This window comes from Gossypium raimondii, chromosome 6 (assembly GCF_025698545.1).
Source record: "Gossypium raimondii isolate GPD5lz chromosome 6, ASM2569854v1, whole genome shotgun sequence".
Taxonomy (NCBI): domain Eukaryota; kingdom Viridiplantae; phylum Streptophyta; class Magnoliopsida; order Malvales; family Malvaceae; genus Gossypium; species Gossypium raimondii.
In genome coordinates this window covers 1,504,111-1,571,104 of record NC_068570.1, presented here as the reverse complement: position 1 = coordinate 1,571,104, position 66,994 = coordinate 1,504,111, and the positions used below count along the sequence as shown (strand labels likewise).

Sequence of the window (66,994 nt, the reverse complement as noted above, 5' to 3'; positions counted from 1 at the left end):
AAATTCACATTGAATTCGATTGCTAAAATAAGATTTGTCAACTCGACTAACTCGAATTTTTTTTACTCGACTCGATAGAATACTTACCCTTATATTCAACCAATTAGAAGTATTTTTTAATATATATAATTTTTTTAAAATAAAATTTTAAGAGTTTTAGTTAAATTATAGAAAATTACAGTAAAATGTGAAGAATTAAAATATATATATATATAAACAGTACTAATTTTTTCAAAATTGTGAAAAACCCCACTAAAAATTTTGAATAGTCAATGTCGATTAACGGTGATTAACGATAAATCAACACCAAGTAACAGTGGTCAAAGTCAACAATAATTTTAAAAAATGTTTAATTATTTTTATTTTTGAATTTATATATTTTTGAATTTTTTATTTTTTGAGAATTTATATATATATATATATATTTAATTTCAATACATACGAACACCGCGTGTCCAATTATAATTGCTTAAAAGTGTCATGTGTTGAATTCTTATTACTTAAAAATGCCACGTAGTGCGTTCTAATTAGGCCAATACCAATTGGGTTTTTTAACACCATTAGACTATGCTGATTAACAGAATGTGTCTTTAATACCAATTTAAATCAGTGTTTTTAAATTCGGACCAATAGTAGAACCGATCAAGTCACTAATATTCAATCTGATTGATTCAATCGTCGATTCGTTTTCAATTAAAAAGTTCATAAAATTTTAAAAAATATATAAAACTCGATTCAATATGTTGAATTACCACATTAATAAATTTTTATCTCAATTCAACTGATTGTTTTTTATTAATTTATTCTCGATCTAATCTAACTAAAAAAAGCAAATGCATGCCAACCATTTATTTTATTTTTCTTCTTAGATTCTCTTTCTAATCTAACAAAGATTTTTTGTGTAGGAAAAGCAATACTCAGAGCTATTTATTACATAAAAAGGACGTATCATAGCACAAACAAATGAAAATTCTCCTTTCACTATCCATTCCCACACCAAAATTTCTACTCCACCCTTTAAATTTAATTATACCCAAATCGTTAACTCAAAACTTTACTGCAAATCATTCCACCTTCTTTTACTTGAATATGTAAAAATAAGATGTATTTCTCGATATTTATAGGTGTCGAGTTAAAAGTATAGTCAAATCATCATAGAATATATATCTTATATATTAGGAGAAAAGTATTGTAATGTATAATGTGTAAGATCTCAACACTTATGGGTGTCGAGTTTAAAGTGATGACTTTTGATTGATTTTGTTTGTTGGGTTAACCGACTCGTGTAATACAAGGAATAGGTTTTTTAGGGCTACTTCGACATTCATTAGTGTGTAGGTTAAAGTATGGTTAGATCACCGTATAATTCATGTTTTGTATGTCAAGAGAAGTATTGCAAAGTACAATGTGCTAAACCTTGATACTCATTGGTGTTGAGTTTATGGTATGTTGACAAGGGTATTAATTTGTACATTAAATATCGAGTTCTTATCTCATCCCATCGAAAATAAAGTCTCACGTGTTTCCAAAAAGAATATTTCCCATCGATCATACTTGTTACATCGAAAATAAAATCAATCAACGAGCTGGTGAAGAGGTATATTGATATTATATTCTTATTCAATGTAAGTGATTATTTTGTAACAAATATAATTGTATTTATTGCATATATTCGTGGTATTTGAGCACTATTTTTTATTTAAGGCGCAAATGTCAATCATTTGCTTTCATATTGAAGAGTGACAACATTCTTATTAGGTAAAAGATTTAAGTTAATGTAAGATATATCGAGTGACACATAAAATCTCAATTGGCTTCACATGATATATTTAAGGGAGCAAGATAAATATTATTCAAACGAGCATAGACAATGGGTTTTGCTGTGAGACCAACTAGCTCAGCATTCCATTTATAGTGAAATTATCTAAGATGGTAACTTTCAAACCTCTTAAAGCATATATGAAATGATTTTTGTTGATGGATCAAGCACCTGGACAACTATATATGTATTGTAATACCCAATTTTAGCCCGGGCTCACATATGGAAACATAATTTTTGAGGATATGCAATCTTAGATAGATATGCAATCCTAGATATGATATATGCAATCTTAGATATGATATGTAATCTTAGAAGATATGATTTTGTAATCTTAGAGATTTAATTTGTAGATACCCTTTAATTTCAGTCGTTGATGTAATTGATATGTACCGTTGGATTTGGGGAGGCTCAACTATAAATAGAGGCCTCTCCCTTCATTGTAAAGGAGGAAGGAAAAAAGAGAAAAGGGGGGAGAAAAAGAGGAGGAATAAAAAAAGAACGATTGGCAGTTTTTTAAAGGTGGTTTACTATTTTTTTCTTTCGATTATTTTTACTTATTTACGATTTTAAAAAAGAGAGAAGGTGATACCACTGCGAATTTTATTTATTTATTTTATTTAGCCCCTCCGCCTTTTAATGTTTTTGTAATTAAGTTTTCTTTATTTTTTAATTTACCCTTTTATTTATTTTAAATTCAAATTTAATCCTTTTGAACGACACCGTTTTAGAGGAGAAGGAAAATTTCCTTCCAGCCCTCTATGTAATTCGTATGCGTTCAAATTAGTCCTTTACTTTTATTTATTTGGATTTACCCTGATTTTTAAATTGCGATTCAATTTAGTTTTTATGTTCTTTTATTTATTTTATTAATTAATAGTGTAATTATTATTTTTATTCTATTTTTTATCTATATATATTCCTTTTATATGTACACACATATATATATATATTTTTTAAAACGAATATTTTCCTATATTTTTTAATGAATATTTTCATATTTATATGTATATATTTACATTTTTTAAGTGATTAAATACTCACCCTTTTTTTTTTTTTTTTAAATATACTTATTTTTATTATTTTATATATGTATGTATAATTATATTTTTTTCTTTATTTTCATAAGTATATTATGTATTGTATTTATATATAAATTCTATGACCTAAAATTTTATTTGTAAATTATATGTATATTTTAATCTTCATAATTTCCATGTGTACATCTTTTGATCCTTATTTATTTGTTTGCTATCCCATCCATTGTATAATTGTATTTACATTTAATATTTTGCATGTCATGGATTACCTTTTTATTTTGTTTATTCATTTGCTTATATTATTTTTATGTCGATGATGTATTTATTATTGTTATTGTTATTATAGCATTTGCATGTATAAAATCACGTTACATCATTTTTTACTCAAATTTAAAGATAGAAAAATTTTTAAAATTGAGATAATGTTCGTATTTAGGATTTTCAAGGGAATTGAGCCCTAACGTATTGGGTTCCAATTTTCTTCGTTAAATCCGATAATTGAGCATTTCTCTTCAATCAAAAAATAAAAACTCATTATTGGGAATTCAACACGTTGTGCCCTAACGTATTGGATGTGACGCATTGATTTCTCGAAATGAAGATTTTTTAAAAATCATAAAGGAAATATTACAAGTTTGGGATTCTAGAGGAATCGTGCCCTAACGTATTGGGTGTGATTTCTTAAATCTTGGATAAGTGGATGTTCTTTTAAAGTAAAGGAAATATTCCGAGTTTGGGATTCTAGAGGAATCGTGCCCTAACATATTGGGTGTGATTTCTTAAATCTTGGATAAGTGGATATTCTTTTAAAGTTTTATTGTACAAGTATTTTGGCCCAATTCATTTTTGGGGGAAAATTAGAATGCTGTGCCCTAACGCATTGGGTGTGGTCTCTTCTTTCTCTGAAATAATAAGGGACTTAATACGTAGCCTATTAAGTTTTGCTAAGGATTATGTTTTTTTTTTAAATTCTCGACCTTAAGACACTAATTAATTAACTAGGTACCAATTTTGGGGGTTACGAGGGTGCTAATCCTTCCTCGTACGTAACTGACTCCAGGATCCGTTTTTCTAAAACTCGTAGACCAAAGTTTTTTTAGGTGATCCAATCACACCCTAATAAAATATTGGTGGCGACTCCCAATTTTCATTTTTTTTAAGTCGACAACCTAAAATTTTTGTTTTTCAAAAAACGGTTTCGACATGTATATTGGAAGTTTTTAAGTTGATATAATGGGAGGAGAAACGCGTTTCAGTACGTTCAAACCTACGTCCTCTTACACTAACAACAATAACAATGCTAATCAAGTTAAGACTCAACCGGCTAGACAACTATATGTATTATATAATTGACATATGTATAAGTGATAAATGGAATGAAAATGGAGAAGTTAGATTACCAAAATTGAATAAAATGAATGCATTGGTAAGTGGTGAGAAAGTAGCCATGTTTGTGAGGGGTTGGGCTCTGTGGGGAAAGTTGAAAGGCAAGGCTTTTAAACTATTTGTTTTTAGTCAGTTTGGTCCTGTTTTTGCAGTAACCCACGTGAGGCTTCACCAATTTCAGAATGCATGCTATTATTATTGGTCAGTGAGGTTAGGTTTTGTTTCATTAAAAACCAATAATGGACCCCCCCAGACCCTTTTTAGCAAGATGCCCATTTTATAACATAAATGCCTCTTTATAACATAACAACAAATTGCATAATAATACCCCACATTTTGACTCAAGCACTTCATACAATTTGCACGTCAAGCACTTCATCCCCATGAGTTCCTTTTATTTTATTTTAAAAAAAATTATAAGAGTAAATTACACCCAAAGTCATTAAACTATTGATAAGTTCACATTTTTTGATCATTCAATTTTAAAAAATTACCAAATAATCTTTGAATTATTCAAAAATTTTCATTTAACTATCTGAAAGTTTTTATTTAAGTCAATAGGATGTTAAGTTTTTTTTTCTTATAAGTTTGGTTAGTAAGCTCCAAGCAACGATTCGATGATCAGTACAATGAATCTATACCCATCAACAAGTAAAAGAATATACCTTAGATTCAAATCAATTTGACAATCAGTGTCAAAGATCGAAGAAGAAAGTTGTTTGAATTCTGGTTAGCAAATTCGTGACGTTTAAAGTTGTTTCATGTAAAGAACTTAATTGTAAAAGAGAAAGAGAGCTTCCAATTGGTGCGGGTGGTACAAAGAGAGAAAGTCATACAGCAGGGATTTTAACAGCTTGATAATATAAATGAAAACTTCCAGAATAATTCAATGACCAATTTGTAACTTTTTTAAAATTAAGTTATCAACATGTAAAACTTATTAATTATTTAGTGACCCTAAATATAATTTATTCAATAAAACTTTTTAAATCTTTTTAAATCCTTCGAGTGATGATATAGTACAATCTGAATCCGTTAATATGATTACACTTCAAAACCAATAATACCCCACATTTTGACTCAATAATTAATGCATCCATCTCTCACATGCACTTTCACATCTACTAAATTATGCAACATCCCGAGGGATATGAATGAAAAAATTGTAAAAATATATTTATAAAAATTTTAAAAACTAAACAAAATTATAGTTGAAATGAGGTTTTGAAAATTTTGGTTTAGATTTATTTTAGGTTTAAATTATTTTAATAGATCTTAGGTTAATTTATAATATTATTCAATTACAAATATATTTTTAAAAAGTTAAACTAATTTGCAAGTCTTTATGCCATTTATTAGAGGTATTTAACTAAATTAACCGATCAAATTTAACTCGACTTGGTTAACCATTAAAAGTTCCAATTTGATTAACAAAAGAACTTTTACAATATTTCACGAATAGATTAATTTAATTCGGTTAACGAAATTAATCGAAATTTGATCATTTTAACTAGATATGTAAAATTATATATTAAAGAATTACTTGAAGATGTTAATTTTGTTAACTTCAATTAATCGAATCGAATCAACTGATTAACCCCTACTTTGGAAAATAAGATGATCTTTAGTCTCGGGTTTGGAAGCAATAAAAGTAAAATTCAACATTTTTAAAACACGATAGTTGATAAATTACTTCTTGTTTTTTTCCCTTAAATTACGTTAAAACACGATAAAACATTTTTAATATTCAATTTTACTGCTAATTATAATATTAACTATTTGCTTGAAAATTAAAACAAAGCTGCTCACATTTTATAGTAGAGGTGAAATTAACTAGGAGATCACTGTATTATAGGGACCGTATCAAATTAGCCCTCTATTATTAAATGAATCAATTTAACCCTATACTATTTAATGAAATCTTTTATTTGAAATTAAATTGCAATTGGAAAAAAATTGAGACTTTTTTTACAGCAAATGTTAAATATGATACAATTTAGACTTATTTGATTCTTTTTAATAATATAGGGACTAATTTGATGCAATCTCTATAATACAGGGATCTCCTAAGTACTTTAACCTTTTTAAAACAATAATGCAAATGAAACTACTTCTGACTTTGCATCAAAACCACTTACCTTAATGTATTGGAGTACCGTATACACGATTTTCGGCTCTCAGTACAACACCGTGTGCCCTAAAAGTGGCTGAAGACATGACGGACGAGGATGGCCGGTTGTTAGAACCGGCATAAAGAGATGAAAATATCCTAGCCTAATCATAAATCAGATAACTAAGACAGAATGGTCGACACAAGATTGTCAGCTTTCCGATGTTGTCCAAGGCATATAGTCTCTATACATCACCCTATACCTATTCCTTGGTTGACATAAATATACAGCTGTGTAAGTCATAAGGCGACTAACTTGGTGCCCTACATTGTTGGTGAGTTACGTTTTTCGTTTTTGTAGAGAGAATATCAAAGCACTAGCATTACTTCCAATATCGACGTAATCAAAATTGGGGTCGAGGTGAAGGGAATCAACAAGCTTATGATCCATAAAAGACTGTCCTCAGTCTCCTTCGTCACTTAAAAAGATAGCTGCTGATTTTATTGTCCTTCAAATGCCTTCAAATGCCGTATCCGTGAAGTAAGCAGTTATCCCCTTCAACTTGCCATTCAAAAAGTTTTTCTCAACCTAAGATCAAAGATATTCGCCTTGAGCAACAAGAAACTAAAAGATTGAACAGCCGAAAATAAAGCTAGTGAACGATTACCCGTCTAAACTATTAATATGATTATATATATAACTCTGCAAAACTAGAATTGGAAAAGAAAACTGGGAATAATATGTAGAAATCCTAATTAAAAACGGATTTGTGTAAAAAGCACAAATCGTAAAATTAGTAAGTAGACAACCGAGGCTGTCAAGGATTGAACTTGCTCGCTAGAACAAAGACCTCAATTTTGATTACATCAACTTATCACCTAAAATTTGTGAGCCTGATTTATTCTTGCTACAGATTATCGAGAAAGTTCAACCCTAAGAAACAACTGTAAACCAAACATCATAGCTCTAGTCAACATATCTAATGAACACATCAAGAATCTCCTATCTTACATCCCGTGGTAACCTACTAAGAGTATATATATCGATGAAGAGCACTAATGAATAAAATTTACAGTTACCTCTAATGACCAAGGAGGCTGTGCAGACAGGGACAATTCAGCCAATTGGTTGAGATCTACATTTCTAGGGAGAAACATGACAATTCTGCAGGAAATTTTCTTCGCAACGTTAAACAGGAAATATCTGCGGAAGAGTAATCAAAATGGAATTAAGACAACTATTAAGAGACACCAAAAACAAAATTTAAATAAATGGGAAACATTTTAGTATCGGAAAATACAAGTACCCGTCATGTGGCTTCAGCATTGTCTTCAGGTCATATATCTCTACTTTAGCGTAATCAGGACCTCCCCAAGGAGGAGATAAGAAGACAGTGTCTGCCTACGGCACCAGACACGTGGATGATAAAAGTTATAGAATCAAATAAAAAACCAAAACAAATGCATCGAAAAAGACACCTATCAGCACAAAACAAATACATGGATGTCAGCAAGTTTGGTGAATGTACCCAAGAGGTCCCTCTATTATAGGGATTAGATCAAATTTGTCCCTTTATTATTAAATGGATCAATTTAGCCCCTGTACTATTATAAAGAACCAAATAAGGCCAAATTGGAATAGAGAACAATTACCGTTTAGAAAACATCATTTACTGTTTAACAGAAATAATATTTTTAAAGTTTTTATCATTCTGTAAATGAAATCTTTTGGTCAGAATTGAACTGCAATTTAAAAGAATAATTTTAAAGACATTTTTCACACGGTAAATGTTAACTCTATTACAATTTGGACTTATTTGATGCTTTTTAATATTATAGGGATTAAATTCCATTTAATAATAAGACTAATTTGATCTAGTCCCTATAATACAGGGACCTCCCAGGTATTTTAACCCAAGAAATTACTAGTCAGCATCTTATTCAAAGTCTAATTATCTCTAATGTATCAAAAACTAAAACGTTGCAAAGGACACCTATTGACATAAAAGTGTCGAGTTCAAACCTTGGGAAAGCATGGTTGGTTTACGGAATGGAATTACTTGCCATATAAAGTAAGAACCAAAACTAAAATATGCAATAAGCTAAAATTGGTACCTTCAATTTAGGTGCTATAGTGAAAAAATCTCCGGTTACAAAGTCTATTTGGTCATTGACGCCATAGACAGTTGCATTCTGATATGCATAATCTATCTTCTTTGGATCAATGTCAATAGCAATAACATGTGCACTCCTGAAGAATCATGTGTTACAAGAAAATAATGGAAAAAAATATCACCAAACCAAGCAAAGGGGAAATAGAGTTTCGACAGTATTCACCTCTGGGCCAATTGAATGGCGTTCCCACCAACTCCAGTAAAAGAGTCGACTACAATGCCACTCCCGCAACGGGATGCATGATGCCTAGCTATAGACTCTGGAGTTACAGAAAACCACCCTTCCTCGTCCATTTTAATACCATCATCAAATCTGGAGAATAGTAGGTATCTCTGACACCAATATTTACCTATAATGGCGGAATGCTCCTCGGACATTCCTTGAAATTGAAGTTCTGTAGAAAGGAACAAAAACACAGTGAGTTAAAACGAGTTCATAGATAAAAAGGAAGGAGAACAAAAATTGCTGTATAAACCTTCATCATCCCGAGATAACTTCCTCTGAGATCGTTTTCTTGTTTTCTTTTTCCCTTTCCTAGTCACAGCCTCAAGCTCAGTATCCACCTGACCTTTTGCTAAAGCAACAGTCTCTAGAACAATTTTGTCAGCATCAGATATTGTTTCAGTGGGTGTCTTGGTCACACTGCAAGAAAACTAAGACCTCAGCGACCCAGAATGGAAACAATTAAAGCTAGGACCTATTGATTTTGTATTTATATGGTTAGTTTACATATGCACATAAAACAAATTAGATGCTTCATATCTGCTACGAGAACCAAACTGTTTAAAGCATGTTTCCTCAGCCAATATCATGCAAAAGAAGCAGTGAAATCACAGTTTCAGAAAAACAACTGCAGACCTACACTAAACCCGAAACTTATGTTCGATAAAAGAAGGTAATAACCTTTCAAGATTGTCCTGGACATCTGATATTAATTCTGATGTAAGTTCACCATCACAAAAGTCACTAGTCTCACAATGTTCACCAGCAAGCTCAAAACTCTTGCTTACAGAAGGTATTGTCAAATTAGAAGCAGCAGCAAGTTCGGTCCCGTTTGAAAGCTCATCAGATAACAGCTTCTCTAATCCACCATCATGTACGGATTTCTCAATGGAGTCAATAGCCATTTCATCTGACTTATTATCAAGGTTAGCAAAAACTAGATTTTCCATTCCCGGGGGTGGATCCCACATGGAAGCTTGAGTTTTGATATTATAAAAGTAGTTCCTCGAGTAGAAAGAGTCCCAATACACCCTCCAATCACCAAAATCCCCACCATATGTATGGTCATTACAATCAGAATCAAGCCCTTCTGAATTTGTAGAAAATGACTTGGGAACAAGTAGCTGCTGAGTGCCATTACAAGTACAAACCTTCTCAACCTTTTCGTGCTCCATCGAGCTTCCATCTTCTTTGTTATTACAATGATTGATACCTGGTTCCATTAAGCAATATTCTTGTAAAAGTTCAGCACCTAAACTAGTTGAGCTCACCATATTTATATCATCATCCTTAGACACAACATCACTCTGCCGTGCCAAGTTACATTCCCAAGCATCATTAGTCACAAGGTCAGAAATCCCATCGTTATTTTGTTCCATCCCAACCAAGCTTGTTGAATCTTCTTGCTTATGACCAAGGCATAGGGATCCATCAACACCCACTGCAACATCATGATAAGATGATTCACAAAAAGAACTGCTCGAGTTATCATGAAAAATAGGAGATTCAATCTCCATCTCACTCACTTTGGAAAATTCCATCACTTCTTCAATATCTTTATGACGATTAGAATGCTTTGGACGTGTACCCTTCTTTCTGCTAACAGTCATTTTACTACTTGTCTGCCACAATATTAAAATCATCAATAAGCCTCTATAAAGAAGTACCGACTGTCGTTCTACTTCAAAATAAGGTTCCTCTAATGTTACACAGCAAAACCAATAACCCAATTTCAAATTATTCAAGCATTGCTATTGCAGCAACTCAGAGATTGTGGATTCGAGCACGCTTAACTGCGTAATATCATCAAATTTAATTAGCTTGGGTTTACAGGTAGTTTAGAATTGTCAAAAAAAAAGAATTACCGACCATCGTTCTACTTCAAAATAAGGTTCCTCTAATGTTACACAGCAAAACCAAAAACCCAATTTCAAATTATTCAAGCATAGCTATTGCAGCAACTTGGAGGTTGTGGATTCGAGCACACTTAAGTGTGTAGTATCATCAAATTTAATTAGTTTGGGTTTACGGGTAGTTTAGAAAACTGTCAAAAAAGAAGTACTGACCATCGTTCTACTTCAAAAAGAGGGTTCCTCTAATGTTTACACAGGAAACCAATAACCCAAATTTCAAATTATTCAAGCATTGCTATTGCAGCAACTTGGAGATTGTGGATTCTAGCACGATTAAGTACATAATATCATCAAATTTAATTAGTTCAGGTTTACAGGTAATTTAGAAAATCATCAAAAAAGGAAGTACCAGGGGGGCTTTGAATTTACCTGCTTGTTGGTGTGGAAGGAAAGGGGAAGCCCCAAAGCATCCATTTCTTTAGCCAATTCAATATCCTCTACTGAAGTACTGAAATCTGAACTAACATAAGAAGGCATTTGATCAATAAAATTACTGTATATATGCACACCATCATCCCAATTTTCACTACCAATACTTAAAATAAACAAAACTAAATCCAATATAGCTAAGGATAATAAAATTCAAAAATAAATCACAAAACACTTGCCACAGCTCCCATGAGAAATGCTTGAGCAGTTCTTATCATTTTTTGTACATGATTTCTGCATTTAAACAATAACAAACACATTAAAGGGTAACACTTCCCAAAAAATTCAAACGAAAAAAAATTAGAGAAAAGAAAATTACAGTGGTGTCGGATAATAAGAAAGAAAATTCCCGAGTCTCCTTAGAGCCATAATCCCTGCTTAGTGAACAAGTTGAAGTTAACTAAACTGTTAATCTTTCTACCGAAGTAGAATAAATTTGATCTAATTATTAGCTGAAAAAAAAAGATGGGTAAGAAAGAGGGAGAGAAATAAACCATAAGTGAACTTGAGTGAGCTTAAAGAGAGAACCCAAAGCTTTGATAGCTGGAGCTTCGCATTGGTTTTCGATTGTGTCCATTTTCGATGCCCAAAATCTCCGGCTTTTCTTACACGATGACAGCTTCTCCGGTTGGCTTTGAACTTTTATAGCACGCCGACTACTCCAATTACAATCTTAAAACGATTCTACGCTATATTTGTTGATAGGGTAAAGTACCTCGTAAGTCCGACTAAATGAAATCAGTTACATTTAATAATTAACTTAATTTTTATACTATTAAAAATAAATAAATTAGTTCATGCCCTAATATTTTCTGTACGAATAATATCTTAAAAATGTTTTTATTTAAATTCAAATATTTCATCTATAAAATAAAAACTTTAAAAATATTAACTTTTAAAAAGTAAATATTTTTAATTAATAAATATTATTTTATTCTAATTTGACCTTATTTGATTATTTTTAATAATATAAAAATTAATTTAATTAATTTAATAATAAAAAGATTGATTTAATCACATCCCACCTCTCAAATACATTCACCCTTTTTCAATCTATGAAATAAATTATTAAAATTTTATAAAATTATAAAATAGTTATAAAATTTAGTTTAAATCCAAAATTTAAATCTAATTCAATTAATCTGTACCGATTGAATCATCAATCTTTTCTCTTATTACGAACTAGTATACTAACCAACATTGAATTATACTTGCCTATTTTGAGCTCTTAATTATTTTCATTTATAGTTTTTTTATTTGTTCTTGCATTTTCTTTTAAGAAATTATTGTTTTGTTGAATATTGGAAACTGAATAAACAAACAGAAAAGGTGTCAATTTTATTAATAGTTATTTAATTTTGATGAAATTTACCTTTTGAAATTGTCAAAATTTTATTTCTACACAAGTTAATACGAGTGTATATATTTTTAAAAATATAAAGGGCTTGTTAGGGTGATTCGCATTGCAATCATATGCTGCAACAAGAGTCGATCGACGTCGCAAAAAGCTGTAGAACAAGTTGTAGAGACCGATCTGTTTTGGATATCTATCAATTAATTATAAACGAGTGAAACTCGAATTGAATAATTTTTAATTAAATTCGATTTAATTTTATTATAAAAATTAACAAATCAAACCCACCTAAATTAAAAATAAACTGAATTCAAAATACCCAATCCTGCACTCAAATGACAAACCAAAATCATCCAACACAAAACAACTCAAGAGTTAATTACTTTTTGGAGCATAAACTTGGGACAATGATTCGCACATTCACATTCGAACTTTTTGTTGAGCTAAATTAATTTCTTTTAAGTTCAGCATTTATTCTTGAGATTTACATTTGATAATTATTCTCAAATTTTCAGTCCAAATTAGTCACTAAATTTACAATTGCTTCCACATTGAGATATGACTTTTTTTATCCAATTTTTTTTCAAAGAAATATTGGGAACTAATTTAAACAAAGAAAAAATCAAGTCAATGTGAGAACAATTGACAAGGATTAACTTGGACAAAAGAAATTTAAGACTCAGTGTGAGAATAATTGTCAAATTCAAAAACCAAGATAAAAAAAATTCAAACCCTAACGTGAAAACACTTGTCAATTTCAAATCCCAAATAGTGCCTTAACCTAAAACCCAAATATCTTATATCTAAAATGACCTCAACATAAAATGATCTAAATTTAAAATTAATCCAAAAATCTTAAAAATCAAATTGATTTACCCAAATTAACCCAACTCAACATAAAATCAACCGATTCGATATCGAGAGATATTAATTTGAATGCTACTATAAAGCAAATCCCCATAATATCCTCGTAGGGAACTTGGTTACCTATGTCCAATGAGACATCCTCCACAAATAGGGATACCACCAAAATAGATATTACAATTGGGAATCGGTAACCACGTTCTTCGAACAAAATCCTATTTTAAAAACTATGCAAGCAACTGTTTGCTGGTTCGAAGTCTGCGACATCTAAGGGTAAGTTTGGTTCGGTTCGATCATTTTTTTGAATTTTTCAAATCGTCCATGATAATTCGGTTCAGTTCAATTCATTCATATTATTAAGCCACGAAAACTGCAGCCATATAAGAGGTTAGAGAGTCTACTTCTCTCCTCTTCCTTTGCCTTCAATCTAGGCATGTGCATACCAACATAAATCTGCCATCAATGAAGGTCCTCTAACAGAAAATACATTTTCTCATAACAGAAAGATTGATATCTTGACATCAGCTATAAACAATCTAGATTCATTTAAATGACCTAAATAATAAGCAGGTTAAAAATATGCCCCAAGTCTTTATGCTCTTCATATATTAGGAATTTCATCCCTCTACTTTTCAGATTTTAAAATTCAACCCCAATTGTTAACACCATTTCGCTAGTATGACATTTTGAAAAAAAAAATACTCATTTGGTAGCCATGTAACAAAAAGAAATGTTGTAATGAACCTGAATTTAACAAAAAATTTTAATGATGTTAACAATAAGACCTAAATTTCGAAATTTGAAAAGTGGTGAGACTAAATTCCTAAAAAAAGTACAAGGACTAAATTCCAAACGTATGAAGAATACAGGGACTTGGAGCATATTTTAACCTAATAAGCACTGCAGAAGTTTGGCAGCCAAAGCAGTATGTGGGTGTGCATTTGTGTGTGTGCTTATGTTTTACTATGAGACAAATAGCATAGCAAAACAACAAACAAAGACTGCAAAATTCTATTCCTTGACAAACCCACATTGGCCTTAGACAAGCTACCAGTAAATTCATTCAGCAGCACTTGTGTATATAATCTTTTTCTCGAAACTATGTCCGGCATTGAATTTTCATGAATTTTCAATAATTGCTTTAATTTCTACAATGTTATCAGCTAATAAATAAGACATATTACAAACAATAAGAACAAAATTCACAAGATCTTCAGGATATAATGACATAAAAGTTGCTGACAAGTTCAGAGTATTACCCTTATCAACTACGTCTACGCCGTCGAAAATGTCTGAGAATGAAGCTGTCTGCATATAGAGGATAGTTTTTTCTGATTAGGCCCTTGATGCATTTCCAATAAGAAAAGTCAACCAGTTCTCCATCTTTTCGAACTATGAACAAACATCTCGAACCTACAAAGTCGGGATGGTAACCAACCTGTGATTCAAATATGAGAAGCACTGATCATTTACTTAATCAAAACAAGTTAGTCAAACTGGCCATGGTACCACTTAATTTAACTAGTGTAAACCCTAAAATCAAGTTTTAATTAATTAAGAGGCTTTTTTTCCTTTAGCTAATTCACCCCCATTTTTGCATGTCCTTTCATTGGTCTTGCAGTTTAACTCCTCCATCACTCCAATCACCCAGAAGAACAAAAGCCATTAAATTCTATAAAGATGCACATGCTTAAGAAATTCATGTTTGAAAGGTGAATATAAAAAGGCTTTTGGACCACAGTGATCTGTTCAAGTTGCAACGCTATCCATGTTAGTGGTGAGTGGAAAAGCAACTGAGTAAGCCTAAAGAAAGAATGTTGACCGATAATATCAAGTGCAATCCCCTCGGCATGATCCATATCAATGTGGTGAAAGCAATTGTAAATGCACATTTTTACATGTCTGAAAACAAGTAAACAAATGAATATTCTAGCAAACAAATCAACCGGAAAATAACTCAGAAAAAGGACCCAAACATGTCTGATCACGTCGGGTGCACTACATGCAGCACAGCCCACAATCACCTCTAGTGCAAAGGTATCAAAAGTTATATGGACAACAACAGTTTTAGCATGGTTTCGTCAAAAAATGCTAAAGCCAAGGAGGAAAAACAATTAGAGAAAACAGTTTTGAAGTTATGAACCATTAACAGAAATGATACTGGAAAAGGAAAGGTTTAGTACCTGTTTTGCCCCTGTACTAAAGTGAAATTCTCACTTTAGCCCTTTTACTATTTTTTGGTCACTTTCCCCCTCTACTTTCATATCGTCCATCACTTTTGCCCCTTGACCATTTCCGTTAAAAAAAATCCTGTGTGGCTGTTTAAGCCAATCAGATGCGAACATGTGGAGGGCCAAAGTCAGTATTTCACTATAGTACAAGGGTCATGGTGAGAATTTCACTATCCACATAGGCCAAAGTGAGAGATCAAGGGGCAAGCACGTGAACATGTGGGATTTTTTTAACAGAAATGGTCAAGGGGCTAACATGATGAACAGAATGAAAGTAAAGGGGCAAAGTGACCGAAAAAATAGTCAAAGAGCCAAAGTGAGAACTTCACTATAGTACAGAGGCCAAATTAGGTATTAAGCCAAAAGAAAGAGATCAAAAGAACAGGGAAAACTAAAGGAGAACGACTTATCAGTAGAAAATATCAATATCCAGGATTCCAGATTCAAGAGTATAAACTCCTAACAATAGATTAGCCTCTAATGTTTCTAACTAAAGCTTGAATTCACAAAAATGTTGTACATCAATTGAGCAGTTAAATACTATTGAACAAGCACAATTGTCCTCTATTTTGCCTACATTTTTTATCTGCTAGCTAAAAAGGCAAAGAGTTCACATCCAACTAACTAACACTAGAATATGCAGTTGTTAAAAAAAACAACACAAAATTTCAGCATCCTCAAAAGAAGAGGAAATACCATAACATACTTAAATTGGTTAAGCTATATTTTCCAAATGCTCTGTTTAGGAACATGAATTTGAAAACTTGGAGTTGGATTTCATTATTATGTAAATGGTAAGAATGAAATGCATATGTTACGGACAAATTAGTTAGAATTCAATATAATATATATTTGAAAGGTACAAAAGTATAGATTTATCAAATCCAAAAATATTTTAAGAATTTCAAATTCATTACTAGATAAGCATATAACAGAGATGAAATTGAGAAATTATCATGAATGTTACATTTCCAAATAGTTTACTACTCAGTTCACACTATTTTTAAATCCAAATTCTAAATCTAAAATCCAAGTTTCCAACCTAAAAGTATTGTGTGCAATACATATGCAAGTAATTCAAATGATGTATGATCTTCAAATATATTGAAAGACTTGGAGAAAAAAAAGTATACTATGGCAGACACACGTTTCCAACACTCATCCGAGTGCTTCAAGCTTTCAATAATAATAAATTCCAGAGATCAAAATTCAAAAAAATAAATAAAGAATAAACATACAGTGATGTAATCAATTCCACATCCAATTTTCTTCTCGAACTCTGGATGGTAAGGAAGCAACCTTTCCAAAATCGTCCTTTCATGCTCTGGACTCAATCTATCTCCAGCTCCATATCTAGAACAATCATTCTCTTTTAGAAATTAGATAAAACTAAAATAAAGCCAATAAAAATTAAAACACTTACTTTCCAGAGTGAATAATCATTCTAACAAAGCCGACAAGAGGCACGGTGTCCTCTAAAATCCTATCTTCCCAATCAGTCCATTCACCTCTGTTTCTTTTTCCCTCACTACCTTCCTCTTCTTCCAAAATTCCATCACTGTCCTTCTTCGGCACTGTACTCGGCTTCCTCAAGAAATCGGCGCCGTAAGCTTCCTGGCTCCCGATTTTCCCGCCGTCGGACCAGGTCCTCAACGCTTTAAACCGAACTTGAAGTGACGTCGTTTTGAGGAAAGGATAAGATAAGATCACCGGTGAGGAAGAAACGGAGGTAGGCATAGAGGTACGGTGAAAGTAAGGCGGCGGCGGGGGGTTGAGAATCGAAGCCATGGTGAGTTGAGTTCAGTGAGTTAACCGAGTTTCGAAAGTATTGTTGAAGAAAGAAATGGGAGAGTTTAACCGTCACATTATCAAGGTGAAGGAAAAATATGAAGATTGTTTTGCCATTGGAAGGGAAAAAAATCTTAGCTGATAACAAAGGTGAGAGCGCCCTTTTGTCCAACTAGGCGCGTTTTTTTTTTAATTTGGGCCGGATATGGCCCGTTAAGGCCCAATTTCTTGTTAGGCCTTTTCACGTTTATGATACTTGTATTATTATTAGTGGTGAAATTACCTAAGAGATATCTGTATTATAAAGATGGTATCAATTTAGTCCCTTTATTATTAAATGGGTCAATTTAACCGTCGTACTATTAAAAAAAATCAAATAAGGCCAAATTGGAATAAATTTTACATTTATTGTTTAAAAATTTTAATATTTTAATTTTTTAGTCTTGTAAATGAAATTTATTGTTTGGAATTAAATTGCAATTGAGAAACATAATTTTAAGATATTTTTATACAAGAAATGTTAATTTTATTACAATTTAGACTTCTTTAATCTTTTTAATAGTATAAGAGATAAATTAATCCATTTAATCATAAAAGGATTAATTTAATCCAATCCATATGATCAGGACCTCCCAAATACTTTGACATATTATTAGTAGTTCTATGGCACAACTTAAGGAAAATATATATATTTATAAAAATTATATTAAAGCAAAGTAAAATTTTAAGTGAAATAATTAAGTTTAAAAGTTTAAAAGTTATGTGCTTCAAGTTAAAGTCCTATCATGACATTATTTTACTAAAAACATTATAAGACAAAATACCTTTATCATAATATTCATTACTTTATGATAATTAGGTATTTTAGTCATTTTAAATTAAGTTGGTATTCAATTAACTCGTGACATCAACTCATTATGCCACACTCACAATGAGGGTAAAAAATAGGTAACAAATAAATTTATTAAAATTCACATAAAAACAAATTGATGTTTTGGTTATAACAATAAAGTTAATTGCTTATTGTGCATACTTTTTGCATTCAAACTTTACTATGGTCAATTTTTATTGATTTATTATGTTGAAAAGATAAAATATCCTCATAAAATATGACTTAATTTGTATATGAAGGGTATTTTGTAATTTCATAATTGAATTGATACTTAATTGACCCGTAAAATTAACTCGATAAAATACTTAAAATAAGTATAAATAGATAATAGATTAGTATTATTTGGTCACATTATAGAAGGATAATGCACTTCAACACACTCAAACCCACATCCTCTTACGTTTACAACAATGCACATGCAAATTGAACTAAAACTCAATCGGCATGAGTTTTAAATCTTGTTTAAATTTATTTATAGTTATAAATAATTAGCTTATGTGCATTTAAAATTGTCATAATTTTATTTAATATTAAGTAATTATATGTATTTCTTTTATTTTATATTTTCTTTTATCAAAATTTTAAACTCTAACAACTTCTTAATGCTCACATTATAATATATTATATTTATTTTCCATGTGATGTAAATTAAAAATAAAATATCATATTTTAAACATGAAAATGAGTTGGATGGACTGAGTTTGAGCTTTGAATATTAAAATCTAACTATGATCTATATATTTTAAATAGACCTAATTTTTTTATCTAAGCCCCTTTTTTGAAATAATAATTTTGTCCAAATACTCTATTTTTTATACACCTTTGAACTTAGAAAAATAACTCACCCTTAACAAATCTACTAATCACTTGAATCCTTGTAGATGTGTTTGAGGATAAAATAAGGAGGTAGGAAGAAGATAGTGGTTCACACAATGGAGGTGTGCTAAGAGCCGCTTGAGGTAGAGGTTGAACAGAGTAGAGGAATAAAAAGGATAAGAGATTGGAGAGGATGTTTTTGTTGATCTTGTTGTGGTCAGTCCTGAGGGACATGTTAGCCCTGCTAGCTAGGTGACGATGGGATGGATGGATTTGATGAATCAATTGTGATTAAACTAATGTGTACTTGATGAATTTCCACACTTGTTTTATGTGAGGAGAATGTTTAGTACCTATCTCTGGCGAGGTAGGCCAGAGATACTCCACATGTCGATCATGCAAGTGCCGATGAGGATTAAGTCGACAAGGTGCCATTTGTAAGTGAGGTTCAGTGGGTTGATAGATGTTAGTATATTGAGTCCCACAACCATGTTTGAATGTGGAGCTTGGTCTCTCTATATGGTAGTCATTGCAGAACACAATAAATAAAATGTTTAAATATGCTAGTTCCTCTACTTTGATAAAATTTAAGATTTAGTCATGTATTTAAAAAGTTAAAAATTAAGTCCTCATACATTTTTAATTTAAAAATCTCAATCTAGTCATTAAAATCATAAATATTTTCAGTCAGAGTTTGTCAATTTAGAATTTTAATTAGGTTGTCCTCAAATAATATGGCGTATGATTGATAGAAAATAAACATGTTAAACTGACAAATTTTGACAGAAACTACCAATGACAATAATGATTGGACTCAATTTTTCAAATTAAAAAAGTAAGAAGAGTGAATTTTTAGCTTTTACGATACAAGGACAATCTCAAATTTTTTTACAAATATAGGGACTAACGATGTATTTTAACGAATATTTATGGAGACCTTTTCAAATAGAATGTGACCAATAACCATAAGAATGTATGTTTTTATTTGACATTAAAACAATTGACGGATCAAATACACCGGTTTCAATGTCCTTTGTTGTCCATTAATGACTATCTTGAACTCTATATAAGCATCTTCTTTGTTCTCCCTCGTGCAGAAGTGTTTATTGCAAATTTTATTGATCAAAAGGCAAAAACTTAAGGACATTGACACCCATTTAGGGTCTAATCAACTCGCGTGGAATTCAAATAGTGAAAAATTTTGGCTCAGGTTCTAATTTGATTCGAAATTTAAAATTTGATATTTGATTCGTATTTAATTCAACATTAACTTTTACGTTGGTTTGAATTCAAGCTGCTATTTTGATATAAAAGGGATAAATTTGTAATTTTATAATAGGGATGAAGATAATATTTGTATCGATAGACGAATTGGATCAGTAATCAATATTTTCTCTTCCGTTTGATTAACTTTTTTTAGGTAAGGGAAAGTTAAGAGAATTGAATATCCTTTACAAAATGTCAATGTTTTAGTTACTCCAAAATAGGACAAAAGCTGGTGAAGGTCAATAAACTTTTAACATGTAAACTCTTTATTTATTTTTTACATAATTATATTATAGAAATGATTATGATAGTAAAAATTCACTATATTTAATCATTTCATTTCTTTTTAACTTTTTTAATAACCTCATTATAGGTTCGATTATATCTGTTCTTTTTTGACACAATATCTAAAATTATCCATAACCCCTTCTCAACCCATAAATAGAAGAATAATGCGTTTTAGCGTATTCAAACCCACATTCCTTACATTAATAACAATGTTCATATTAATCGAGTTAAATTTACTTTACTTTTCATTCTGTTATTAATCTTTTCCTTAACATTATTTTCTTTTTACTTTCATTTATTTCACAATTATTAATAAAAATAATAACAGTAAAATTTAACCTATTATTTTAACATCAATTTCATAAGAATAGAATATTCTTGAATCTATTGGTAGCCCACAAATTGATTTGGTAATTAATATCTCAAATCCAGTCTAGTTGGTGACTTGCTTTTGTTTGTTTCCCATAATTCATGCCAATTTGAGCGCTAAAATAAATTCCAAAACCATTAATTTAATTTAATTTAATTTAAGCATCTAATCAAATTATTAATGCTTACACGATAATTTTACCTTTGATTAAATACTAGAAATTAGGGGGCCCATGTTATGAAACCACGTGGCACGTTTATGTTAAATCAAAGCACCTTTGACGCACGAGACCAGCCCGGACCATGTCAGATTGTTGCGTGGCGAGTTAGGCAAAAATTTATCCCCTCATTTCTTTTCACCCGCTTAATCCACGCGCGTCTGCCTCGACCTCCTTTCACCTCCGCTCCACCATAATTATATTTATTATTAGATTAAAATATATAATATAAGCTCTTTATATTCTCGCTAAATAGGTAATGTATGTTGATTTTTTTAATTGTTTTAATAAGATTGATTTTTTCAAGATTTAAGAAAATAAGTCAAATTTTAAAAAAAATGAACTAGATGCACTTTCTCAATATGTCTAACTGAACACGTTTTTCTTGACATGCCAGCAGAAAGCTCGTTCAACTAGACATATTTTCACTTGTTCTCTTTAAAATTGACTTATTTTTTTAAATCTTAAAAAAATGATTTATTTAACCAATTAAAAAAATTTGACATATATTACCTATTTAACCTTATATTTTTCTCAGAATTAAAATTTAATTTTTAAAAATTTAATTTGAGATTTTTTATATTTTAAAATTTAAGTTTAATTGTAAATATTTTATTATTTGAAGCTAAAAAACCCCATTGATTTTTGCTTCTAACAAGCTGATGTTTTACCATACTAAAGTGGAAAACATCCTCATACCACCACAATTTGTCAAATTGAAACTTCAAAGAAAAAAAGAGAGTCAAATTGTCAAATTGCCAATTCATTTCACCGTTGAATTAATATCAAAGCGCGTACACATCACGCCTCAGAAAAATCTTATAAACCTCACCGCGACTTTCGTCTTTTTATAGATCTCCGCCGACACTGTAGATCGTCGCCACTTCGTAAAATTCATAATATTTTCTGTTCTTTTCTTTCATTTTCTTTTTGGTTTCAGTCTAAAAACGATAAAAAAAGAGAATAAATTAAATTATTTTTCCAGCAATCGGATTTCATGCAATGAAATCGATGGCGTTGAGTACACTCAATCCATGAAAACGAAATTCAAATTCCAAACAGAAGGAAACAATAGCAGTTTTTTTTTTAACCTTGTAATGCAAATCCATTTATAAATTATTTTATTTATAGATTCAGAATATTCTGGCGGGCTGGTGCCAAGGCACTCGTTGAAGAAGCCTTAACGTTTGCCAGTTCATATTTTATAATTATTATTATTTTTAATGTTCTTTGAGTCATTTTCACAAACAACTGACAGGTGACAGCTCTTTAGATCTCTCCTCGATACTGTGACTCCCGATCAAGCTTCATTTAACATTTTTATTATTTTTGTATTTGAAATGCTTTTTAATTGTTATTATTGTTAGTAGTAGAACTTGTTTCTTTTAATTGGAAGTTGAAGCTTGGTATTTGGTGCTTCGATTGGAATTTCGTTGAGGGAAAAAATGGACGGTGGAGATGGGACGGTAAGATTAGGAGCTTTGAATTTGAAAGCAGGTAGAGGCTTAGATTTGGATCCGGATGTCTCCGTTTCTTCGCCGGTAACAAGGCAAAAAGCTGCCGCCGCCAAACAATTCATTGAGAATCATTATAAGAATTACCTGCAAGGATTACAAGAGCGTAAAGAGAGGTAATTCCGAATTATTGTTGCCTTTACAGTATCCATGTGTTGCTATTTTGATTTGATATTTTTGTTGAATTTAGTTGTTTTACGTAATTATTGAAATTAGGATTTTAATAGGTGGATATGGTTTCGGTTAGATGGAATTTGTTGTGCGTGTTCTTTTGAGAATTTAAAATGTTAGTTTTATTGGATATTCATTGTTGCTCATTTTAAGACGGCGAGCACTGCAAAGGAGGGCTGAGGAAGCTAAGGTTTCAAGTGAAGAACAAGAGGAGATGATGAGGAATTTGGAAAGGAGAGAAACTGAATATATGAGGCTGCAAAGACGTAAAGTAGGAATCGATGATTTTGAACAATTGACTGTAATTGGAAAAGGTGCATTCGGCGAGGTATATTTCAAATGTTTGTTGTATTAAAGCTCTTGATCCTTGATTAACATTTTCAGTGATTTTTTTTAACTCAGAGGGGATTTTTGAACTTGTTTCCATTCTGCTTTAGAATTCTCTGCAAATGTAGATGGCTTGGCACTTACTACTGTTTCAATGTAACAAATGCAGGTTAGGTTATGTCGTGCTAAAAGTACTGGAGAGATTTTTGCCATGAAAAAATTAAAGAAATCGGAGATGCTTAGTCGTGGACAGGTAACCACCTAAGTAACCTTTTTGATTATATCAATTCTTTGATCATGTGCTTTGATTTTCCTTTGGTACTATGGTATAAATGGATTTAGGCAGCTGGAAAATATTAGATTTGACATGGAAAAAATCTTAATTCCATTTGATTTGGAATGGTTAGGCTCTTTATGAGACCAGCTCATAGATTTTCTTGGTGGATCATGATGAAACCAACACATTAAGTTCAAATCATTATCCTTATTTTTCATTTTACTTTGTTTCAAGGTTGAGCATGTTCGTTCTGAGAGAAACTTACTTGCTGAGGTTGATAGCCGATGCATTGTAAAGCTGTTCTATTCTTTTCAAGATTCTGACTTCTTGTACCTTATTATGGAGTATTTACCTGGTGGTGATATCATGACACTACTGATGAGGGAAGATATTCTTTCAGAAGATGTAGCACGTTTCTATGTAGCAGAGAGCATTTTGGCTATTCATTCGATTCATCAACACAATTATATTCATAGGTAATCTGTTTTATTAACATGTTTCTGAGATTACTAAGTGTATGTCTCAATATAGGTTGGTGGCTGGACCTAGATTTTCTTGAATGCATGCAGAGTCTTGACTAATTGCAGAATAAATAGAGGACGACTAGTAAAGGACTTGAAACTGGAAAAGTATCTTTGGTGATAGTTACTCTTGATCATGTTTTATTAACATGTTTCTAAGATTACCATGGGTGTATGTCTCGATGTGGGTCAGTGGCAGGATGTGGTTTTTCTTGAATGTATGCCAGTGTGTGCACTGTAATCAATGAGAGAGTCTTGACTAATAGTGAAATACATTGACAGACTAAAAAATTACTTGAAACTAGAAAGTCTCTAGATAGATATTAACTATTAATCGTGTTTTTCCTGTAGGGACATTAAACCAGATAACCTGATACTAGATAAGAATGGGCATTTGAAGCTTTCAGATTTTGGCTTGTGTAAACCCCTAGATGACAAGTATTCAACAATTTTGTTGGAAGATGAAAATTTAACTTCTCAGGACACCAATGAGGCTGAAGTCCAGTCAGGATCTGAAAGACCCCCTTGGTTGATGCCAAAAGAACAACTACAACAATGGAAACGGAACCGCCGTGCATTGGTATTATCTTTTGTGAACAACTTTTGTACTTTTTGGATTTCACATTTGTTTCATTTATTAAGCAGGCATGACATTGCATTCAGTACCAGCTAACATCTGGTTTATGCAGGCATATTCAACTGTTGGAACCCTTGATTACATGGCTCCTGAAGTTCTCCTAAAGAAGGGTTATGGAATGGAGTGTGATTGGTGGTCTCTAGGTGCAATCATGTATGAGATGCTCATAGGCTATCCTCCATTTTGTTCTGATGATCCTCGGATAACATGCCGCAAGGTGCTCAGCACCTAGTTTTTGATTCTTAGTTATTTTGTTAGCCTCCTCTGTTCCCTAGATGGTAATCTTTCTCTTTTGGACAGATTGTCAACTGGAGGACTTGCTTGAAATTCCCTGAGGAACCAAAAATATCCCCCGAGGCTAAGGATTTAATATGTCACCTGCTCTGTGATGTTGAAACCCGCCTGGGCACCAGAGGAGTGGAAGAATTGAAGGTAAGTCCTTTGAATGATGCTTTTGCACATCCACGATAAGTACATATTTCTCTCAACAGAAGACTTCTTGCTAGATCTTAATTTGGTACATTGACAAACTAGTTGCGGCCGCTATGCAGTGTTTTACAATCAGATTGTTTACTTTCTCAGGCTGAGCTTGTTAGTATTTTATTTTATTACAAGTTTGAAGTCTTGAAATTATCAGGCACATCCATGGTTCAAAGGTGTTCCTTGGGAAAAGCTATATGAGATTGAAGCTGCATATAAGCCGACAGTCACCGGAGACTTGGACACACAAAATTTTGAGAAGTTTCCTGAAGTGAGTACTTTAAATGCTAAAGAATCTGAGTTACATACTCCTTTAAATTTTTTACTGTGAAACTAATTTTACTGCATCTTTGCTTTTTGGTAGATTGATGGCCCTCCTTCCTCAATACCAGAAGTGGGACCTTGGAGGAAGGTAAAGGCCGTTTTTGCTCCAATTTTCATTTTCTTTCTAGTAAAGCTCGTGGTACCACATTATACTAGACCGATTCTGAAACATTTTGATATGTTTTTGTTCATTCAATGATGCAGATGTTGACGTCAAAAGATAACAATTTCATAGGATTTACATTTAAGAAATCTGACGTTGTTAAGTCACTTGAAAGTTCAGGTATGCTATACTTTATAAGCTCTAGTGCTTTATTTTCACTAGAGGCTAAAGTTGCTTCCAGCTTGGGCATATTTTTCTCATTTTACAGATCTAGTGCTCATTAGTTATGGATTTGTTTTTTTTTTCTTGTATTTTATTGGACTGTGCATATGTACTATTCTATGATGGCATCATGAGTTTTTCAAATATGTTACTGTTCTGGACCTGGAAATCTAATTTTCATATGCATTGCAGGTACTGACATGAGATCTAACGGACCTTCAAAAGTCCCATCGATCGTTTCCTTGCTAGGTATGATAATATTTATATTCATGAATGATCCATGAATTCACGAGGAAAAAAGCTTTGTATTCTACTTTTGTATTTGTCATTGGAGAATACTAGGACATTGATGAAATACTCTCCCAAAGACGCGGAAAACTATTCTTTGATTTATCATTTTTGAGTATAGCCTATTGCCAATTGATGCAAAGAATGCAAGGAAAAGTACTGTAGAGACCAGACCCTGTACTAAGAGTCAGATTGTATTTTGCTCTCTCTATTAAAAAAATGTGCAAATTAGTTCTTGTACGTCAAATCAAAGAGTAAATGGTCTTTTTTGTTAAAAATTTCATCCATTTGTACTGTTGAAAACTGGCATATTTGATCTTTTTTAATAGGACCAATTTGCTCTTTAATCTAAATACAAGGACTGATTTGTTCATTTTTTTAGTAGAAGGAGCGAAATGCAATCCGACTTCTAGTATAGAGCCTCCATGGTACTTTTACCAAAGAATGCATCTTCACAGAATGCATCTTCACAGATTAGTTACCATATATGCCTCAAGTACCATAAAAAACCATCTACTTTGCTCTATTTTGTTTTACAAGGCAGCAATATATCATAATTTAATTTGCCACAAAGTCTTTCTCCATTGCCATAGATTGTATCTGCAAGTGTTTTAAGTCCTCTCCATCTTAAACTTGTCCTGATCAAGAACCATTACCTAATCTTTGCAAAAAGCCGGAAAATACAGACTATATTTGATCATGAATTCCTTTCAACTAATACAGGTCGAATAGATCTTCAAGAAACAGTAATGCCAGAAGGCGAGCAGGAGCAGGAAACTTGAATCCGAGTGCTCTCCATTGTCGGCGTCTGTGAGCATAGTTGATCTTAGTTTCATCTCAGGTGCACACTTTGCAACACCCAAAAAAGGGGTTGAAATATCATATTGAGATTGAATTTTGTCAAGAACTGCTGCTTGGAGACATAAATAAGGTCAGCTAAAAATTTATTCAAATCATCTTTGACCACTATCCTTGTTTTTTCTTTTCTCCAAAAAGATTATGGTTTGTATAAGAGCTATTGTAAAGCCCAAATTATGTTCAATCCATTTTGACTGTAATTTTTCTTTTTACTAGAAATTAATTTTCCTTTCAAACTGTGACCTTTTTTTGTCTATTAAAAATAGTGAAAACACGATTGGTAGCAAGTTTTTTAGTCGTCGTTGAAACAATATTTGCATCAGTACGAGAGATCGTTTTTGTTGGATGTTATAACTAATATCGTAAAGTTTTTCTTTATAAGGGTTAATTTATAATTTGGTGTTCCAATGTTCAAATTGCTATCTGAAGTTTTTTTTTTTCAATTTGCTGTTTTAAGTTTAATTTTAATATTTAATTTGGTGTCTAAATTAAGAAATATAATATGATCCTTGTACGAGTGCTATAATAAAAATTGCTTAATTCATGATTAGGGTTTTAAAGTGTACTCATATTTTCACTTTCCTACTTACTTTTTTGGGTCCCAGTTTGGTATTTATTTGTTAAAAATTGATTTATTAACCAATAAGGTAGCACCATGTGGCATTTTAATAAAAATATTAGTATATCAAAAGTTGCAAATAACTTGGGCTATGAACCAAGAGTTTTCACTTTTCATTATATTGTTCTTATCATCAAAAGTTATGCCCATTAATAATAAATGGTTATAATTATTCAAGTAGATACTTATTAAATAATTATTTTTATTGTTAAAGATGAGACTATTTATTTGGATAGTTATATCTATATGAAGAGACATGAGACCTCTAAAAGTTATAAACACTTATTCTTCATTGAAGAGATATTTAATTGATTCAAAGAACCATTGAAAAAATTTATTTAGCCGATTCAAATAATAATTGTAGTCCCATTAGTATAGCTTGATGTTACAAGACAAGAATGTTCCCAATTAAATATGATATGCTTTTCAATTTAGTACACCATTAAGGAGGACCTCCATCTTGATATAGTTTTAGCTTCAATCTTTCATAATTATCTTAATTATCATCTCATATTTTATTTAAAATATCTAATATTTTAAACTTTAATCTCTCAAAAACTATTTCAAAAGATTTAAGACATAATCAATGCTTATATTTTTTTGTCAATTTGACCCTTTTGTTATTTAAATTTGGTTTCAACCTTATCAAAATATTGACTAAGACTTTAAAATTTTAAACATGGTAGCTCGAATGACAATTCATATATACTTCATATTTTTTTAAAAAATTTAAATATTTTAAAATTATTTTTGACATGTCATATAAGAAAAAATAATATCCTGTTAGCATGAAAGTACATGTGAATCTGTTATATGGGTTACCACACCAACATTATCGAAAAATTAATGTTTTAGTCAATATTTTGTTTTACTTTTTTTTTTAAAATTGATGGTTAAATTTTAACTCAAAAAGAATAATGGTCAAATTGATAAAAAATGTAAACATTAATAACTAAATTTCACATTATACCAAGATTTAATTGCTTAAATCTTTAACTTTGAGAGATATCTAGAAATTTTGTAGATATATATGATATACATTTGTTTCTTAATTTCGAGATAGAACAATACTGAATTGTGATAGTACAAAAATCTAATGACCCTTCAAGAAATATATTTGTGAGTGCAAAATACTATTTTTAATATTAATTAAACTTTTACTAAATTTAGTATCATAGGTTCAATTTTTTAAATGAAGGATGTAAATATTACTTAATATAGAATTTTAAATACATTTATTAATAAAAAATTAACATTATTTAAATTATAAAACTACTAACCTTATCTATAGTATACCCTCCTTTTTTTCTCACTTGATATTTATGGAGGTGAGATTTTAATATCGGTGGGCGATATTGAATAAAATAAATTTTATTTCGTTCGGTTTTATTATTATATAATTTTTATTCAACATAAATTATTTTTTTATATTTTTATTTAAGTACAAGAATTAAGAAAATATGTTGTGGATTGGCATAGACATTGTTGTCAATATAGAAGAACGTGAGTTTGAGTGCGCCGAAGTGTATTATCTTTCTATTTATAGAGTGGGGAGAGGGACTATGGTTAGTTTCATTGATATGATATTGATAATTTAAAGATAAAATTAAAATAATTTAAAATGAAGGGCTAATGTAAAATAAGGAGTATAGTTCGAGGATGCCTGATGCAATTAAGTGTTAATATTTTCTTATAAAATAATCTTATCTCTAACTTTCAACTTAATTATAGAAAAGGAGTAGATATTAGTTTAGATATTTTGAAAGCCAATAAATATCTAGGGCCGTATTCGCTAACCCTAAAAGAAATGACGTGGCAAAATGCGGGACCCATGACACGTGTAAAAAGCGATGACAACTGTATCGTTCTTTTTCCCCTTCATATTATCATCATCATCATCTCTTACCTTCCATTCCTTATATTCTCTCTCAAATATTTTCTCTTTTCCTTAAAGAAAAAGAAAATTTTGTCATTTTATTCTATAATCTTCTCAACTCAGTGGATCTTTTTATTTTTTTGCATGGAGGGTTTTAGAGGAATTGAGTCTCGGAAGAGTTCAGAAGCTTCTGCCCCTGAGTTGACTCTTCAAAGTTCACCCGAGTTAGCTCACCATGAACAAAATCCAACCTTGGTACCTCCCTTTTCTTCTTATTCTTTTTCATAGATCTTTTTTGTTTATTGATTTATGCATGAATTTCAGTGATGGGTTTTTTTTTGGTTTTTTGGTTTAGAGGAAGTAAATTTTGGAAATTTAAGTGATTTATAAGCTAAATTTTGAAAATTTCGCACTTTGAATCTTTTTAGATGTTAACTTATTATCTTTTTCAATCATGCATGTCCTTTTTTTTTTAATTTATAACTTTTTTGAGTAGCTTTGATTGTTGTTCTGACAAATTAAAGTAGAGGGTCTATTTTTTCAGTTTAAAGTGGAGGGATGAAATTCAGAATTAGGCCTATTTTATAGTATTGATGCAAGTTGTATATGTGGTTGGCTTTAATGGTGGTCTCTTTAATTTTATGTTTTTTTTTATTTAATTGCTTTATACTCTGGTTTTTGGAGTTTACTAATTATGGGTGTTAATGGTAACACAACAGGATTCAATGATGACAGAATCAACCTCTACTGAATGGACGGATGAGAAACATAGTTTATACCTTAAATCCATGGAAGCATCATTTGTTAACCAGTTATATGATTCCATGAGTTTCCTTGGCTGTAACTCGAAGGAGAAATCGCCCGGATCGAAATCGTCAAGGAAAGCACGTTGTATCTCTTCAGGCCAGGTTTGGAACTGATCTTTGCTTATTGATAATTGTTTTTGACTCTATCGGAAGAAGTCTTTGAAGTATTGGCAGACCCCTTAACTCGTCCTGAATTGTCTCTTGGGGGTTTTGTCTCCCAACTATGCTTGCAGAAGTGTCGTCCGTGTCTTTTGAGTTATGGATTCGCATCCCACCAAGCGCAAACTTGAGTTTCCTTGGTGGGTGAGATGCTCCCACTCCTTGTCCTCAAACGGCATAACGATAGTTAGACACTTTGCAAACTTCACTGTGAACAGTTAGGAGATAAAATCCCCATAGGTACTACTAGTCTGGACATGTTGAGGGGTTTGCCAGCTCCTGGTGGACGTCTTGAGAAGTCTTGGTCTATGAGTGGAGTTAGGAGACAAAACCTTCTTAAGGAAAAATGTGGACTGCTGAGGGGTTGGTCAGCTCCCGGTGGGCGTCTTAAGAAGTCTTGGAATTTTTGTTTGTTGCGAGCTGGTGGGCCCCTTAACATGTCTGGCGTTGTCCCCCATGGAGTTTTGTCTCCCAACTCCGCTCACAGAAAAGTCTGCGAAGCCTCGTTCTTGCATTTTGAGGAATAGGTTCAAATCTCACCAGTTTCCTTGGTGGCTGAGGTGCTCCTACTCCTTGTCCTCAAAGGGCATATATGACATTTAGACACTTTGCAAACTTTTCTGTGAGCAGAGTTACGAAACAAAACCCCTTAGGTGTTGAGGGATTTGTCAGCTCTCAGTGGACGACACTTCGAAGACTTTTTCCGAAAGAGATGGAAATCCCTCAACAATAATGATGGGAGATTGTCTCTATTCCCCATATGCAATCTTGTTTTACTGCTTATTCCGATCTTTATTGCAGTTTAAGGTCCTTCGAGGCGGTAGCTGGAAGAAGATCAATTTTGAAAGACCTGTAGTTCAACTGAATAAAAGATACTGTTCTCATTCTTTCGTGGCAAGTCCTTGGATCCAGCATTTCAGATCCGGGTCTAAGTCTCGTGTTTTAGCCTCCTGTAGTCTTCAAGATAATGCTTCATCCAAAGGTAAAAACAAACAATGTAAATGTGAAGAAAGCAAATTCTTATCTGTTTCTCGAACACTTTTGACACATGCCATTCTCGATATCATGAACATGCATTTAAGACATTTTGGTCTGCTCATGTAGATTTCATCTCAAATACGTGTTTTTGGTGCCTGCAGTCTCATCCAATCGTAGACTTGCTCGAAATTTGACTTTTAAGGTCTATTTCTCCGTGTTTCAGCTGAAGTAATCTTGGTTATCCATGTATTATACGATAGTATGATTAGTATCCCTCTCTATACAGTTCAAAGTTTAATGCTTATTCGAGCTTACAATCGGTGCAGTTGTTCCTTCATACTCGTACGGTATCTCATATCATTCAGCTTTGGATGGGATATTTGGTTTGATACTGAGAATAACTTCGAGTTCTAGGCTTTCGTGTCATTAGGAACTAAGGGCATACATGAATATTCGTTTGGCACGATGTCTACTCATGGATTTACTTGTTGCACAAGTAATTAAACTCTTAAAAGGTTTGTTGGTTCGTTGCAGAGGTGTCGGATCAGAACTTTGTCGACGAGGAACAGGGTGAAAAGGCTAGAAAAGGATGTTGCAGCCCAAAGAAGCTGAAAACCCGGGTAACCGATGCTTCATGCAATGATCAAGTAAAATTTAATACCATTAATCCTCTATTTACATTAGCCAATAGTCACTTATCTTAGTCCCTAAGCATCAAAGCATTTCTCTCATTTTGTTTTCAGGTTGTTCCATAAGGTGAAACCCACGGAGCATCCACCGGTAAGGCTCCGTTTCGAAGAAGGAAATTTGTAATCACCATCCTAATACCGACAGCAAACCCGACTCCATAGAGTTCATTTTTGGTGACATAAGTTAAAATTTGAATGCTAAATATTTTTGTCGATAATGTATGGGACGGTGCCGAGAAAGACGGAGAGATATGGGGGTATAATTAATGTGACTTTTTGTTCTTGTAAAAATAGTAAGTGCGTCATTAGTAGTAGTTTCGGTGGAGGACGTTCGCCGCCGGTCTGCTGATGTTCTTTCTGTTTTTGTATATATATTATTCTCACTTTTTATCTGAGTTATGAACGTGGTGGTATAATATATATACTGTTGTGGTAGTGTAATAATATATATATCTACCTTTGCGGGTTTTGATTGGTACAGATAATTCATTCAAAATTTGTTGTGACTGATGAAATAATTAAATAGTTATATATAATACGTGATGGAATGAAAATTTTAACAGAAGGTCTAATCTGTATTTTGATCTAACGTAAAATGATTACTCAGGGAGTAAAATGTAATCTAACTTTTAGTACAAGAGCTTTTATTGTAATTTAATTTATCATATTAGTAAAAATGCTAAGTGAGCTAAAGATAAGTCATTGTAATCTTTTCAGATTTTAAAATTTAAGTTTAACTGTAAATATTATTATTATTTTGTTAAATTAGGAGGATAATGCGCTAAAGCGCATTCAAACCTATGTCTTCTTGCATTGACAACAATGTTAATGTCAACTGAGTTAAAGACTCAATCAATTATTGTAACTTATGTGATATCAGCAATTAAAAAAAAGTTAAAATGTTCTTATCACTTAAAAAAAAAGAATTTAGCCCCTATATTTTTATTTTTAGGAATTTAGTCTCTTTATTTTTTAGATTTCGAAATTCAAGTTTAATTTTAATACTATTTATTTATTAAATCTGTTCATGTGGGATTTTGAAATAAAAAAACTACTGTAGCTATGTAATTAAAAAAGTTGTAATTAATTTGAATTTAACAAAATAAATTAACAATAAAAACAGTTTGACTTGAATTTTGAAATCTAAAAAATAGAGGGACTAAATTCTTAATTTTTGAAAAATACAAAGACTATAGGTATATTTTCCCCAAAGAAATTATTAAAATAAAAAGAATAAATTTAAAATTAAAAAAATCCTATGATATATGTTAAACAATTCAATGCAATGACAAGCTTAGCGGTGGATGTAGGAACTAGGAACCATGTCCCAGAAATCTGCTTCATTGTTCAAAACAATGAATAACATTACAGCAAACTCCTCCTTCATCTTCTAATTCTATTCCAATTCCTTTGATCTTTTTATCCTTACCAGTTCCCAATTCCCAGAAATCCAAGCACCTAATTCATAACCAATGCCGCCATTTTCTTCGACCTCGAAGGCGGTCGGATCCCTAATATCCCGTAGAATTAGGATTACCCATTTCGTTAGAAACGCCAACAACGGTGGTTGTTCCCGGAGCTCCGATCAAATCCGATGTGTTTCAACCATTTCCGGCACCGAAACCCTATCGTCTCACCCGTTACTCGCTTCACCCAAGGAGGATTCTTTTGTACCATCAAACAAAATTTCCGATCGTTACACTCTCCAAAAGAGACGATTTTTAGGTTGCAGCGACGGTGAAGAAGGCGGCGCTTTATCAAAAGTCCACGAGGAAAAGATTATTGTGGGGTAATATAAATTTTATCAAAAATCCTTTTTTTTCTTTTTACATTTTTCAATTATCCTTTCGTGTGAAGTATCAGGTCAAGATTAAATTAACATAATGTATAAATGATGAGGGTTAAAGTTGCTATTATTCCAATATTAAAAGCTGCTAAGTTTTGTAACTTTTCCTGGGTGACCAGTCATAATCGACGTGACTGAACTGTCTTGACTGAAAGCCATGGGTTAAGTCAGTTAGAATCGAGTTTTATAAGTGACTTATGTTTGATCCTTAGTTACTCGCCGGAGCAGTTATTCGATGTGGTTGCAGCTGTTGATTTATACCATGGATTTGTTCCTTGGTGTCAACGGTCTGATATTGTTAAACAGTATCCCAATGGATCGTTCGATGCTGAATTAGAGATTGGCTTTAAGTTTCTCGTCGAGAGTTATGTTTCTCGTGTGGAATTAAGCAGACCGAAGTTCGTAAAGGTAACTTTAACCCTTGTCATTGCTTGTTTTTGTTCTGTTTTCGGTGATTCAATGACTTGATGATATCAGCTTATCAATGCTTTATCGTATTAAGATGTTGTGCATCGATGCTTGAAAATTTTGCAATGTGCTGAATGTACAGATTCGAAATCCGATAAGCTGTGTTACTTCATATATATCGAAGATGAGTGAGAGAACGAATATATCGTGCATGCTATAGTATATTACAATATGAACTTCAGAAATCCGTGGATAGGAGAACCATACACCAGTGACTGTATGAGCGAGTGTGTTTACAGGGACTTTGATTCTAAATTTCGCATTAGGTTGTAACAGAGAGATATAGAACATGAAATGAAGCAATAGGACAGCTGCATGCATCTTCTTTGACTCCCGACCCCGAAATATTAAACAAGAACTGTTTTCCATGACCCAATTTTAGAAAGAAAGCACTGTATTTCTAGTCTAAACTAACTCAAAACCGACTGCATTTGCCATTTCAATCATCTTATAACGAACTTTTTTTTGTTTGTCATGCCATACCTTTGGAGAATGCATATGAGCTCTTCTGAGCTATGTATCTCGGACTTGGGTGTGAGTATCTAACACGGGTATGATTAGATTTTTCTACATTCTTCCATACATTTGGAGGATCTTTAGAGGTCATATCTCTATATCCATGTGTTGGACATAGATACTTCATGAAGAATGAATAGTCCGAGGCTGCTGTTTGTAGTTGTGACTTATTAAAACCGACATTCTTTTTCGTTGATGAATTTCTTTTTACCTATTTATACTGATGATCTGACCCTGTATGTTGTCCCTTGCAGTCTACTGTATCGGAAAGTACCCTTTTCGATCATTTGATAAACATATGGGAATTCAATCCCGGACCAGTTCTAGGAACTTGCAATCTTCACTTTCTCGTGGACTTTAAGTTCCAGTCACCGCTTTACCGGCAGGTAATGTCCTTATATATTAGCGGGGTCGGTTATCCATGACCATGGTGAACATTTTTAACATCCATTGATCTTTTGATGTCTATAACAGGTGGCATCCATGTTTTTTAAGGAAGTTGTGTCTCGATTGGTCAGCTCATTTAGCGAACGTTGCCGGTTGATATACGGCCCTGCCATTCCGGTCCTCGAAAACTCCTACGGAGAAAGGACATGAACTTTTGTGTTCGGAAAGTAGCCTCGGAAATGCTATAGATGGGGAACTCTAGATTCCAATAATTGATTATATGATTATGAGAATATGATGTGATTATGAGTATAGATATGGGTATACCATGAGTAATTAAATTATCATATATAATAGAAGATTTTGTATTAGGAGTCGGATCGTATTTTGTCTTCTCTATTAAAAAAAGACAAATTAATTATTACACATTAGATTAAATAAGAAATTGGCATTTTTGTGTTGTTAAAGAGCAAATGGACAACCCTGAAGCATTTTCTTTATCCCACTCCGTCTCCTTGCACCGACTCTCTATAACTCAAAACTTCTTTCCATTCTCCTTTCTTCCTCCCGTTAATAACTCGAAATAAATCTAGAAAAAACTCGAATATGTGTCGATTGTCATAAGATCTTTACAAATTTTCATTGAGATATGTGCCAATTGTCATGTAACATCTCCCCACCTGTAAAAAATAAATTTTTGTCAGCTACGGCTAACGACTTTCTTTCCTTATTCGTACATAAAATAAAAACACTGTCGTGCAAGGGGAAAAAAGAAAATCAATGAATCTCAAGTTTTCAACCATAAATAAAGCCAAACCCAAGGCCAATTTGCCATAACCTACACTTGTTGTTGGGGTTCCTTCGTTTAAATCTTTTTGGGAGCAAATAATAACAAAAATGGCTGAGTTGAAATCTGACAATTTGCTTGAGATGATGAAGTTTCATTTGGGTACTGATGCTGGTAAAGAGCTTACTAAGAAGATTGGTCTTGTTTACCAACTCAATATTGCCCCCAAGGTCCATCCTTTTCCCTTTTTTTTTTCTTTTTTATAATTTATACACCATGAGCAGAAGCAAATCATTATCACACACTACTAACATAAAACTCTTATTATTCGATAAAAATTCGATCGTGAAAATAAAAGTAAACACACTTGATCAATAGGCAAATGTGTTGTTGTTGTTGTTTTAATTCAACTTGTTTTTACTTATGAATTTCAGAAATTGGGGGTTGATGAGGTTACTTACGTTGTTGATCTCAAGAAAGGAGATGTTATCAAAGGTTAGCACTTCCCCTCATCATTTTTTAAGTTAAAGAGTTGGGTTTGGTTACAGTATTATTGGAATTTGATCGGTATATCAATTCGGACAAGTTGAATTGATTTTTAAGTAAATTGCTTAGAATCAGTAAAAAATTGACGGTTGAATTTGTTTATAATTTTTTATTGTTTATTTAATTATTGTTGGACCGGTGGTCGATTCAGTCAAATTGAATATCAATGACTTGATTGATTTGGCCACTAATAAACATTGGAATTTTCAAGTCGTCCATAATATTTTGGTTCAATTCGGTTTGGTTTTAGGTTTTATTGTATTATTTTTGAGTTTTAGATTTTTAGACTTTATTTAGACAAACATTGTAGTAGAGATCGATTTTCGTTTCTCGATTATAATTTACAGTCGTAAAATTGAAATGTTGATACACTAAGACCCAATATTCTTGTTTTATAAATATAAAATTTTGCAATATTTGTTCATGGTATTGTCTCTTGAAATTTAGGTGAATATGAAGGGGGAAAGCCTGATGTTATATTTTCATTCAAGGATGATGATTTTCTTAAGATTGCCACTGGGAAGATGAATCCCCAGGTTGCTTTTATGAGGTGCAATCCCTAATCCTTATCCTCTATTCTTGTTATTATTTGGTCTAATTATGTCCTGGTCTCTATACTTTTTAGGATTTTTAAAATTTAGCCCTTTTATTTATTAATTTAAAAATTAAAACCCAATCGATAACAATGTTAATGGGTTTTCGTTAAACTATCCACGTAAGCAAGTTTTAATTATTAAATGTTCACATGTTTTCAAATTTAATGGAAGTTCATTAACAATGTTATCAGTTGAACTTTAAGTTTTAAATCTGGCAAGTAGAGGGAGATTAAATTCCTAAAATCATAAGTAAAAAGCAATATTTAGTCTCTGAATTTGATAACTTTATTCAACTTAGTCCCTGGACACTATTTTGGTCCGCATTAGTCTCGGGACTTGGCAACTTTTCCCAATTTTGGTCAATGTGATGATGTGACATTGCTATTGTGTCACGTTATCACCTAAAAAATTAAGTGATGATTTAACACAATCTTAAAGTGACACATCATCATATGGACCAAAATTGAGAAAAGTTGTCAAGTTTAAGAGCAAATGAAGACGAAGAAAAAGTTTAGGAATTAAGTTGGAAAAAGTTGTTCAGTAACTAAATGTTCTCTTATCCCAAATTAAAATGACAATTTTTTATATATAAATAACCTAAAAATATTAATTAATTATGAAAATAGGCTGGAGGAAAAATTATATACAAAAATAAAATGTTTGCTACAATACTCGTCGGTGTCACCTGACCAACCGGCGGCACCACCCCCTTCCCCCTAATCATGATCCAATCATCGATTTTTTTTAAAAAAAAAATTTAGGGGTGCCACCTGACATAGTGGTGGCACTAGACTGAAGTGTAATTATATAAAACTTTCAGGGACCTGATTGGGTAATTTAACTAATAATTTTATATAATTTTTAATTTTATTAATTTTTTAAAAAATGAGAAGGTTTATTTTTGTTTTTCTTATACTTTTAAGGGATATTTCAATTTAATTTCAAAAAGGGATAGACCTAACATGCAAATAGACCAAAAGTTGAAAACCATTTAATTTGATGCGGGACATACGCGGCACCCTTTTTTTTCATCCAATATAAAAAAGAGTAATTACTTCATCAGGTCCCTGAACATTTTATATAATTACGCTTCAGTTCAGTGCTACCACTGTGTCAGGCGGCACCACTAAAAAAATTATTTATTTTTAAACATTGATGATTGAGCCATGATTAGGGGAAAAGGAGGATGGTGTCACCGGTTGGTCAGGTGGTACCAACGAATACTATAACAAATAGGTCATTTTTGTATATAATTTTTCCTCCAGCCTATTTAAAAGTCCAAAATGACTAAATTTTAAAAATCTAAACCATAGTAGTAAGGCATAATTAGACATTATTATCATTTGTTTTATTCGGATTTTGGGATTCAATGAAGATTAAGGGGTTGCTTAATCCAAGAGATATTGATGTGTGTAGGGGTTTAATGAAGATTAAGGGGAGCTTGAGTTTAGCTCAGAAATTCACTCCTGATATTTTCCCAAAGCCTGCTAAGATGTGAACTAAGATGAAGCTAAAGTGTGAACCATGAAGGCTTCTATATGTATGAATCTCTTTCATTATCATTGCTTTATATGTACTAATACCATGTGTGAAAGCTTCTATTTTACTAGAATGGTTTGGTTGTAATAATAACCTTTTGTTTTGTTGAACTAAATATGTTTTTGTTGAATTTATTATTATTATTATTATTATTATTTGTCCGATAAAATTCATAATCAAGTAGGGCTGAACTCTTAAGCGGGATAAAATGCTCTCAATATTGTTTTCTTTATTCATAAGATTCGAACTTGAATACTTATTTAAGGGATATCAATTTTTTACCACATATTGGCAAAATTATTATTTTTAGTATAGATTGCTATGGGAACAAGTATAATATTATGAAAACAAAAATGTATTTGTAGGGTTTTGATTTTTGTATCAATCTAAGAGAGTGAGTCTTTAGATTAAAATATGTTGTTAGTCTCGCTACTTGAATCAAGTTTTTCTTTCTTTATTTAAAAATTCTAGTTCAATTGTTTTTTTATACAATATTCAGAATTATTCATAACCCTTCTCCAACCCTTATATAGGAAGATAAATGCGCTTCAGCGTACTCGAATCTGCATCCTCCTACTTTGACAATAATACTAAAACCCTAATCGAATTGTTGATACCATTAGTATTTTTAATCAAAATTTGTTGCTATTACATCTATGGAAGCACATCAACTTTAGAAGCAAATCGTTATGAACACAATAAGCAAATCTAATATTAGAGTAAACTTTAATGAAAAATGCTAATAGTGTTAACAATAGGACTAACTTTCAAATAATAATAATAAAAAGATAACTTTTTGTGTATAAATGTGACACCTCATACCCAACCCAGCCATCAGATACGGATGTGTGATGTCATGTTACATTCCGAAAGCAACTCATACTATTTCAATCCATTATATCAAGTAATTTGGTAGTCGATTGCAAACAATTTTCATGATAATAACTATTCATTATATTTGTCACTTTAATTTCACTTAACTTTAATTTAGTATCATATAAAACTTTTCACCCTTTTCAATTTAAATCCATATAATACTTCAACTTATCAATTAATACTTCATTAATTCATCATATAACAATTACTCACTTAATGTCTCGTCAATTTCATTTAAACATCTCTTACATGTTGATCATTCCATCTCTTATGTAAGCTTCTTATTATTACAACCCTTCTATTATTTTCCTCCTCCAAATCATATGTATGTATGTATGTATGTATGTATGTAACTTTTAATATAGCATGGTTATATGTAACATTAATTATTCTTTCACTAATTACACATATACTCTTAACAAGATTGTCTACTTGAGTAGTAGTCACTAAATTATTTATATCTTAGCCTACAAAATTCAAAATCAATACCGCTTGTTATTTTTGAAACTAGACTCAGTGAAATTTTACTATAAAATTTCAGAATTTCAAATAAGCTAATTAATATGGTATTTTCTTCAAATCTTCGCTTGTTTTGCTCTTAGACAACTTTGACCATTCTCCATTAAAAATTATTTATCTTTTAGTACAAAATTCGGATAATGTTTCCGTTTGTTTCTTTTGAAAATAGTTTCATTAAGATTTTATATATATAAATTTCATCTCTTAAGTATTTTTTCACAATTTTAATGATTTTTCAAAGTTAAGAACAGGGAATCCAAAATCAATATGATATTGTCTCACTTAAATTTATTTATCTCATAATCTACGATCCATTGCTTAAACCGTTTCTTCCATACAAAACTAGATTCATTAAGGTTTAATTTATTACTTGGTTCATCATTTAACTCGCCTTTTATAATTTTCGTGAATTTTAAAAGTTAAACTACTGTTGCTGTCCAAAAATTGTTTTAGTGAAAATATTTACTTTTCCATGATTCTTTGCATTAACTTTCAATTGAATGTATATAATCATTATACTTTTGATTACTATTCAATTAATCTTATAAATTCATATGTTAGTAACATTTTCATGTCTTTACCTTAACATTTCTCGTGACACAAATCATATCACTCTTTTCTCATAAAAACTTAATATCTGTAATCATTCGTTCTAAAAATACTTACTATCCATGCTATCTTGATTAAATTCACATATCATACATTCCAATCATAACATACCTGACTCAATTCTTTGAAATACAAATAAAACTAATATGAAAACTTACCTCTTTTATCGAGAATTTCCTTACGTTTGCTTCTTCAATTCATGACTATCCTTCTATTTTCTTCCAATTTTCTTCACTTTCATCTACTTTTTCTTGCTGCTAAATTGATGATCATACTCTCTAAAATCTCTACTTCATTTTTCTTCTTTGGTGCCTATGAAAAATTCCAAGAAATCTGGAAGCTAATGGATCAAAAATTAAGATATGAAAAACTTTCTCTTCATGTATACGGAACGCATGAAGAAATTTCTTCATTGTTCCGTACAAATATCTCAATTAAATAATTAATATTATAATCAAATAAAAATTCTAACCAATCATGTTTTGACATAATTTCTTACCAATTAATATCATGATATTTATCTTCATTGAAAATGATTATTTTATCCTTGTAATATCCCAATATTCACTTTTGTATCTTTTCTCATTTTGGTAAAATTTCAATTTAATCCTCTTATTTTCCACTTATTCCATGGATTTTCATTATACATTTACTTTTTAAAAAAAATAAAGAAACATAGAACTTTAAATAGAATAAATTATATCACATTCATGATGTGGAATGAAAAATTATGTAAAATTATATTTATTGAAAATTATGTAATAACCAAGTTTTAAAAACCATAGCATCCTAAATTCAAATCTCACATTATATGTGAGTTTACGTTTGATTTTATATAAAATATATAAAAAATACTTTCATAATAATACAATTTAATTTGTAAAATTAATAGCGTTTTAGTCATTTTCTAATCAAGTCGATATTCGATTATACTTTTATTAAATTGATTCTAATTATTGGGACATTTATTGTGAGAATAGATTGTATTTATAATTATACTTATAAACTCCTTAAAAAATCATTACCAATGTTACCATTTAGATTTTAGATTTCAAATAAGACAAGTAAAAGAAATTCCTTAAGAATAATAAAGGATGTAATTTTAAATGTTTAAAAAGTATAAGTACCGAGCAAAATTAAACCTTTTAAGCCCAAAAAAAGGACTCATAATTTCGGTTTTCGAAATTGACATATGAATTCAATAAATATATCTAATAATAAATAAATTGAAAAATATCAATAATATTAATAATTGAATTAATTTTTTAAATAAAATATATTTTTAATTATATATATAAAGACACAAAGCTTCGAATATATTTCAAATAATTCTATTATTCGTAATTTTAAATTTTAGTTTTGTTACTTTTATTTTAGAAAATTTAGTTAAATGATTTTTAATTTAATTAATACCATTAATTTTTTTATTAAATTCAAGTTTATTACAACATGTTTAAAGAAAGAAAACCCTTATTTTACTTATCATTTACGGTGTTACAAAATATTTTTAACGAAAATAATAAAAACAATTTGTTACCAATGTTTTTAGAACTAAACCGACGATCAAGCTGATCAAGCCATTGGTTCGTTGATCTGACAAGTTTAATTAAAAAATATTAAAAATAGAAAAAAATTGATTCAACCATCAGCTCATCCGATTCATACTTATTCTCGATCCACCTGATTCAATGTCATTCTTCGGATTGATACTTTGACCAGTTCTGAGTCAAACTTGTTCAACTAGTCAATCTAGTTCAAATATCATTATTTTTAAATTTTCATTTTCTAAAATTTCAACCAAATAGGTTTCCTTCAATACTTTCCATTTAAAAAAATTTTCTTAAACCAAAATGAGTATAAATAAATTCCTTGAAATAAAAATATACTTGAAAAGGAAAATTAAATTTCAAAAGTTTGAATAGTATCAAGGACTTGGACATAATTAAACCTTTTTTTCAAAACCCTAGTAAACGTGGGAAACGAAAAAAGGCCTCAAATAAAATCAGCGGCTCCCCTAATTTCGAATTTCAAAAATTGGCGCTCATTGTTAACCCCATTTTGCTTCTTCTCATTAGATCCCAGAAAAGGAAACCCCTATTTCCCAAATCCTCTTTTCAGCAACAATGGGTGGCTCTCACAGTCGCGAGGAGCTAATTTCCGACTCCGATGAAGAAGAATACGAAGAAGAAGAAGAAAACTACCAAGATTCCAAAGACGATACGCCGGAGAGATCTTCTTCCGGTCGAAGACCCAAAACGCCGTCGTCTCTCGACGAAGTAGCGGCTAAACTGGAAGCTTTAAAACTCAAATACCCAACATCCAACACCCCAAACCCATCTCTCAAAAATGCCGTGAAGCTTTACCTTCACATCGGCGGCAACACTCCTAAAGCGAAATGGGTTACATCCGAGAAGTTAACATCTTACGCTTTCATCAAGACGGCGAAGATCGACGGTCAGGATGGAGCGGAAGATGGTGAAGAGAGCGAAAATGAGGAAGAAAGTGGAGATGTTTGGTGGGTTATGAAAGTGGGTAATAAAATTAGAGTGAAAGTTGGGGTTGAAATGCAGTTGAAAAGCTTTGGAGATCAACGTAGGGTTGATTTTGTAGCTAAAGGTGTTTGGGCAATGAAATTTTTTAGTGATGAAGAGTATAAGAGCTTTGTTAGCAAATTTAATGATTGTTCGTTTGAGAATACTTATAAGATGGAATCAAATGATGCTAATAAAGTTAAGGTATATGGGAAAGATTTTATTGGGTGGGCAAATCCCGAAGCAGCTGATGATTCTATTTGGGAAGACGCTGAGGATGCTTTCTCTAAGAGTCCACGGTCAGCGACTCCGGTGAGGGCAAATCAAGATCTAAGAGAGGAGTTCGAAGAGGCCGCGAATGGAGGGATACAAAGCTTGGCTTTAGGGGCATTGGATAATAGTTTCTTGGTTGGTGATTCAGGTATTCAAGTTGTTAAGAATTTCACTCATGGGATTCAAGGTAAAGGTGTTTATGTTAATTTTGATAATGGAAATCAAAGAAGTGGTTTGAATTCGGTGCATTCAACGCCGAGGAAGGCACTTTTAATGAGAGCCGAGACGAACATGTTGCTAATGAGTCCTAAAACCGAAGGGAAGCCTCATACAACAGGGCTTCATCAGCTAGATATCGAGACTGGGAAGATTGTTACTGAATGGAAGTTCGGGAAAGATGGAACTGAAATTACAATGAGGGATATTGCTAATGATAGCAAAGGAGCACAATTGGATCCATCGGGGGCAACATTTTTAGGACTCGACGATAATCGGCTTTGCAGATGGGATATGCGAGATCGAAACGGGATAGTTCAGAATCTTGCTACTAGTACCCCAGTTTTGAATTGGACACAAGGGCATCAGTTTTCAAGAGGGACTAACTTTCAATGCTTTGCAACAACAGGGGATGGTTCTATTGTTGTAGGGTCACTTGATGGGAAGATTAGGCTATATTCAATCACTTCTATGAGACAGGCAAAGACAGCTTTCCCGGGTCTTGGTTCGCCTATCACTCATGTCGATGTTACCTTCGATGGGAAATGGATATTGGGCACAACTGATACATATTTGATCCTTATCTGCACCCTTTTCACTGATAAGGACGGTAAGACAAAGACTGGGTTTAATGGACGTATGGGGCACAGGGTAGCGGCTCCGAGGTTGTTAAAGTTGACTCCGCTCGATTCACATCTAGCTGGGGTTAATAACAAGTTCCGTAATGCTCAGTTTTCATGGGTAAGCATACATTACCCTGTAATTTATATACTGCCTTATTGCTTGTGCTTTTAGCTGCTTAGCTTCATTTTAATGTCCATGATGTAGATTCGAGTAACTTACCATCTAATTTTGGATCAAGAGCTTAGTTGTTGGTTTTGTATGTAGAGTTATTTGGTTTATTGCTTTGCTCGGATTTGATACTATACGATCCAGCAAATTTAGTTGCATTTTGATTCCTAGGCTGCTTTAGTCCCTCAAAATTCAATTACGTCCGCGGTATTCGATCACTGTTCCTTTTGAGTGACATCCCTATCCTTAAAATGTTCTATAGACAAGTTTTTCGGTTTTAAGTTTCGTAGAATTACAGCAATAAACTTGTGATGGATGGCTAGGTGAGAGTGGAAAAGAGTCTCTAAAGACCTCATTGTCGCTTAATAGATAATTGACCAATGTTATTGCTATTGTGCTTGCCGCACGTTTTTCCACTCCGATGATGACTATTCTTTTTGTGGTTTTTCTTAGTTCAATGAATAAAATCTTTAACCATGACCATGTGTGTTACCTTACATTAACGTAGGTCACCGAGAACGGGAAGCAAGAGCGTCATTTGGTTGCAACGGTAGGCAAGTTTAGTGTCATATGGAACTTCCAACAAGTGAAGAACGGGTCTCATGAATGCTACCATAATCAAGAGGGTTTGAAGAGCTGCTATTGTTACAAGATAGTCCTTAAGGATGACTCTATTGTCGACAGTCGTTTCATGCACGATAAGTTTGCAGTCAGTGATTCACCTGAAGCTCCACTGGTTATTGCTACCCCACTAAAGGTCAGCTCGTTCAGCATATCCAGCAGGCGCTGATGACATGGTTCGTATAAACGCATGCTCTTCCTTTATTTGGTCGCTTTCCAAATGTAATTGAAAAAGTCGAGACTGCAATTTTAGAGCCTTCTAAAATGTTGTTTTCCTTGTTAGATTGAAGTGTTGTTTGCAAGTTTTATCTGGATAAAGACTGTTAGTGATTTCCTTATTTGCTAGCATTTTCTATTGTGTAACTCCTTATGTTATCACTTGTTACTGTTGTGTTTTAGTTCTAATTCTAAATGAAGCTGTTATTGATATCAATGTTTGTATTTTGCTCTCAATATTTGGGTGTGTTTAGGATTTCTGATTCTTGGTATTGTTCTCGATCGGTGTTGACTTGGTAGTGAAGTTGCACACAAGTGCCTTATTATGTCTGTAGGGTATGGGCTCAAACCTTACCACCAAGTGTGAATGTCCACATTTTTTTGATAAGTGATTGTGCGGCATGCACAATCTGCCTTTGAAGCCATTGATTAGATGTTTCCATTTTGTTGAACTTATTGCTTAAGGCATTCGAGTTCTTGTCAAAGTTAGATCACAAAATTCTGGTTGAAGACAATATTGAACATGTTGGGGGATTTGTCGACTTTGTGCTCATCACTCTTGAAGGAGTCGAAAATCCCCCAATACGGGGTGAAATAGGCATGAAACTAGATTGTCCGCCATCTATGATAAGTAATTAATTTTACTACTATCAACTTTACTATTACCATTTGAAAGTAGGTGATTTGAGTTTAGTGTTACAAGTTAAGTGATGCTAATTTAATTATGAGTTAAGTGGTTTATGTTTTAAATTAAAAATATTATTATATAAAAGTAATATGTATTTAAAAAAAAACTTTTAAACCCCAATATTCGGTTTATTGGTCATAAGTGTTTATCCCATATCTCACATCGTTGGTTCGAGTTATAAGGATTACTTGCTTGTGATGTGTGCATATCCGTAATATATTGCTGTCAAGGGTGCATGAATTGCACCAAAAAAAGGTTAAGATACTTAGTTTTTATTGGTATAAACCCAATCCGATTCCGAACTCTGAAAATTTCAAGAAAATAGCAAAATATAGAACCAAATATCTTTATTGATCTCAAACCTTATGGTAAATCAAAATAATCACTAGAATTTACACTGAATGCGTAAACAAAATTTTAGCAGCTGTGACAAATCCAGTTTAAAAAAAATGGGAGGCGAAATCACAGCAGCAAACATAACAAAGTGGCTTCGTCGATGACCTACGAGGTCTTCGATTTCCTTCGGGACAAAAACATGAATATCTTTGGGATGATTGACTTTCTCTTTTTCTTCGGTTTTGGTTCCGGGGGTGTGTCATTCATATTAGCGGTAGGACCCGCAGGTGGAGGTGCAGGCTCAGTGTCATCAGATTCTTTCTTTTCCTCCGTACTTGGCGGAATGTTTTCTCCGTGGTTTGGTTCCGTATCTGTTTGTTGTTGTTCGTGTTCGGATCTCCAGTTTCTCAACTCCTGCTCTATTTTTAACTTACCTTCGTTGGCCTTATCGGCTCTCTCTGTAGCGATTCTTTGTGCTTCTTTTCTTTCGGCCATCTCTTTGTTTAGTTCTTCTAGCTTTTCCAAGCTTTTCGATTGTGATTTCTTAGCTGCTTCGATTCGAGAATTGACTGCTGCCATCCTCATTTCGATCTTTTCTTCGGCTTCGTATGCACGTTTACTGAGCTGGTAATACTCTTCTAAGGAAACTGTTATCTCTTGGGGCGAATTCGCATTGCCGATGTTTTGAGCCGATTCGTTCACTTGTAATGCTTTAATGGCAGCTAAAACTAACTTCTCCGAAACATTAGCAGCTTCGATTTCCTTTTGAGCGGCAAGTAACCTACTCTCGATAGTACTTGCTCCAGCTTTCGCTTGCTCTGCTTCTTCCTTTGCTTTGATGAACTCTTCACGAGTCATTTGAGCAAGTGACTTTGCCTTCTCAGCCTCTTGTGTAGCCTCCTGTAGTGGTTTTAGCGGTGCAGGTGTCTTCTCTGTCTGTAATAGGGCGGCTTCCGATTGAGTACTGTCCAGCTTAGACTTTTCCTTTTCAAGCTCTGATTTTAATGAATTAGCAGCCGCCTTCAAAGTTTCGACTTCCGCTTTGGCTTTTTTGATATTGTTCTTCATCTCTCCAAGTTCCTTCTTTGCTGAAGCAATTGCAGCTTGCATATCGGTATCAAGTTTTATTTCCGTTGGTAGCTCGTCATTCGAGTGTCCATCAGTTTTCTCCTTCAGTTTATAAGCAGATAATTCGGCTTTCAAATCAAGTAACAAAGCCGAAGCAGTGTCTAACTTCGATTTCAACTCCTTTGCATAATTCACTTGCTGATTGATTCTCTGCAACTCCTCTTCACCTTGTTTTAAATCCTTCTTCCATTGGAGTGTATCTTGGTCTCGAGCCATAGCTACCGTAATCCGTTTCTCTTCTGCTTCCAAATGAGCAGCATGTGCCGATTCTAATGACTCCTTTGTCGTAATCAGTTCAATCGTTAAGTATTCCACTGTCTTCTCAACCTCTCTCGAAGCGTTAACAGCTTCTTCAGCTCTCTTAGACGCGACATCTCTCTCAACTATCAAAGAAGAATATTCGTTCCGTAGTGCTTCCAAGTCATCGGTAATGGTTGCCAGCTCCACAATCGCTGCTTCATGTCTCGCTTTAGCAACCTCGAGCTGTGTCTTTGCTGCAATGCTAGCCTCATCGGCAATCCCTTGTTCCCTCTCTTCCATCCTTAGCTTGGCAAGTTCAGAATCTTGTTTTGCTTGATCTTCTTCAGTTTGTGCTCTCTCGAGACTCACCTTTAGTTCTTCTATTAATCTCTTCGCGCTGTCTAGCTCCTTTAATACTTTAAACTTCTCCTCTTCTGCTTCATCCAACCGGTTCTTATATTCAGGCATTTCAACGTGTAACTTATCGAGTTCTTGTTCTACAAGCTTACGTCTCTACGACACACAAAAATTCACAATGGTCACTAAAGACAACAAAATCACAATTTCATGATAAACAACATATCTAAAGCTTTTACCTCTATGCTTTGCACTTTATGAGCTTTCCAATCAACGATTCCTCCGAACTTTGAGACAGCTTCCTTAACGGATTCAAAAGGTGCTGCTGTATCGATATGAATTCTATTAAAAGAACCTTGCTTAATGAATCTTGGAGATTCAACAGAAGAATTGATAATCCTTTGATGAGGCAGCATAAGATTTTTGATTTGGGGTACACGATCCTTGGTTTTATCATCTCCTATTTCTGCCTCGTTAGAACAGTCGGCCTCGGGATAAGATAAACCAATTCCATCAAGCAGTGAATGAGAATTCGAAAGAGAATCATCACCTTGGCTCTTCTGTCCATGCAAAATATCAGTGTTGGCCGCAGAATGGGGTTGAGTAGGACTGGTGGGTGATGTCGTGTAGTTATTACTTTTGGAATCAAAAGAAGTATCTCGAACAGATTCAGCAGGATGGGGCACGGCAAGCTTACTCGATTTATCTTCATTTGAAGAAGGTGGCAAAATGATGTTATTGCTACTACCATTCATGATATAAGAACTAACAATAGAATTGGTATCTTCAGTATATTGTCGAGATCCAATAGCAATAGGGGGTAAAGCAAGCTCACGGGGCGATACTAAAAGGTCAATATCAGAACCTCCATGCTTCGGACTAGAACCGTGATGAGAAATTATGTTCTCAAGATGATTACGTGAAATTCCAAGAGAACCAGTATTTTGAGTCTTGAAATCTTCCATTAGTCTACCTTGATGATCTGTCTGAGTTTGACCGATGCCAACTGACATAGTTGAATAGTCTTCCGGTCCTTTAGTTGGGCTATGGAAAGGATTTAGGGAAAAAGCTGGTTTAGAATTTTCCATTACTAACAAATGATAGTCAGGTTATTTTGTTCCATTACTGAATTGAAACTGTTGGAGCTTCAACAACTGGTCAGTATTTAGAGAGGACGAAGATGATTCCGAATGAGTTGTCTGAAACCAAGAAAACAGAAACCGTGTAAGCGACACAGAGAAAAAAGAACACGAAAACATCACAGCTTAATCCCATCTTGTTCCTCAGAAATCCTCTGTATGCAAACCAGCAACTATGTGTGAGGTGCTAAGTATTCAAGTAAAGCCAAGCATTATAAATCACACAATATGGAATGCTACAACAATCTCAAACACATTTTCCTAATTCCATCTCCTATCAGCTATAAATGTTTAATTAAGAACCTAGCGTTTAGCCCATTGACCAAGGGTGTTCATCCTATACTCACATTGTGGGATCGAATTGCACGAATTGGACTGTGTGAGTTGTACCCAAAAAAAAAATGTTGAACTAAAGATTCAGTCAGCAAACACTTCATACTAAGCAATGAACCAAAAATTTCAAATAACATTAAGTTTACTCCCTTTCAGGCTAACTTTCTTTCAAAATTTTCAATAAAAATAGAAACATAGACTCCAAAATTTAACCCAAATCTCTTAAAATGTCAAAAGAATAATCCCATTAAAGATTTTTGCTAGTATTCTCAAATAAAAAGTTTGTTTATTATTATTTTCTCCAACGAAACATTAATCATAACAAGATTTTTGAGATAATGAGAAAAATTATATAATCTAGAGATTTGCTAATCCTGATAATTGCTGAACAAGAAACAGAGAATTGAATAAGAAATAAAGCAAGTGAAAGTTCACACAGCAGATCAAGGAAGCTAATCTCTTAAATAAGAAGCCATAGTTAATTTGATACTCAATTGTTTTAGCAGAGCAAAAATGGAAACTAAATCAAGAAAGCAACCTTAATTACTTAAATCGATGTGGTTTAATTGTGTCACTAGTCCCTGTACTCTTTGTAATTTTGAAATTTAATCCCTTTTCTCTTCATTAAATTCCAGTAATTTAGTCTTTTTACTTGTCTGATTTAAAATTTTTAGAAACTAAAGTCTGATAACATTGTTAATAGACCTTCATGGCATTCTAATATTCAAAGATCTGATTTAAAATTCAAACAAGTAGAGAGAGTATAGAAACTAAAGGTCAAAAGTCTAAAAGGTACAGGGACTGAGGGAAGAATTAGACCAATTAAGGTTATAAAATATAATGTACTCATCCAACTCAACCGCCATTTTTTAAAAAAAATTCTCAGAGCTTTCGCTTCCATTTCCGCGGCACAAAAAAAACCACACAATTTGACACTTAATTCACAATCAATGCATAGATTAATGCAAATAGAGACTAAATGTCAAAAATCTAAAAATACAGGTAATGAGAGAAGAATTAGACGAATTAACATTATAATATATTCATCCAACTCAACCGCCATCAATTTTTTAAAGGAATAATATATAATTTGGTCCCTGAACTTCTCCATTTGCACCTAGTTGGTGCCTGAACTTGTATTCGTCAACCAAGTTGGTCTCTTTACACTAATACCGTTAGTTTGTTCTGACATGACATTTTTAATAAACCTGATAGTGCCATGTGACAGCCTCTTAGTATGTCACGTGGTAAACATAATTTATTATTTATTATTTATAATTTATGTTTGTCACGTGGCACACTGAGAGGCTATTATGTGGCATCACCGGATTGGCTAATAGTGCCATATTAGCATAACTAACGATGTTAGTGTGGTGATACCAACCTAGTGGATGAAATACAAGTTCAAGGACTAACTAGATACAAATGGACAAGTTTAAGGGCCAAATTATATATTAACCCTTTTAAAGAAAAACCTTTCGCAATCTGAATAATTTCCACGGCCAAAAAAAAACATACACACTGTTTTCCACTTAATTCATAATTAATGCATATATTAAACAGAGATTAATGCAAAAAATAGACTAAATGTCAAGAGTCTAAAAAGTAGAGGGACCGAATGAAGAATTAGACGAATTAACATTATAATCGACTCATCCAACTCAACCGCCATCAATTTAAAAAAAATATATTCTCAGACCTTTCGCTTTCATCTGAATCATTTCCACGGAATAAAAGAACAAAAAAAAAACACTCGATTTTCCACTTAATTCACGATCAATGCATAGATTAAACAGAGATTAATGCAAATCTAATTAATAAATTCCTTTTTTTTCTTGAAAAAAAAGATAGATAAACGAAAAGAGAAAAAGAAAAAGAACATACCGAGATTCAACAATAAACAAGGAGAGGAAAATTGGAAAGGAAGCAAATGTTAATGATCTCTGAAAAAATTTTAGGTCACAAAATTAAAGGGAGAAAATAAATGAAAAATAAATTATTATTAATAATATAAAATAAATATATAAAAATAAATTTAAGGGTGGGGAAAATTTAGCGCTAAAATTAGAAAAAGGAAGCAGTAGAGAAAAACGGAGAGAATAACACAACACACGCGCCTACCTCGTTTCTCTCTTTTTTGACCGCTGTCTCTCTCGGCTAAGGCTAAATGCCTTTTACGGCTTAGCTCAGCTCAGCTTTCTTTTTTAAATAATATTTACTTTTTTTTTCTTTTTTAAACCTGTATTTTTAGGTAAATTATAGAGTTAAAATTAAAAACTGTAGTCACCCAAATAATTATCCAACTATTCAAAATTTTTTTTTTGTCACCAACCGTTTGAGATGTTCATGGGCTGGGTCGGGTCGGACCGAAGTATGATATTAATATATTTTATGTTTGCCCAAGCTTAGCTCGACCCGAAACATGAGCTTGAAATTTTACTCAAACCTGCCCATATTTGTAAAAGACTAACCTAAGTCCATTTTAAGCCTGCCCATATTATTTTTAATTTTTTAGAAATATTTATATTATATTATATTATATTAATATTTAATAATTTATATATATTTTATTTATTGAAGCTTTTTTTATATAATCATTTTAATATTATTTTAATGTTTACATTAGAGTAGTATTATATATTTTATATAAGTTTATTATTTTAATGTGTTCTAAATTATATAATATATAAAAAATAATATAATATAAAGTATTATAAAATTAAAAATGAGCCGGACTGGGCTAAGCCTGAGCCTTGAATGTTCAAGTCTTAGTCCAGCCCATATTTTAAATAGGCTTACTTTTTTTCTCAAGCCCATTTTTCGGACTTAATATTTTTACCCAAATCCTTCCAAATTTTGGACGGACCTGAACAGATAGCTCGACCCATGAATAGGTCTACTAATTATTAATGAAAATGTGATGTGACAAGTTTTAAAATTTACATAATATCAACTTTAACTCTCAAAATTTGTATATTACATCAATTTAATCTCGTGACATGTTGATACTAATAAAAAATTTACATAATTTGTATCGACTATGCATTATCTAATGTCGGTTTCTATGGGCCCAAAAATACACAAAAATATATATTAGGCTTAGTTAGGTGTACCTACATAAATCCATATAATTCAGTATTATATATCATATATTCTTTTGAGTAATCACCATTATCTCTAAATCTTTGGCATGCACCTAAATAATCAAATTTCATGTGATACACCTTCCACAAGGACAATAATCTTCAGGTGGTTGAGACTAGCAATCAAAGAGAGAAGAGCAGTTAGCTAGTGAAAACAACTTCATTCAAATTTATTTATTAACATTATATTTGGTTTTTGGCAGCAAGTGATTGGAATTATTTTTTCAGGTTTTGGTAATTCGGGTTTGAGATTTAAGTTATTACGAGTTTGGTTGCTTCGAGTTTAGATTGTTTTGGGTGCAAATTATTAGGGTTTGAGTTTTTTTTTGAATTCGGATTTGGGTTAAATGATTTTAGGTTGATAACTTTTTCATAGTGAAAATGAACTGAGTCTAATCAAAATTTTAAATTCAGGTTAAAATTAAGTAATATGTTCCCATGGTGTCAATCATTAAAACTTTTTAACTTGGCATACTTTAACCCTTTTAAAATTTGAATTGAAAGGTTATAAGTTAAAACATGGTTAAATTACATTTTGGTTCTTCATAAAATGTAAATTAATTTTAAAATTATAAAGTTACAATCTTACTATTAAAAAAGTTACATTTTATTATAATTTAATTTCGCCTATAAAAGAAAAAATCTTGACTTTATTTTTGCAATGAAAATTTTCATTATATTAGCTAGAAAATCAAGAATGGATCATACCATAGTATCCTTGATTCGATCATTTTTGGTCAGTACGTTTTGAGAGTAAAAAGTCAATCATATTAAACTATCTGATCCATAATTGAATTTAAAATAAACTCAAAGCCTATCGATTTAAATTCAAAATTATTCGAACATGAAGTAATTAGAACTTGAAAATTCAAACTCGTGAGATATGCGATATCAGAGTCAGACTGTAATGGTGGCCAAAATTTTTTATTTTTCCTTAAAAATTTTAGAAAATTTTAAACAGACTCTTTAAAAATCTAAATACTCTCATTAATCTCACAAAAATTTAATTAGAACCCAAATTTGTCTTAAAATATTCTCATAAACTCCTAAAATTGTTTTAGATTTTATTAGATCCAAAATTTAATCCAAAGATTCGCACTGAGCAATATGTTATCATGAAGTCAATATTTCATTACAATTTTTGTAACTTGGGATCAAGAATAATGGATCATACCATAACTCGTTTGCTGCAAGATAATATTTGTACATATAATATGGTAAGAGTTATCGACACATAAAATTACAAGCAAAAACATGATATTGTAATATGTTCCCTACACAAGCAAATCAAACCCAAAAAAAGCTTCAAAATTTTTTTCTATTTCATCAAATATTTTCGTCTAGGATCCTTAATATTGATCTTCCAATGCTTATCTTTCAACCCAATTTCTTTAGCTTTCTTCCTATCTGCATCCAATTGCGCTTTTCTTTTCTTCGTTAACCCACAAAACTTCTGCAATTTTTCATCCATGGCGTCGTGAAATTTCCACCATCTTCTATGAGCTACATCACTAGCAAAGATATGGTGATCCTCTCGGTTCCAGTTACAGTCATAATCCCTATAACAAAGCCATGGCTTTAACCCCAAGTAATGAATGGAATAAAGCTTGGGTGGCTCCGCCGCAAAGAGTTGGTTCTTCATCTTTGTTTCCGCCGTGGTGTTAGACCAAAAGTTCTTAAGAAAATTCACTCTCCTCGGCAACCGGTGCCACCATACGAACACTTCGTTAAGGTAACCTTGATCACCACCATTATACGAAATGATTTCGCCACGTTTGTCCATTAAAACTTTGAAAGTACAATTCGATGGCTCGATTATCATTATGCCGGAATTGAATAACCAAACGTCGTTACCGGTGGCCGTCAATTGAGGGAAATGGAAAAGATGGTCGAGGTTTTTTAACACTGTGATGTCAGCATCGATGAAGATGACTTTTTCGTAATCGGTTAGTTGCCATAGTCGGAACTTGCTATAGTTGTATTCGTTGTAGGTGTGTTTTTGGGCTCGAGGGTTTCGGATTCTTTTGATGAAACGGAGACGCCAACCGGCCAATTCGAGAGCGTGACGTTTCGGTTCGGAGATGGAGTCGTCGAGGAGGAGGATTAAGTCGCGGTTGGTGCCGGATTTTAGGAGGCTTTGGGCTAGGGTTATTGCACCACAAACGTAGGATTCCGAAGAATGTAGTACGGTTGCATACGCTTCACGTTTGGGGTTCGTTGTTGTATGTTTTATCTTGGTCACATCGAATTCTTCGTGGTTACCTGAAATTTGATTTATTTTATTGTCATTAAATATGGAATAATTAACTTCGATATAATTTGACTCTATTTGAGTTAATCATAAAAAGTCAATAAATTTAATTTATTCTATCTGTACTTAAAACAACCCAATGATATGAGTTATGACTCAACTTGAATGATCTAAACTCTAATCGATCTAAATCTGAAATGATCTAAACTTGAATATAAAATAATTAAATTTTTTAAAATCCGAAATAATTATTCACGCATCGCTTGAATAATATTTTAATCATCGCTTGTCACATCCTTGACCTACTAGTTGAGTTTAAAAACTCCATAAATAATATATGAAATAATTTTATATTAATATTTATTATCTTTTAAAAATAAAATTTAAATAATTTTTAATCGAGTTAATATGAAATTGACTCGTGAAATTAAATATTGTAACTACTCCATGCCTTACACTTTGTCAATGGCAAGTAAAGTCAATTTTAGAATTGGTATTTGAAGCTTCCTAAGTATATATATCAACATCAATTACCCCAACTACTACTTACATTAATTCAATCCTATCCTTACTTAAAACCCATATTATTTTCTTCATCCTCTCGTTTTCATCGCCCAACTTTTGTCATTGAACAACTTAGAGGAAAAAAAATAAAAAAATCTCAATTGCTATAATTTTTATGGATAAATTAATATTTAGTCTCTAAACTTGACAACCTTTTCTAATTTAGTGCAGGAATTTTTCTTGGTACACATTAGTCATGGAACTTGACAACTTGTTTTAGTTTTTGTTCATGTGACAACCTGATACTCTCACAGGACTAAAATTGGGAAAAGTTGCCGAGTTTCGGGACTAATGTAGACAAACAAAAATTCAGAGACCAAGTTGGAAGAAATTGTCAAGTTTAAGGACTAAATGTTGCATTATCTCTTTTCTAAACACACCATGGGAAATTTGAAAGCTAGCAAAGGATCATCATCATACCTTGGCCCCATAATGGCAAAGCTAACTTGCATGACCCAACAGGTAATCCAATTTTTTGTTCTAATTTCTCCACATCTGGTTCGTAGTACCACCAATCCCCTTCTTGTTTCACCAAATCATTGCACCTAAACAGCTCCAACATTGGCCTGCATTTGCTCGTGAACACCACTTTGATCCTCTTCTTCTTCTTCTTCCCATTTTTGACTGCCATTTTTGCTGTTATTAGATGAACTTGGAGCCTAAAAACATCCCTAGACCATCCATTAATGGGGTACTTGCATGGTAGCTTAGCCACTATCAAGTCCATGTTAGGGTACTTATCGAAATTTGGCATTGGGAACTCGGGACACTTTGGTACCTCAGATTCTTCCTCTTCATCAATCCATTCAGGGAACAAGTCTTGCCATTTGAGAGCCTCGGGAACTCGATCGAAATGGACTGGGATCGTCTCACCGTGTTTTCTCCATTGGCTAAAATCTTGATCACCTTCAAAGTTCACCATCCCAATCTTCAACCCTCCACCAAATCCATCAACAAAACTTGGTACCTCTAACATGGTCAAATTCTTCTTAATTGGCTCCAAAATTTTCTCCATTTTCACCCCTTTTCCCAACTACATACCAAATCAAAAGCATCACACAATATAAACAATTACTCTTACACAACATGATACATACATACATCTTTGACCTATTGATCATGGTGTTCACTCTACAACAGGGGGGCGAAAGCTAAAGGAGCAGATAGTGGCCTTGGCCCCTCTCAAATTGGTAGATTTTTCATTTAGTCCCTTAGAATTTTATGAAATTTTATAATAGTATAATGGTAAAATTGCACTTTGCCCCCCAAATTATGATTCATCTCTGGCCCTCCTAAAACAATTTTCTGACTTGGCCAGGGAAAAAGCCAGAAAAGTGCTACAAATGAGGCCAAAGATGAATTATAAATTATTGAGAGGGAAAAATATAATTTTACCATTATACTAACATATAATTTTATAAAAAATTAAGGGGTTAAATGAAAAATTTACCATTTTAAGAGGGGGCCAAGGTCATTGCATACCTCCCCTTGCCTTTGTCCCTAGCTTCGCCCCTTATAGCCCACGTCGTGGGTTTCGATTCAAGTTGTAGGGATTACGTGCTTGTGGTGTGTGCGTGGCAGTGATTTGCTCCTACAAGATTATATATATATATATATATATATATATATATATATATATATGTTATTGAGTTAGCTCACCTTACCTTGTGATGGCACTCACGAAATGAGCATCTAACAAGAGATGCTGCATTTTGGAAATAAAGAGAAGAAGATGGTTGCAATAGAAGAGAAGCATAGATGACTAGAAAGAAAGCAATGAAAACAAGGTTGATCCTAATAACCAAAGCTTTTGATAGTGTTGCTGCCTTCATTATTTTTTGTACACCTAGTTCCACCATGTTTAAACAAAGCAATACTGCCTACCTCAGTGCAAACCCTATATAGACATATATGTATATATATGTATATATATGTATCTGCAAGTATGATTATGATGATGATTTTTAAGTTTAAAATAAGGAACAATAATAGATTATATTATTATGATTTGACTAGAAAATTAAAGGGTTTTTTCTTTCTGAGTGGGGTGTAGTGGTTAGAGAGCTTAATGAAGTGTATGTGTACGTGAAACTTTTAGAGTAAAATTTAAATGAAAGTCGGCTATTTTGAGAGTCCTCCATATGTCGTTTCCTTTAGTTTTCATGAGCTTTTTTAACAACAATGCGAACTCAAACTATACTTGAGGCGGTAAATATTCTGACAAACATATTAACATATTTTTTTTTCTTTTTTAAACTTTTAATATTATAAAAATTGTCACTTATGTTAATTTCGTTAAATAATTTTAATGTAGATATGAGATTTATTTATTTTATATATAATCATTGGCATTTCATGTGTCATCATTCTATTAGAATTTCTTGATACTAATAAAAATTCAATGATGTAATTTGATAAAATTAAACGATTGTGACACAATAAAGTTTATGTTAAATTAAAGGATGAAAATGTAAATTTCCTACACAATTCCTAACTTACCATCATATATTCATATTGGCTAATAATTTCATATATCAGATATAATTTTAATAATCATTTATAAAATATTATTTTTATAATTTAGGATTTATTTAAAAGCTGCAATATGTGCTTTTTAATTAATTTTATTTTTCAAATTTACATGCTAATTTTGATTTAATATATAATGTAATTATTTTTAATTGTACATATTTTATAAACTTTTATTTTCGTGTTAGATAAATATAATTATTTATGTATACAATATACAAAAAATTAAAATATATTATGTCGATATAACGGTGTCAGTGATTTGTAAAAAATTATATTAAATCAAAATTTCATACATATAATTACACAAAATCATATTGCACTAAAATTTACGTGTAATTTTAACATTTATTGAATAAAATTTTTTAGTTAAGTGAATAATTATAATATGAATTTCTTAATTAGGGTAGTTTAAACAGGCCCCCCAACAACTATTTTGGTTGGCCTGTCAACTTCCTACATGAAATGAAGATGTCCCTTTTAGCCGTTAGACAAATATTTTAACTTACTTACATATAATCCATTGGTAAAACTATTATGGAGGCTCTTATATTAAAAAAATGAGTAAATTGGTCTTTATACGTAATCATGAGATATACATGGCACGTCATGTGGAACCGTTTTGTTATTTCGTCAACCACACCAATTTTTAATTTAATGTATAGAGATTCATTTACCTGTTTTTTGAATTAAGGGAGCAAAATATAATTCAACTCTTAATATAAAAACTTATATAATACTTTACCTACATATATGCTGATTGACTGGCTCTACCAGCTGCATATGCTTTCGTATTGGCAAATTGTTCCTTTTTATTAAACAATTAAATTATCAATATCATGATTTAATGAATCATTTAGGTTGGCCATCGTTATTCTCATAACTAATCCCTTATTATTTTAAAGATAATTTAATAAACAATCCATAAAAATAAAAAATTGAAAAAAACTGAGTTCAACTAATGTAGGTGATTATTTAAATATAATAAAAAGTATAAAATTCGAATCCCGTGTTGGTCTGATGATCAGGGCATTCATCACCCGAGTGTAACCTAATTTGAATCGTATTAATCACATTACTGTTAAGGCTTTGTTTGCAAAGGGTACAATTTTTAATTTTTAAAATATATAATATTTATGTCCCACGGCATATATGTCAGCTTGTTGTTGTTGATAATTACAACACTGGAGTTTGGTGTATGAATGTACATACTCAAATTATTTGGGAAATCAAGATTCCACCATTACTTTATTCTTTGTATAGAAAACAAAAATAGGTTAAAATATATTATAAGTTTTGTATTTTTTTATAAATTTTATTTAATTTCTATATTTTATTTTTAATAATTTAATCCTTCTATTTTATTTTAAAATTGAGGTTTAATTGTTAATACTTTTAATTTATTTGCTAAATTTGTTGGTGTGATAATTTGAAATAAAAAATAAATTTGGTAACCATGTGACTAAAAATAACGTTTGTAGTGGACCTGAATTTAACAAATAGTGTTGATAGTTGAAAATTAAAGGAACTAAATTCTTAAAATAATCAATGCAAAATTATTGAGTCGGCAAAAATATATATCATTTCGGACTTGAATTTTATATATATATTTTAATATCATATTTGTGTTTTTTTTCAACATGGTACATGTATTTAATAAAAGTTATACATTTTGGTACCCAAGTGTAACAAATATTATTTTTTAGTGTTTAATTCAGGTTTGTGGTCGATTTGATGAAAGATAATTGCTAAATTTATTAGGTTTGAAGTTTCACGATTTAGTGTTAATTGTGAATTTGTTAAATATAGTTTGATGGTTATGCTTTTTTCCTTGGACTTTAGAGTTGATTTGATGAAAGTTAATTACTAATATTATTAATAAAATATAGATCTTTATCAAATCAATCCTAAAATCCAATTAAACACTAATAAACTAACGCAGTTACTTTTAAATACCATAATGTATAGTTTTTTTGTCAAATATATGTATCTTTTCAAATATTATATAAAAAAGTGTGGAACTGAAGTATCGAATAAGATATTAAAAGATGGATGAAATGTGTGGTTTGGGGAGGGGATGGGGTGTTATATGTCGGTTTGCATAATTTAAGAGGACTTAAAAGTTGGATTATGTACTTTTTTGCAAACAATGCCATTTCTTCAAACTCTTCCTTAATGTTGAAGAAATACAATTGTGAACTCTAATTACTAGTTATGGTATGGCAACCAAAACCGTTGACACACATTGATGCATTTCAACCATTTTTGTCAACGAGGTATTTGCTTTAAGACAATTATCACGACGTCTCGATATATTTTGATTGTCAACCTGATCAGAGTTAGACTTTTATAAAATAGATTGTTTGGTAGCAAGTTTATGGGCTTCATCCCAACTCAATACTTGGTGTCATTAATGGGTTTGAAATGTTATTCAAAGCCCATTGAAACCCAATAATTTTGTCTTTGTTTTTTTTGTGTAAGTTCTGAATTTAATCTAAATGTTTAAATTTGGTCAATTTTAGTCTCTATTAAAATTATGAGTTTTTATCATGACTCAAATGGAAGCAATTAAATTATTTGGTTAAATTTTGCTATTAGTCCTACACTATGTATAAAGTTGTAGATTTATTCCATGTTTTTCACTTGGATTATTCTTAGTCCCTATACTTTTAAATTTGAACTATCAATTTAGATGCAAATGACAAGCTTTAAATCTATTAACCAACTTTTTGAGAGGACATTAAACGTGGTAATATGTTTGTCATATTAAAATTTGAGAATAGAAAATCTTAACTTAATAAATTTTAACAACTACCATTTGATTAGGACTTAAATTTTAAAATGATCAAATTAAAATAGAGAAGCTAAATTCATAACTTACATATAGTACAAGGACTAATAGTAGAATTTAACCATTTTTAAAAGCATTGATCCCAAAATTTAGTACAAAGTACAAATAACCTTATTTAAATTTATTTTGATTTAAATATAAATATATTGATACAAGTATTATGGAAGCCTTGTGCTAGAAGTCAGATTGTATTTTGCTTCTTTTATTCAAAAAAAGGGGGCAATTAGTCTTTGTATGTTAGACCAAAGAGCAAACTAGTCATTTTTGTTAAAAATTCCATCAATTTATACAGTTAAAAAATATGACGTGCCATGTCTATAGGGACCGATTTTTTAATAGTAGAAATATATGAGATTTTTAACAAAAAGGATCCATTTGCTTTTTGATTTAATGTACAAGGATTAATTTGCTCACTTTTTGAGTACAGGGGACAAAATACAATCTAACTCCTAATACAAGGGCCTTCATGATACTTTTACCAAATATATTCTTTTTTTTAAATGTCAATTTTTTAAGGCTGTTTGTGAAATAAATTAATTCACGATGTGAGTGAAAAAAAGATCATGTAACAAATTTATAAAAATTAATATAAAAACCAAATGAGGTTTTGGTTGCAATGGTAAAATTGAGATAGTGAACATTATGATGTTATAAGTTTAAACCTTATGATTCCCAATTAAGCCTATTTATGGGTCAGGTTACTCGTCCAAACTTGTTCGCCACAAAATTTGGGAGAGTTTGGGAAAAATATTAAGCTTAAAAAAGAACTTGGACAAACAATTATTAGGACCATTTAAAATATAGGTTGAGCTTGAGCTCAAACATTTAAGTCCCAAGCTTGGCTTGACCTGGTTCGATTTCTATATTTTTAATATACTATATAATGTAATTTATAACACATGAAAATTTAATCTATAGTAAGCTATAATTCTAAGGACAAATCTCAAAATTATATATGAACTTTGATTCAATGTGCAACTGGATACATAAACTTAATTTGGTACAATTATATAAATGAAAATTTGATTGTGGTTCAAATGTATACATGAAAATTTAATTATGTTTCAATTATACACATTTGAAGAAATGAATACATCCGTTTATTTTTATATTGGATAAATATAATTATTTGTATATGCAATATATAAACATCAAATGACGCTATATCAAATTGTGTTAATAATTTGTGAGCATTGAATCAAATCAAAATTTTTGTATAAAAGTGTACATAATCGAGTTCATACATAAAATTACACATTAAATCAAAGTTCATGTATAGTTTTGAGATTTATCCCATAATTCTATAATGTAAACATTAAAAAATGTCAAGTTCTCTATAAATAAAATTTAATAAATGAAAAATATATAAAATTTTTAACTATTAAATTAAAATTAATACAATTTTTTCAAAAAAATCAAAAAAATAATATGGGTAGCCTGAAATTGACTTGGGTTAATTATTTACAAATATGAGTGGGTTTGGGCAAAATTTTAGGCTTATATTTCAAGCAGGGTTTAGGCAAGCATAAAGTGTGTTAATATCATGCATAAGCCTAACCCGAACTCGAACCCAAACCTAAACTCGATCTAACCTGATCCATGAACACTTCTATTCTCAATATATATTCTAGATTTATCAAAATATAAATTGGCATAAACACATTTAACATAATATTTGTTACTCTATCGCTTTTAGTAATTTTGTAATTAAATTATAATTGGATTAATGAGTTACACTAATTCAATCCCTCTTAATAACAGATATAGATAAAGATAAATATATGGTATAGATTATGATTCTTCACCTTCCATGTCTTTAAAGGGCAGAAGCAAAGCTATATACACTTTTATACTATTTAATTTTTTATTCTGATTATCTTTGCATCAAATATTCTTTCCCTTACCTTTTGGAGCCTACCTGAAAGATTATCACCATCTTCCTGCTAATGCTAGATTAATTAATTAGCCTAATTAGACTGATTTTTTTAATTACTTCTCTTATTAGTTATAGTAATCTCTTATGCTTAACCCCAATTTTTAGTTTTTAAAAGAGCACTTCTCTCATCAGTTATAGTAATCTCTTATGCTTGAGTATTCAAGATAAGAGTTTCACCGTTGAATTATAATTCGCGAGTCTTTAATCCGTATCATAGATTTTTCGTTCGGTTCTTCTCAATTTTTGTTCAATTCTTTTTATTTTTCATTCATTGTGTTTTGTATTGATTAACTATGACTAAAATTTAAAGCAGTAAATGCGATTTATTCCTCACCCCAACTTCAACCCTATTTTTATATTTTTCGTCTCCAACTCATTTCAAACCCAATTTTCTGAAAGCTTCTAATATTCAAATATAACTCTGAAAAAACACCCTAAAGTCCTATATGACCTGCCTCAATATATTAAATATTTTTTTATACTACATTAATTTAAAAAAAAACCAAAAAGAACACATATTATAAAATCTTAGAAAAATTTAAAATTTAATTAAAATATATAAAATTAGTTATAAAATTAAAAGAGGCTATTTTGATAAACTTTTTAGGATGAGCTAACGCGAGTTCAATCAAAACTGGATCTCAAAGGTCGATTGAGTCTTAGCTCGATTGGTATGAACATTGTTATCAATGTAAGAGGACGTGTGTTCTATGGAGTCAGATTGGGTCTAAACCCGTTGAGTTTTGAGTTGGTTTGTCATTCCATATCTAAACTTAGATTATTAATTCTTATACTCTTTTTGTAAGCTCATAATTATTAGTAGTGTTTTTTCTTTTTGCAATTATTTTACGGATACTTTCCAAAAAGATAAACGATTGAAATATTTGAAGTGATATTTGAGATGCCAAATGCATCTTGATTCTTGACTATCATAAGGGATGTATAAAGGCAATTAAGAAATATATATGCACCACAATAAGTGGCACTCAAGTTTTCCATACCCGATTGTGTGAATTAAAAGTTATAATGCTTAAGAAATTAATAAAAATATACTGAAAATATGGGAATCATTTGATTCATGCCTAAATTCACAAGAGAGAATGAAGAACAAATGATTACAATATAGAGAAAAGAATAAAGGGAAGCTATAGCGTATGATCAATTTGCAATAATTTAGAACAAGATACGTATCTTGGTAGCTTTACCGAAAGTATTAATTTGTTAGCTCGCAGGCAAATGACAACTCAACTGTGTTTTTAAGTAGTAAATTTTTTTATACGAATTTTAATTATTCAAAAGAAGCAAATGTTTGCTACAAATTTGATTGGTTGTAGGAAAACAAAGGAGGTCGGAAGGACGGTTCATTCGGTGGATCGAGAGTCACAATAGGTTTTGTGGAGAAGAGAAAGAGGAACAGAGGATGAGTTGTGTCGAAACTTTTTTTTGTGAGAACAGGATCGACTTGGATTTTGAAAATAAAAACGAATATGGGAGTCGCCACCAATCTTTTTTGATGAGGTGTGATCGGGCCACCTCGAAAAATAAACGATTTGATTTTATCAAAACAACGACTTTGGCCCACGAAAATCAAAAAACGAGTTTGGGAGTCGGTTATGTACGAGGAAGGATTAACCCCCTCGTAACGCCCAAAATTGGTACCTAGTTGATTAATTAGTGTTTTAGCGTCGAAGATTGAAAATTTTGAAGAGTTTTTAAAAAATACAATCCTTTGTCAAAATATTGAAGATTTTCCAGAAAAAAAGAGCATATTTCACGTTAATCGAGAAAAGAAAATTATATCTCGTAAGTTAGGACACAATGTCTTGAATTCCCAATGTGCGAATAAATGCAAAAAATTTACTTATTTAAAAAGATATTTAATTATCTCGGGCTTAGAAAAAAGGATCATGTCCCGTAAGTTAGAACACAATATTTTGTTAATTCCCGAGATCGTTTAAAAATTTTACTTATTTGAAAAGATTTGTATATTTAGATTTATTGCGAAAATCGAAATCCCGTAAGTTAGGGTACGACCTTCTTGAATCTAAACACGAAATTTTGCCTATTCAAAAATCACAATTTATGCATTGAATAAAGTTAATCTAACACGAAATAGTAGAAATAAAACACGGTGTTAATATACATAACAAAACAAAAATGAATACGATGGTGTAAGCATAAATAATACGAGCAACAACAAAAAAAGATAAATAAAAGGACAAATCAATTATACATGAAATGATAAATAAATAAACAAATAGGACTACAATGCTTTTCAAAATAATAATAAACACATAAATAAATAAATATCAAATAAGACAATAATAACAATAATGAAAAAAATAAAATTATAAAAAAATCTATGTATATATATAACAAAGTTTGAAATAAAAAGATATAAATAAGCAAGTAATAATATCAATATATAATAAGACAAATATATTTGAAGTTTAAATAAATAAACATAAATAATAATATAATAACAATAACAAATGATAATAATCATAATAATATCTAATTTGCTAATATTATTAATAAAATAACTAAAATAATAAAACAAACAGGCTAAATCGAATTTTGAAACAAAATTCGGGGTTTAAAACGCAAATAAACAAAAAAGGGGTCCCCAAGAACCAAAATATAATGCGCTCAAAGAACGGAGGGCTGATTTGGAAAATATCCCAAGCCCTATGCCCAGCGTTTTGGTGCAGACTGAAATGAAACGCGCGAAAAATTACGCGGCCAAATTTAAGAAAACAAAAGGGACCACATTGCACAACGGTGCGAAAATGAAAGGACCTAGCGCGTAAATATCCCCCACATGAAAACACGCGGATCCTTTGGTGGGTCGGGTCGCGGTCGCAGTTTTTCTTCGAAACGACGTCGTTTTGGGGCTTCTGAGCACCAGCCAAAACGACGTCGTTTTATCACCCCTATATAAGTCAATTTTTTTAAAAAAAAAATTCATTTCCCTTCTCACACTTTTAAAAAAACAGAAAACTTCAAACACTCTACCCTCTCTCCTTCTGGCCACGATCCGACCTAAGGTTCCGGCGCGCCTCCGCCGTAGCTCCGCCACAGGTGGCGGTCGGAGGTGTAAAACCGGACCTTTTGGTCCCTTTTTGAAGCCGGTTGCCTCTAGGATATGGATTCAAGACCAAATCTCGTGAAAAATGATCTCGAACCCAAAAAAAAGAGAAACCGCCCGTCTTCTCCTCCTTCGGCACGGCGCAGGTGAGTTTTCTTTTTTCTTTCTTTTTTATTACTTATTATTTAGTATGAAAAATAAAAAAAAAACAAAAATAAAAAATGGATGGAAAAGAAAAAATGAGAATCTAAAAAAAATCACCTTTAAGAAATCTTTTTCTGTTTTTATTTTTCAAATGTTTGTGAAAAAGGGGAACTCGTTACAAACATTCGATCGAGGCTTTTATAGCCGATTTACACAACTTTTTGATTTAGATTTTTTTTATTTTTTTGCTTCGTTCTTCTGTTGTTCCCTGTTTATTTTCTTCTTGCAGGTGATTGATGGCGCAAGTGGGGCGGCGACGTGACCCTGGAGTGGCAGACGCGCAACGGTGGCAGTTGGCAGGTCAAGGGTCAGAGGACCCTAGGTGCGGCGCACCTAAGGTTAGGGTTGCTGCATCTTTTTTCTGAAAATGGGCATTGAGCTTATGGGTTGTTGGGCCGGGCATTGTAAATGGGCTCGGGTTTTAATTTTATTTAGGGTCTATTGATTGGGTTGCTGGGTTAGGTCTAGGTGGGTTGGTATTTAGGCTTGACAATTGTAATTGGCTGCTATTTTTGTTTTGCTGGTCCATGCCCGAGACAAAATTGGCTTATTACAAGTTGAGTTGAGAGACCGGAGGGAGTTGGAAGTTGGAACTATGTTTGGCTCCATTGACTACATAAAGGTATTTAACGGGAATATTTATAAGCCACATGCCCTCTCTTGGTTGGTTGTTATTACTCATAGTGTAGTGTTGGCCTTCTTGTTAGGTTGGCAATATGATTTTAAGTGACATAGTTGCATGGTATAATTTAGTCCATACATAAAGGTGTAGGTATTGGTTGAGGAGGCTTTTGGCAAGGTATGTGTAACAATTCTCCCCTTGGTCGAGGGGGAGATTGT

At 31.9% G+C, this 66,994-nt stretch overlaps 9 protein-coding genes across 16 annotated transcripts; 5 read left to right on the top strand and 4 right to left on the bottom strand.

Moving 5' to 3' along the window:
- Positions 1-6,356: 6,356 nt before the first annotated feature.
- Positions 6,357-11,796, bottom strand: LOC105773926 (uncharacterized). 7 transcript variants are annotated; one of them, XM_012596137.2, is made up of 11 exons: positions 11,589-11,795; positions 11,414-11,468; positions 11,274-11,328; positions 11,035-11,120; positions 9,434-10,374; positions 9,006-9,172; positions 8,693-8,924; positions 8,471-8,606; positions 7,663-7,757; positions 7,436-7,520; positions 6,357-6,944 (listed from the first exon to the last, which is right to left on the bottom strand). In XM_012596137.2, exons 1-11 carry the CDS (start codon positions 11,669-11,671, stop codon positions 6,867-6,869), a joined length of 2,013 nt encoding a protein of 670 aa, XP_012451591.1. In that variant the 5' UTR covers positions 11,672-11,795; the 3' UTR covers positions 6,357-6,866. The 7 variants fall into 7 exon arrangements, 6 of the variants coding, with proteins under 6 accessions (XP_012451591.1, XP_012451590.1, XP_052488733.1 ...); XM_012596136.2 differs by having other exon boundaries at positions 7,436-7,559; positions 11,589-11,794; XR_008197000.1 differs by having other exon boundaries at positions 6,881-6,944; positions 7,663-7,753; positions 11,589-11,796.
- Positions 11,797-14,423: 2,627 nt separating this feature from the next.
- On the bottom strand, positions 14,424-17,466 carry LOC105774102 (protein DCL homolog, chloroplastic). 2 transcript variants are annotated; one of them, XM_012596453.2, is made up of 4 exons: positions 16,967-17,466; positions 16,782-16,896; positions 15,496-15,630; positions 14,688-14,750 (listed from the first exon to the last, which is right to left on the bottom strand). In XM_012596453.2, exons 1-3 carry the CDS (start codon positions 17,329-17,331, stop codon positions 15,526-15,528), a joined length of 585 nt encoding a protein of 194 aa, XP_012451907.1. In that variant the 5' UTR covers positions 17,332-17,466; the 3' UTR covers positions 14,688-14,750; positions 15,496-15,525. The 2 variants fall into 2 exon arrangements, with proteins under 2 accessions (XP_012451906.1, XP_012451907.1); XM_012596452.2 differs by lacking the exon at positions 15,496-15,630 and having other exon boundaries at positions 14,424-14,750; positions 16,967-17,464.
- A 4,568-nt stretch (positions 17,467-22,034) lies between these two features.
- LOC105773378 (uncharacterized) lies at positions 22,035-27,189 on the top strand. The gene is made up of 12 exons (XM_012595194.2): positions 22,035-22,810; positions 23,019-23,193; positions 23,362-23,445; positions 23,704-23,945; positions 24,342-24,570; positions 24,680-24,844; positions 24,928-25,059; positions 25,265-25,378; positions 25,472-25,519; positions 25,636-25,714; positions 25,949-26,005; positions 26,768-27,189. Exons 1-12 carry the CDS (start codon positions 22,626-22,628, stop codon positions 26,824-26,826), a joined length of 1,569 nt encoding a protein of 522 aa, XP_012450648.1. The 5' UTR covers positions 22,035-22,625; the 3' UTR covers positions 26,827-27,189.
- Positions 27,190-29,428: 2,239 nt separating this feature from the next.
- Positions 29,429-32,514, top strand: LOC105774319 (cold-regulated protein 27). Its single transcript, XM_012596771.2, has 5 exons — positions 29,429-29,652; positions 30,117-30,305; positions 31,164-31,344; positions 31,875-31,987; positions 32,084-32,514. Exons 1-5 carry the CDS (start codon positions 29,542-29,544, stop codon positions 32,093-32,095), a joined length of 606 nt encoding a protein of 201 aa, XP_012452225.1. The 5' UTR covers positions 29,429-29,541; the 3' UTR covers positions 32,096-32,514.
- A 788-nt stretch (positions 32,515-33,302) lies between these two features.
- Positions 33,303-35,713, top strand: LOC105774161 (uncharacterized). The gene is made up of 4 exons (XM_012596539.2): positions 33,303-33,818; positions 34,088-34,283; positions 35,114-35,245; positions 35,334-35,713. The coding sequence occupies exons 1-4, from the start codon at positions 33,502-33,504 to the stop codon at positions 35,454-35,456; spliced, it is 768 nt and encodes a 255-aa protein (XP_012451993.1). The 5' UTR covers positions 33,303-33,501; the 3' UTR covers positions 35,457-35,713.
- Positions 35,714-36,063: 350 nt separating this feature from the next.
- Positions 36,064-38,866, top strand: LOC105774162 (sterol carrier protein 2). The gene is made up of 4 exons (XM_012596540.2): positions 36,064-36,263; positions 36,468-36,528; positions 37,027-37,129; positions 38,592-38,866. The coding sequence occupies exons 1-4, from the start codon at positions 36,144-36,146 to the stop codon at positions 38,671-38,673; spliced, it is 366 nt and encodes a 121-aa protein (XP_012451994.1). The 5' UTR covers positions 36,064-36,143; the 3' UTR covers positions 38,674-38,866.
- Positions 38,867-42,751: 3,885 nt separating this feature from the next.
- Positions 42,752-45,584, top strand: LOC105773789 (protein CYPRO4). The gene is made up of 2 exons (XM_012595914.2): positions 42,752-44,479; positions 45,039-45,584. Exons 1-2 carry the CDS (start codon positions 42,842-42,844, stop codon positions 45,318-45,320), a joined length of 1,920 nt encoding a protein of 639 aa, XP_012451368.1. The 5' UTR covers positions 42,752-42,841; the 3' UTR covers positions 45,321-45,584.
- An 801-nt stretch (positions 45,585-46,385) lies between these two features.
- Positions 46,386-50,034, bottom strand: LOC105774329 (protein WEAK CHLOROPLAST MOVEMENT UNDER BLUE LIGHT 1). The gene is made up of 2 exons (XM_012596788.2): positions 48,356-50,034; positions 46,386-48,272 (listed from the first exon to the last, which is right to left on the bottom strand). Exons 1-2 carry the CDS (start codon positions 49,202-49,204, stop codon positions 46,557-46,559), a joined length of 2,565 nt encoding a protein of 854 aa, XP_012452242.1. The 5' UTR covers positions 49,205-50,034; the 3' UTR covers positions 46,386-46,556.
- A 3,805-nt stretch (positions 50,035-53,839) lies between these two features.
- LOC105774330 (UDP-glucuronate:xylan alpha-glucuronosyltransferase 2) lies at positions 53,840-57,454 on the bottom strand. The gene is made up of 3 exons (XM_012596789.2): positions 57,211-57,454; positions 55,967-56,579; positions 53,840-54,993 (listed from the first exon to the last, which is right to left on the bottom strand). The coding sequence occupies exons 1-3, from the start codon at positions 57,403-57,405 to the stop codon at positions 54,050-54,052; spliced, it is 1,752 nt and encodes a 583-aa protein (XP_012452243.1). The 5' UTR covers positions 57,406-57,454; the 3' UTR covers positions 53,840-54,049.
- Between the last annotated feature and the right edge of the window lie 9,540 nt (positions 57,455-66,994).

Coding starts and splice junctions, on each gene's coding strand:
- LOC105773926 (XM_012596136.2), bottom strand. CDS start 11,671: ATGGACACAATCGAAAACCAATGCGAAGCTCCAGCTATCAAAGCTTTG. Junction 8,925..9,005: donor GTTATCTCGGGATGATGAAG/GTTTATACAGCA, acceptor TCCTTTCTACAG/AACTTCAATTTCAAGGAATG. Junction 7,758..8,470: donor CTATAGCACCTAAATTGAAG/GTACCAATTTTA, acceptor CTGGTGCCGTAG/GCAGACACTGTCTTCTTATC.
- LOC105774102 (XM_012596452.2), bottom strand. CDS start 17,331: ATGGCTTCGATTCTCAACCCCCCGCCGCCGCCTTACTTTCACCGTACC. Junction 16,897..16,966: donor ATGATTATTCACTCTGGAAA/GTAAGTGTTTTA, acceptor TGATTGTTCTAG/ATATGGAGCTGGAGATAGAT. Junction 14,751..16,781: donor GTGGAATTGATTACATCACT/GTATGTTTATTC, acceptor TTTGAATCACAG/GTTGGTTACCATCCCGACTT.
- LOC105773378 (XM_012595194.2), top strand. CDS start 22,626: ATGGACGGTGGAGATGGGACGGTAAGATTAGGAGCTTTGAATTTGAAA. Junction 23,194..23,361: donor GAAAAGGTGCATTCGGCGAG/GTATATTTCAAA, acceptor TAACAAATGCAG/GTTAGGTTATGTCGTGCTAA. Junction 25,520..25,635: donor AAGTGGGACCTTGGAGGAAG/GTAAAGGCCGTT, acceptor TCAATGATGCAG/ATGTTGACGTCAAAAGATAA.
- LOC105774319 (XM_012596771.2), top strand. CDS start 29,542: ATGGAGGGTTTTAGAGGAATTGAGTCTCGGAAGAGTTCAGAAGCTTCT. Junction 30,306..31,163: donor GTTGTATCTCTTCAGGCCAG/GTTTGGAACTGA, acceptor TCTTTATTGCAG/TTTAAGGTCCTTCGAGGCGG. Junction 31,345..31,874: donor AGATAATGCTTCATCCAAAG/GTAAAAACAAAC, acceptor GGTTCGTTGCAG/AGGTGTCGGATCAGAACTTT.
- LOC105774161 (XM_012596539.2), top strand. CDS start 33,502: ATGCCGCCATTTTCTTCGACCTCGAAGGCGGTCGGATCCCTAATATCC. Junction 33,819..34,087: donor GAGGAAAAGATTATTGTGGG/GTAATATAAATT, acceptor TTTGATCCTTAG/TTACTCGCCGGAGCAGTTAT. Junction 35,246..35,333: donor AGTCACCGCTTTACCGGCAG/GTAATGTCCTTA, acceptor TGTCTATAACAG/GTGGCATCCATGTTTTTTAA.
- LOC105774162 (XM_012596540.2), top strand. CDS start 36,144: ATGGCTGAGTTGAAATCTGACAATTTGCTTGAGATGATGAAGTTTCAT. Junction 36,264..36,467: donor AACTCAATATTGCCCCCAAG/GTCCATCCTTTT, acceptor TATGAATTTCAG/AAATTGGGGGTTGATGAGGT. Junction 37,130..38,591: donor CCCCAGGTTGCTTTTATGAG/GTGCAATCCCTA, acceptor TGATGTGTGTAG/GGGTTTAATGAAGATTAAGG.
- LOC105773789 (XM_012595914.2), top strand. CDS start 42,842: ATGGGTGGCTCTCACAGTCGCGAGGAGCTAATTTCCGACTCCGATGAA. Junction 44,480..45,038: donor GTAATGCTCAGTTTTCATGG/GTAAGCATACAT, acceptor ACATTAACGTAG/GTCACCGAGAACGGGAAGCA.
- LOC105774329 (XM_012596788.2), bottom strand. CDS start 49,204: ATGGAAAATTCTAAACCAGCTTTTTCCCTAAATCCTTTCCATAGCCCA. Junction 48,273..48,355: donor ATAAAGTGCAAAGCATAGAG/GTAAAAGCTTTA, acceptor TGTGTGTCGTAG/AGACGTAAGCTTGTAGAACA.
- LOC105774330 (XM_012596789.2), bottom strand. CDS start 57,405: ATGGTGGAACTAGGTGTACAAAAAATAATGAAGGCAGCAACACTATCA. Junction 56,580..57,210: donor TTCGTGAGTGCCATCACAAG/GTAAGGTGAGCT, acceptor TTTGGTATGTAG/TTGGGAAAAGGGGTGAAAAT. Junction 54,994..55,966: donor TTTGCCATTATGGGGCCAAG/GTATGATGATGA, acceptor ATCAAATTTCAG/GTAACCACGAAGAATTCGAT.